Source organism: Struthio camelus, chromosome 26, assembly GCF_040807025.1.
Source record: "Struthio camelus isolate bStrCam1 chromosome 26, bStrCam1.hap1, whole genome shotgun sequence".
In the NCBI taxonomy this organism is placed as follows: Eukaryota; Metazoa; Chordata; class Aves; order Struthioniformes; family Struthionidae; genus Struthio; species Struthio camelus.
Window position 1 is genome coordinate 1,638,358 of NC_090967.1, and position 69,317 is coordinate 1,707,674.

General features: G+C 44.6%; 2 protein-coding genes across 9 annotated transcripts; both read right to left on the reverse strand.

Annotated features, from left to right (window-relative positions):
• Positions 1-4,189: 4,189 nt before the first annotated feature.
• LONP1 (lon peptidase 1, mitochondrial) lies at positions 4,190-33,497 on the reverse strand. 2 transcript variants are annotated; one of them, XM_068920425.1, is made up of 18 exons: positions 33,078-33,497; positions 29,683-29,771; positions 29,117-29,236; positions 25,909-26,137; positions 25,369-25,430; positions 24,634-24,763; positions 24,120-24,203; positions 21,128-21,348; positions 16,296-16,434; positions 14,007-14,185; positions 12,686-12,773; positions 11,318-11,440; positions 10,455-10,571; positions 10,015-10,155; positions 9,765-9,930; positions 8,315-8,523; positions 6,718-6,882; positions 4,190-5,144 (listed from the first exon to the last, which is right to left on the reverse strand). In XM_068920425.1, the coding sequence occupies exons 1-18, from the start codon at positions 33,456-33,458 to the stop codon at positions 4,980-4,982; spliced, it is 2,808 nt and encodes a 935-aa protein (XP_068776526.1). In that variant the 5' UTR covers positions 33,459-33,497; the 3' UTR covers positions 4,190-4,979. The 2 variants fall into 2 exon arrangements, with proteins under 2 accessions (XP_068776526.1, XP_068776527.1); XM_068920426.1 differs by lacking the exon at positions 33,078-33,497 and adding an exon at positions 32,674-33,029.
• Positions 33,498-36,773: 3,276 nt separating this feature from the next.
• On the reverse strand, positions 36,774-67,520 carry LOC104142032 (excitatory amino acid transporter 4). Of its 7 annotated transcripts, XM_009671717.2 has the most exons (13): positions 61,124-61,317; positions 59,145-59,276; positions 55,828-56,085; positions 54,680-54,817; positions 53,578-53,782; positions 51,472-51,514; positions 49,632-49,972; positions 46,951-47,184; positions 45,686-45,880; positions 43,907-44,041; positions 42,377-42,480; positions 37,775-37,811; positions 36,775-37,097 (listed from the first exon to the last, which is right to left on the reverse strand). In XM_009671717.2, the coding sequence occupies exons 3-12, from the start codon at positions 56,039-56,041 to the stop codon at positions 37,807-37,809; spliced, it is 1,614 nt and encodes a 537-aa protein (XP_009670012.1). In that variant the 5' UTR covers positions 56,042-56,085; positions 59,145-59,276; positions 61,124-61,317; the 3' UTR covers positions 36,775-37,097; positions 37,775-37,806. The 7 variants fall into 7 exon arrangements, with proteins under 7 accessions (XP_068776009.1, XP_009670012.1, XP_009670011.1 ...); XM_009671716.2 differs by lacking the exon at positions 37,775-37,811 and having other exon boundaries at positions 36,918-37,097; XM_068919908.1 differs by lacking the exons at positions 37,775-37,811; positions 59,145-59,276 and having other exon boundaries at positions 36,774-37,097; positions 61,124-61,477.
• Between the last annotated feature and the right edge of the window lie 1,797 nt (positions 67,521-69,317).

Here is a 69,317-nt window from a genome sequence, read left to right on the forward strand (position 1 = left end):
AACCCTGACTTGCTCTGATGGAGGAGATTACCTTGTGGGAGCTCAGAACACCAGGTTATGTTAGTCCTGTGTAAAGTGGAGTGCTGCCCCACAATACCTGCAGCAGAGACTGTGCTCACATGCAATACTGGAGGAGCACTGGATGAACTCTCCCTTTTGGCTGCTTTTGCTGTTCCTGTTTTTCCACTCTTTCCTTCTTCCTCTCATTGCGTCTTGTGTAGTTTTAATCCTTCTCCTGTTTCCCTATGTAGTTTGGTTTCCTTCCTTATATGTAGCTTGCTTTTGCCACATCCAGTAACTAAAACTACTTCCTGTGACCCTCCCTCTTTAGCTTCTAGCTGAAGCTACTGTTACTCCCTTTCCCCTGCTCACTCCTGAAACATGCAGCTTCTGCCTTCCTTAGTGTGAGTGAACCTGTCTCCTTACCACCTGTCTTTTTAAAATCCTTCATGCTTTTAACAGCAGCAGGGCTTCTGTGTCCTGTGCCCAAGGAAGAAGACCCTGAATTCCATTTCTTTGCATCGGCTATCACCAGGCACTATAAAAAAATACATTGCCTTATTTTTGGAATAAATCACAGAATCAAGAACAGTTGAGGTTGGAAGGGACCTTGGAAGATCATCTAGTCCAACTCCTCTGCTCAAGCAGGATCACCTAGAGCACGTTGCCCAGGATTGTGTCCAGACGGCTTTTGAATATCCCCAAGGATGGAGGCTCCACAACCTCTTTTGAGTAACCTGTTTCAGCGCTCAGTCACCCCCACAGGAAAAATGTGTTTTTCTTACATTCAGACAGAACTTCCTGTGTTTTGGTATATGCCCATTGCCTCCTGTCCTTTCAGTGCTACTCAGTGATAAGAGTCTGGCCCTGTCCTCTTTATACCCTTCAGATATTTATATGCATTGATAAAATTCTTTCCAATCCCCCTCCCCCAGCCTCCTTTTTTCCAGGCTAAACAATCCCTGCCTTTCCTCACATAGAGATGTTCCACTCTCTTCATCATTTTACTGGCCCTTTGCTGGACTAACTCCAGTAGCTGTATATCTATCTTGTACTGGGGAGCCCTGAACTGGACACTACTCCAGGTGAAGCAGCCCCAGGGTTCAGTAATGAGAGAAGATCACTTCCCTCCAACATGCTGGCACCACTCTGCCTCATGCACCCCAGGAGACCATTGGCCTTCTGGGCCACCAGGGCACACTGCTGCCTCATGCTTAACTTGTTGTCCACCAGCACTCCCAGCTCCTTCTCTGCAGGGCTGCTTTCCAGCAGGTCAACCCCCAGCCTGTACTGCTGCAGGGGGTTCTTCCTGCCTAGGTGCAGGACCCTGCACTTGCCTTTGTTGAACTTCAGGAGGTTCCCCTCCGCCCATCTCTCCAGCCTGTCCAGGTCCCTCTGCTTGGCAGCACAGTCTTCTGGTGTGTCAGCCACTCCTCTCAGTTTTGGATCATCAGCAAACTTGCTGAGGAGGCACTCTGTCCCTTCATCCAGGTCACTGAAGAATAAGTTAAACAACACTGGACCCAGGACTGACTCCTGGGTACACAGATGGCCTCCAACTAGACTCTGCGCCACTGATCATAACCCTCTGAGCTCTGCCATACAGTCAGTTTTCAATCCACCTCACACTCTGCTCATCTAGACCCTACTTCATCAGCTTGCCTGTGAGGATATTATGAGAGACAGCATCAAAAGCCTTACTGAAGTCAAGAGAGACAACATCCACTGCTCTCCCCTCATCTACTCAGCCAGTCACAGAAGGCTATCGGGTTGGTTAAGCATGATTTCCCCTTTGTGAATCCATGCTGACTACTCCTGATCACCTTCTTGTCCTTAATATGCTTGGAAATGGTATCCAGGATGCACTGCTCCATCACCTTCCCAGGGATCAAGGGTGAGGCTGATTGGCCTGTAGTTCCCTGGCTCCTCCTTCTTGCCCTTTTTGAGGACTGGAGTGACATTTGCTTTTTTCCAAGTCCTCGGGCACCTCTGCCGAGTGCCATGACCTTTCCAAGATGATGGAGAGTGGCTTTTCAATGACATTGGCCAGCTCCCTCAATACTCGTAGGTGCATCCCATTAGGGCCCATGGACTTGTGGGTGTCCAATCTGCTTAAGCGATCCCTAATCTGATTCTCTTCTGCTGAGGGAAAGTCTTCCTTTCTCCAGACTTTCTCCCTGGTCTCCAGCACCCAGGATTCATGCAGGCCAGTCTTACCAGTAAAGACTGAAGTGAAGAAGGCATTCAGTAACTCTGCCTTCTCTGTAGCCTTCGTCACCAGGGCTCCCCCCCCATTCAGCAGTGGGCCCACGTTTCCCCTAGCCTTTGTTTTGTTACTGATGTATTTATAGGAGCTCTTCTTGTAGTCCTTGACATCTCTCGCCAGATTGAACTTCAGATGGGCCTTGGCCTTCCTGGCCAATCCTTGCACGCTCAGTGTCCCTGCTTTCCACCTTCTTTCCACCTTTACTTTTGAGTTTTGCCATGGGCAAAAACCAGGAAAATGCAGTCTTGCTGCAGAGAGGGTCTGTGCTAGTTGTGATTCACCAAGATCAATCCATGCAATCCCAAGGAGTATTTCTCAAAACTTGCAATTCATTTAGTATTTTCTTCACAAAGCACCTGGAGGTGGTTTGTCACTCTACACATCTTTTCCTTGACCAAGAGAAGACATTGACAGGATTAGTTACAACTCATGTGCTCTGTTGCTCTGTTTCCCAGGCCTTGCACACAACTGCAAGAATACCTGGTCAAAGCTGAAGTATTTCCTGATGATCTTCTCGCCTTCACTCAGTTATGCATCCGGCCAGCTTTTCACAGATCCCTTTCTCTGTTCCTGCCAGCAAAGGATGACGGGTCTTATGCTCGGAAGGTTCCTGTAGGTAGCCCTGCAAAGGACATGCTACCATGCTCCAGGGTATGGCATCTGGGTCAATAGCTCTGGGAGGGACAGCTGTGTTCTGCACTATCCAGTGCGCATCTGCTACTTTGCCTATTTCCTCTGCCATCCAACTGGTAAGAACTGGAGTCCTAGAGCTGAGCAGTCTGGAAGTAGGCAAGGCTACTCTGGGGCCCTTCTTTCAGATTGGTATGGACCAGCAACCAACTATGCTTTTACACCTGTACCCTCCACTTTCTCCCCTCCCCCAATTCCTGCCCACCTCTAGAGGTGGTTCTAGCCACTTTCTAGCCAGGGCTGTACTGGAGCTCTGCAGGTGTCCTGAGCCTGGCTTTGGAAAGGGGAGGGGGGTATGGTGCCAGGCCTAGTTCCCAGCTGCAGAGAGTCCAGTGCTTTCACCTCCAGCTCCGCCCACAACTCCTACATGTGGAGTCTGGCATGGACTGTGCTGCTGGCATACGCCTTCCACAGACTAGTACAACCAACAGCTCTTTTCCATACGTTTGAAATGCATGTTTCGTGATCTCTCTGAATAGGCCTTTCTTTGGACCTAGAAGGTCTCTGCAGTAGCAAAGTCTGTGGAGGCTGCACTGCCAGGGAGATACCTCCTTACCAGCCCCTAATATATCAACCCTGCCTATCTTACACATTTGTCACCTACACAAGCGTTTCTTCTGGTAAATGTCATTAACTTTAGAGGCTATCTGAGCCCATCAGCTGGGCCAGATCGATCCCATATACCTCGTTCACCACCCACATTTGCCTACCTGTGTGCGCCACAATTTAATCCAGAAGAGCCACCTTCCACCCCTAACCTTCTAACTCGAGCACATCTGCACACCTCCACCTGTCCTTGCTGCCCTACGCATCATCTTCTCTGTCTAAACAACACCCAGCCAGTCTGACTCCAAACCCAAATACTGGAAGGAGAAGTGAATGCACAAAAACTGCTGCTGGAAATAACAACAGTTTTGCACTCCTTTCCTTAGGACTTGACCCACTTCTGTTACTCATGCATTTCCCCCTTCTACCCTCCATTTATACCTTATTTTCTCTACTGCATTATCAAATCAAGGGAGAGCACTACTGCCACTACCAGCTCCCTGAATTTCAGCAGGATAATTCTTTTTCCTCCACTAAGCACTACCTAGCTGAGAGAGAGGACAATTGCTGTTCTTCCAGCAGAGGGAAATACATTTCCAAGGCTTCATATAGTCCCTCTTCCCATTTTTAATGAGCCCGTTTAAACTCAGTTTTTCTAGTGTTGGCCATAAGTAGTAAGCACTCAAGTTCGCTAGACCAAGACTGCATTTATTGATGCACAACAGCCATGCTAACACATTTGATTTCTGACCTACTTGTTTCACTCAGTACAAAATACAACTACTGCAGCAGCAGCAGAGCATTTCACTGCACTTAAGCCTGTCTAACTGCTGATACTGTGTCCTTTTGTTCTTTTCTCTAGGTTTGTGCTCTCTTGAAGCTTAGAATTTTTCCTGATGATACTGACCTGTGATATATTCTGGAGGAAGAGAACCAGGTCCCTCTGCAGCTGAATGTGCTAGCTCTGCTGTAATGTCCCTCCAGGAGAAGAACTTCAGTTTACCCTCCAGCCTAGCACTCGTCATTTCAGTATAAGCCAAGACAGAGAGAGGTTTGTGAGAACTACTCAATAACTAGTATGCCAAGAGCACCTTATACACATGAAGCACAGCCCCAACTCCATTAGTAGTTAGTGTTTCCATAAGCAGGTATTTGGATTTCCAGTGAAATAACTGAAAAACATTCTTTAAGCATAAGAGAGATTAGACTAGCTCCACTGCTAGCGGTTGGTAACATGCAAATTTCTTAGGTAAAACTTCAGAATTTCATTTTATTGGAAATACTTCACTTGTGTCATAATTCAATATTAAACAGTGAGAAATACTTTACTCTACCAAAGCCATAATTCATTTCAGTGGCTGCGCAGCAGCAATAGCTCTATGTCCCAGTTCAGGACTGTCCCCACAGCACCCCATTTCTGGACTGAGGCAGAGCACGATAAGGGACAGACCACGTTCAGTCATGAGGCTGTCGACGATCATCCTCCAGCAGAATCTAGTTTTGAAAATGCTATATCAAATACCTCCTTGTAGTGTTCAACAAAATGCACTTCTAGTCCTTCTGTAATGAATCCAGCAAGATCGTAATAATCCTTTTTATTCTCTGATGGCAAAATGATACAGGTAACACCTGCTCTCTTCGCCTATGGGAAACAGAAAGTTACACAGTCTGTGTGTTTAGTCCTAGAAATTTCTTAGTCTACTATAAAGAGACACTCTCCTTTTAAGAGCCCAGAAAGGGAGAACAAGAAAATGTATTTGTTTAGCAGCATGATCTGGCTTTACTCTGTTCTTCAGAGCCACAAGCGCATTACTTATAGAAGCTGCCCTGGGGAAGGATAATGTTCTAAATCTCCCCAAGCCTTCAAAACACACACTCTCCAGCTGTCCCTGCAGCTGAGAAGGTGAGACTGAAGTGGAAGATATTTTAGTGGGACTGCATCAGCACACAAAGGGATTGTTTTGACTAAGTCATAGTATTTTACATAGCTTTAAAAATCTGTTTCAGCTTGGGTGAGGATAAACCCTAGAATCAAAGGAAGAATTAGCAATAGCTTATTAGACCAATCCACCACACCAGTATGCATGACTTACAGCATCCCTTCTACAGGACCTTCCCAGATAGAGATATGCATCAGAAGCAGTATGGTAAGTGAAGCCTGTTCAAGTGGCAGGCTTTTATCCACTCACTTTATGGGTGATCCAGCATTTATCTCCGTGCTGCCCTTCACATCCATGCAGGTGCAGTCAGTCATTAGTTATGCATACATTCCTATCACATATTAGTCTTTCTGCAATGACTACCACAAAGCCAAATGCAAAGTTATCCATTTTAAGGCCACATAAGAAAGGGGAATCACATCACACAAGTTTGTAGCCTAAGCAGATTTGAGGGCAGTGGACAGGACGCTGAGACACGAAGCCCCAGCTCAGCATTCTACCAAAGGAGCTAATACCATCCTTGAAGACAGAAACATATGTGTGAATGTAGGTTGTAGGAGCTGTGCAAACGAAGAGTACTATGAGAAATTCAGTACTTGAAAAACAATGCTGAAAACTGCACAGGGCTGTAACCAAAAAACCAAGCACGACTATAAATCCAGTGCTTGGGAGAATTCCTCAGACAACTCAGTCTGTATAGGTTATTAAGAAAAAAGAGAATTAAGAAGTGACTTGATTATGATGTACAAAGAACCTTCACAGGGAGGAAATGCAAGGTATTGAAAGTAAGTTCCTTCCATCTAGGACAGAAAAGTGTATCTGTATGAAATGTTAAGCTGGCAGAATTCAAGCCAGAACAGAGCCTTAAAGATGGTATCTTATGGTACCTTCAAATCCAAGGATGATACCATCCAAACCCGATGCCCTTCTTTAACAGTTGCTATATTCAAACAGATTACTGGACCATACCTAACACACTGATACAGAAGACAGCTTGAACAACCTGATGATCCTTTCCACCCTTAATTCTACTGGTCTAGTAACTAACTAGTTCAACAGGAACACCCGTGGAATGAAGCCTGCAGTCACTTCTCCTCACAGCTGGAGACATGGGCAACATTCTCTTATTCAACCTGGCAGACCTCTCTATAGCATCCACTGAATTATCACCTCTCTTTCCACTAAAGGAGCAATCATCCTGGTTGTCCCTGTCACTGAGACTAATTTGGGGCTCTCCCCCACAGGCAATGCACAGAGACAACAAAGGGCTCTTACCGCAATTGTTTTCTCCTTTATTCCACCCACAGGAAGAATTTTTCCAGTTAATGACACCTCTCCAGTCATGGCCACGTTCTGTCTCACTGGGCAATTCATGGCCAGCGACAGCAAAGCTGTTACAATAGTACACCCCGCGCTTGGTCCATCCTTTGGGGTTGCTCCCTGTTAAAATAAAAATAAACATAAACAATAAAAACCTCACCCAACAACATTGCCTTTGACTCATTCAAAGGAAAGGCTGAAATGAAGTATCAATTGCCTTCTTTAAAGAACTCCGCAACAAAGCCTAATCAATACCTTTGTCATTGCCATTTTAGCACAGCCCCAATTTCAGGGAGTCGGGAGTCTTATACCTAAACGCATGAAGGTTTTAGCTAAAAAGTGTCACTGGTAGAATCCTGCTATTCAAATTGGTCAATCTAGTAACAACTATGCCAGTTCTCATCAAGGTTCAGAGGCAGTAAACCAGAACCTCAGGGATAACCTATTCAGGAAGAATAATTCACATGAGTTTAGGAGCTGGTTTCTGGCCTAACGCCACTGCAATACCCACCAGGCTCAGGACTTTGAATAAAGCAATCTCAGCAAAAATGAGCATGAATGCTTAGAAGCTCTTTGTTGGCCTAAGTCAACTATGGAAACAAAGTAACACACATCAGTATCACAAAGGACAAAAGCATCAAGAACAAAATAGAGGAAGATAATACTAAAAAATCATTAAAGGCAGAAAAAAAAACTGTTCAGTTTAGAAAGCACAACAAAATCTAGGCCTAAACCAGCGACAATTTGGATTCATCTGAGAACAAACAAACGTTTGAGGTGAGAGCTGAACTAACTATTGTTTGAGAGGGAGTAGGGGGTAGAGACTGCGTCCACTGCTGTGTGATCTTCCAGGAGATCAATACTCAGAAATCAGCTACAGTTCTTGGAATTTGGCAAAGGGCTCAGAGTCAGCTGCAGTAAGGAGGCTCTGGACTAGGTTAAAGAATGCAATAGTTCAGAAGCAGAGATCAGGTACGGTAGTTGTACAGACTTTGCCTTCAGTAAAGCATTTGCCCAGAGCCTGTTACCACAGTATATGAGCCCCTTTGAGTGTGGCATATATTTACTCTCACAGTCCTAAACACTGGGAGAACGCAATCATTGCCATTATACAGACTGGGAATTACAGCGCACAGGAATATATTCAAGTATATGTAAGTGACTTGAAGCCTTTATGAATGTCTGGTAACAGAGAACTAAACTTTGGTCTCCTCATAGCTGTAGATGAACTTTTATCCAAATTGCTTATCTCTATGCCAGGGTTTCCTGATCTGCACCACAGGGCCAACACCTACAGTGAAAGTCTGGGACATCTCACTGCATTATCAAGTCTCCTGCATTCTCATCATACACTACAGAAAGGAATGGAAACATAACTTGTAACAATGCTTCCAAGGGATCCTGAGGAAAATGCCTTCTTTTCTTGGCATTACTGCTAAAAGAGGGCATTCTGCACAAACCAAAGACAAATGAAGTGCTTTCCTGCTTAACATCTAGGGAAACAGGCTAAGCTAGTTGCTATGCACGTTTTGTGAGTTCTGCATCACTTTACCTCTGGCACATGCAAGTGGATATGGGAAGACAGGAGAAAGTCATTGCTGGGTTCCTTCTGCATCAGAAAGGATCGTGCAAATGTGTAAGCTATTTTGGCACTCTCTTTCATTACATCTCCCAGTTGCCCTGTTACTTCAAGGGACCCATCCTTATTCTCCTTGTTTTTAGGTCGCCTCAGGGATGTTTCAACAAACAGAGTGGAACCTCCTAAGAAAGAAAAGAAAAAAAAAGGAAAATTAAAGCAGAGGGTTCTGGTGATAGAGGAGCAGTGTCAGTAATTCAGATCCAGGGCCCTCTGATGAGACACCAGCTCTTAGGTAAAGAGCAGTTGAAACCTCCTCTCCAAATCCCTTCAGAAAGGTTAGCTAGAAATCTCAACAACACTGTTCTTACAGTCTCCATTTAGCTGTTTCTTTGGACGTCACTCCACTAGTACACCTGCAACTCCTTTTTAGTGCAAATGAGCAGTTCTTTTAATGGTTTCAGGCTCCTTCTAGCCAAAAAATGAACAAGACGAGATTGGCTGGCTACAGGCTGCTTCTCATAAAAGCCAAGGAAGCATTTGGATTAACTACAGACTCGTCCAAGTCACTGGACCTTTGAAACTTGTTACTACTGACAGCATCTCTCAAAGAGCTCACGCTATTCAAACACTTCTGGGCAGTTCTGCTTTCCAGGCTCAAATATCTACCTACCTTCTCCACTATACCGTTCATTTTCCTCTTAACTACTTGCAGGATTTTAATTCTACCCAAAGTCAATTAGAGTATGCAGGGGTCACGTCTAAGAGTCTTATCCTTTGCTATCTGCTATATTTCCATACTCATTATGGTGCATGTAAGCCCCCAAGTCACGAGTGGAGTAACATAATAGCCCATAACTAGCCACATGTACCCACCCTGTCTTCTCAAGAACAGGGTGCTAGAATACCTGCATTTGCCTTCGACATGGAAAGCCTAGTCAGTGGCAAGACATCATTCAAGTGATAAAGCATGCCTCAGCTGTACCATAAGTCATGTCAGCACCTCCTACTTTTAGGAAGCAGACAAGATTTCTCCTTGCTAAAAAAGGTTCATGCTTTTAGTCATTACAGTCCCTAACGGATGCAGTTTATATCAGGTATGGAGCGTAAGATGATATGCTTGCCTAAAGCCAAAGTGAGCCCGAGCTGAGGGAAGAAAAGAGGGTCCCTTCTTCAGGAAAGAGGAAGTCAGGATCTAAAAGGCCACAGAAGTAACTTTTACTAATGCTAGTAAGAGAACTTCACTGGACTCAGTAGGGAAAATTCAGTTCCTGGACTACCACGCTACATATGGAAATATAGACATACATTTTGTTTTTCCAGCTAGCGCTTACTTCTGGGAACCAGCAACTTCACTTTAAAGTGGGAGAAGGGGAAGAATTTCTCCTAGAAGCATAATACGCATCCACAAGTCATAGCGTCTTACCCATAGCTGTCCAGGCCAGACCCATCACCACTCCTGGAGGAGTGGTTTCATACATTCTATCCACGGTGAAGATGGGCTTTCCTACAAAGTCCTGCAGGTTTTCAGGTGTTACTTGGACCATCTCTGCTTCTCCACTCACAATTTTATAGGCAGATTTCCTCAATACCTGAGTGAGACAGTAATTAGTTTCTGCAGAAAAGCTGAGAAGGCTGAAGCACAGAGGTTGCTGTTACGCACAATGTTCCCTCACCTTTTCCACTTGTTTCTGCAGATTCCTCACCCCACTCTCTCTGCAGTACTGCTTGATGAGAACAGTCAGGACATCCGATGTGATTTTGGCTTTGTTTTCATCCAAGCCACAGAGAACTCGTGCTTGAGGGACCAAGTACCTCTGAAAGAAATTGTTCACCGCATCTTTCTATTAGGATTTGTAACAACAGCCTGATTGTTCCAATTCACTCAGCTTCGTTCTTGCATAAGTTCAATGCAGCTTTCTGGAGTCTACACTCTGTCCATTATGAAGCAATGGAACTGTCTTAACTGGGTATTCAAATAAGGGGAACTCTGTCCAAAATATCATGCGCCTAATATTTATTGACAGGATTGGGTGTAAATATGTAAATCTAAAGCTGCCCAAAAACATTTTATCAGATGCAGTTCACAGAGCATCAGTGAGGTAGACTCTCTTACCTCTGCAATTGCAAGTTTCTCCTCTGCTACATATCCTGATACGTTGATCACTTCCATTCTGTCTCGCAGTGGCTCTGGAATGGTTTCTGTTACATTGGCAGTACAAATAAAGAGTACCTGGAAGTATAACAAGATCCTATTAGTCATTTTCATTAAGCTGTTACTCTACTTCATGCAATACTGCCTCAGTTCTGGGTTTCTCTGTCTGAATGGTTGGAGCAAGCTCATCTATGGAGTCTAGTTTTTAATCGTAAGAAAAGCTTTGGATTTGAGAACTATGTAGTTAAGACGTTTGTTTTGGAGGTAGGGAACAATTTAGGAATATACACAGCACAAACTGGGAAAACTGAACGGTCTGACATGAACCAGGAAACTCTCTGCCTTTGCAGCTGGAGAGGTCTAGATATCACTTCTAGGTTATTTCTAAGCATAGAGAAACCAAATTTTGTACAAATACTGCTAATTCTGCAATTAACGCAAGCTGCACAGAAAGCACAACAGTGGGTGAAGACATCCAAATTAAAAAGCTTGACAGCACATGAAGCCACCTCACCTCATAGCAACTCTGACCATCATTATGTAAAACAAAAACTTGTGCTTTTTCTAGCTGAGAGCCTGTATCTGTGTCCATAGTTCTGCAGGGAATCAAAGCTATAGAATACATGCTAATGATCACGTTAAGTATGTACAGACACTTGGGTTTAAGCAAACTCCTTTTGAGATCTGCCCCACACCACCAGTGTCTCAGTCGCATCTGTTCAACTCTGACTAAAACTTCAGCATCTTTTGATGGAGAGGAAATTTCTACATTGATACACATTGATGCATTCTAGCTCTATAACCTCTGCAGAAGACAGAAATACCTTTGATAAATCCACAGGAACATCAAGGTAATGATCCAAGAAGTTAGAATTCTGTTCTGGATCCAAAAGCTCTAGAAGGGCAGAGGATGGATCTCCTTGATACCCCCTTCCTATTTTATCCACCTATGGAAGACAAATTTTAAGTGTTATGTGAAATTTCTCACCACGATGCAAAGATTCGCGCAAAGATTTAATGCAAAGATTCGCGCAAAGATTTCATTTCAAAATCTTCATGTATTTGTTCATAAATAGCCACTACCAGTCTACCATTTTCTGTACATTCAGCCAAATCCCTGCTATCCCACAGCATGAGCATGTGACACACCTGACATGACAGAGGATTATAATGTTGTAGCGAAGTACAACGAAGTCTCAGGGAGCATGCATACAATCAAAAGTGAGTGAGTTATTGTAGATTAGTGGGCTACTACTTGCCAAGCTGAGCTATGGTCACTGACCAGAACACCTATCCCACAGTGGGAGGACTACACAGTGCCAACTTGCATCGTTTCCATAAAATTTAAGCTCTCCTCACTCTGCCCAAAGTGCAAAGTGCCTACACACAGCCATTCATCACAGCTCACCTAGTGGCCTTGATTTCTTTCAGTTTTGTCCATGTACTGGGAAAAAGGACCGCTCACAGGTCACTCTAAATTGCTCCCCGCCCCGAACCCCCCAAAAAGAGGAGAGTTTACTGGACTAATATAATGCAATGTGCTACTATGGAAAACACAAGGCTCCTCACCAACACCAATGAAATAACAGTGCCTTGAGCTACAGGTTTCATTACCTTGCAAATCATCTCCCCATTTCTTGCTCCCATACCTTTCCCAAGGCGTTTGCTGTTGGTCATTTTCCGACACTGCATACAGTGGGTTAAACAGACCATTGGTCTGACCTGCGTGATCACCCACTCTTATATTCTGTCCTTATTTGCTTTTCCACAAAAGCATTAGGTTAGTAGCCCTGTCTCTAATTTATTCTCAAATCAGATCTGAAATAAACTGTAAGCATCTTATTCCTTAACTCATTGCTTTAGATCTGGCAAGAGACTATTTCTAATAATCATATGCACAATAGTGTTTTTGTGCCTTCGGATACATGGCCAGCACTATTAGGAATCACATGATCCAAACAGCTAGAATTTAACGGGAAGGACACAAACGAAATACAAAAATAGAAATCTGTTATAGGAAAAGAGGAAAAGGCGTATGGTGTCACTGTTGCCCAAAGAACTTGAGAGTTATCCTCAGTTTAAAGTCAACAAAATATGGGACTTAGGAACATTACTGTTGCACTTCTCCTATTAGGGCCAAGAATTGATACCTATGCTTTTAAGAGCAAAATCTAGAAAACAAGATATGTCACCTCATCAATCAGTATAAGCGGATTCTCTGTCTTGGTCTTCTTCAGACACTGGATGATTTTTCCTGGCATTGCTCCAACATATGTCCTCCTGTTTTATCAGAAACTGTATTTAGGGAAAAGTTGTAAAATACAGTACATATCACACAACAGAACATGCATTGATGAAACAGGTATATCCTGCTAGGTAGGAAGGCAGTCAAGAATTCTTTTTTTTATCAGAATTTATCAGAAACATTCGCCATTACCATACCAAGGCACCAAGACCCATCAAGTCTCTTTCTAGCAGAGATTTGACTTAAATTTTGGCAGAATACTCCTGAACTGCAGTTTTTATCTTTAGTTTTAACTCCTTTTAGGTAAGAGGGAAGCAAGAGTAAGAGCTGAAAATAGAGACCGATGAATAGTTATTTGTTCTTTTTGGGTAAAGAAACGCTAGAAGAGGGAATGTTTCATTCACTTCACAAGCACAAAAAGGGAAAAATCAGTGTGAACCAAAAAGCATACTGAAGGAACATATTGGTTACAGCAAAACAATCTCTCTGCCAGAGGCAGCCAGTGTCCTCAAACACATAGGTACAGAGCAAGAATGTAAATGAAGGCATTCAGGCTTCCTGGCCTGAATGCCAGGAGGCAAAGCCATGTACTCAGCACAGAACAGAGAACATTCTGGAAAATATTTGAAGTATTTCTCCTTGCTTCTGCATCATATGGGGCAGAGCCTCACAGGTTCAATTCACACTGCAGAACAGCCACTCTTCTTATTACTGCGAAAGCATTACTAGTTTTGTTTTAAGGTGTATGTGGAAGGAACAGAAATCCCTGGCAGGACCTGATTTACTGACTTTTTACTTAGTTCTTCTTATTATTCCCATTTGGTTCTTCTTATCATTCTCATTATTCCCAAGTTTTCCTCATGCAGCACCTCTCTCCTGATTCAAAAACCAACTCTGAATCACACATGAATACATCTGAATTACCTTGTTCAAACTATTGTCATTCTCTCACGCTGGGATTTATAGAGAGATGTGAATTAGCATTTTGCAAAGTCCAATGTTTTTGGTGGCTTACACAGCTTTTCAATGATCTCCCATAAGCACACACAAGAAGCAGGGAGTATGATGCACTTAGAGTCATCAACACGTTAATATTAAGCTCCTCCCCATGAAATCATTTTTGCTTCTTCCTATATCCCAACTCCTGGCAGCAAGAGTTGGGCAGAGTGCAGATTAAATTATGCACATTGTTCAACTTCAGTAAGGTTCCTATTTTGACAACATTAGTAAAAATTGCTGGAAAGAGAAACTGCTCAGGTTACACTGACCTGTGTCCTTTTATTTCTGCTACATCAGTCATCCCTCCAACACTGAAGCGGAAGTACTCTCTGTTTAGGGCTCTGGCAATGGAGCGGGCAATGCTGGTCTTGCCAACCCCAGGGGGTCCATAAAAACAAAGAATCTTCCCTTGGGTGGATCCTCGCAGCTGGCTGACTGCTATAAATTCCTGCAGAACAGAAGCACCAGAACTGAACAGAGGACAACTCCAGCAACATCAAAGAATACTTGTTATCAGGTCAGGTGATGCTTACAAAACAAGCACCACACAAAACTGTTCCTCCAACAAGTTGGGGAGAAGCTAAGTAAGGACAAGGGCATTCTTTCTGGTTATTTACACATTTGGTTGTCCCTGGATCCTGTGCTCTGTACTGATGTAACTGGTGGGAGCTGTTTCTCTCTCTCTCTCTCTATCTCCACTGTTTTGGATGAAGTGAGAAAACAGTCTCATAATTCCTCTTCCCATCTTCCTACTTCTCCCCACATTCTCTCTAGCTATATGCAAACCTCTCCTATTGTAGCACTTCTTCACTAGAAAGATACTCTTAAGAAACTTTTATCTTGTCACAACGTTATGTTTGGCAGCCCTCAAATAACACTCAGCAGTTGAGAAATCAAAAGATCACAATTCAGAACTGACATCTCAATTGCTCATATGCTCACAGTAAAGAAATCACTGCGCATGTGGGCAAAGAAACGTGGTTCCACTGTAAGAAGTCAGTAATTCAGCAAAAAAGCATTTGTGCCTAAGTCTCTTCCACCTACAGCTACCAGACTCCAAAGTAAGACTACAGAAAGACAATAGCACTTATCTAGTTGAGGCTTAAACCTGGCATAGGTACTTTTAAGTGCCTTAAAATCTGAAGAAACCTCCACCAAATGGAACTAATCACATCCGTAATCAAAGCTGCAGACCTGCATGATGCAATTCAGTCCATTTCTGTATAATGGTTGGGTCTAGTCAACATGAATAGCGCTGACAAACAACGTGAGAGACTGATATTCAGAAAGGGATTATCTGCTTGCTAGTGTGCAACAACAGGCTTATAGTAAATCTTTCAAAATATTAAATTGGACAGCAGGAGTGAGCAACAAGTCTTTGGCACTGCTGGTCAAATTCCCCTTTGGGTGTCAGAGAGAAGACATTTCATGGCCTTTACCTTTTTATAAAAAAAGACACTGACTGGAACAAAGCAATTCAATAATGATGTCTAGGAATTTACTATCCATTATACAGTCTCTTACTTATATCAGTATCTTACTGTTGTTTAGGAGGTGCCTATCTGGCCTCTGTTTCTCTGTACAGTGGATTACTGAGGTAGCCTAAGCTCTCATCAGTGTTATCCCCCAGACAACACTAGGAGATAACTCTGCATAGATACAGCACATGGGAACAGTAGGAGAAACTGTCAAAACATCCTTCTAAGGGAAATGTCATCTAGGCCAAGCTGAAGGCCAGCTATACTCAACTGCTTCACCAAATCTGCTAAACTCTCATTGTGATTTGTTCCTTAACGCAGAGTCAGCATCTGCACTGACCTTCCCTTCCCTGGGCACTTTCTGTACTCTTCCAAAACGATAAAAATCCTGCCAGGACTGGGATTGTGTCTCACTGCTTGTATGTATTGGCTGGCCAAAAGTAGGTGTCTGGAGAGGCTGGCAACTCCCAGACCAAGTTGTAGAGGGACAGTTGCAACTGTCCCTCTAAAACAGCTCCCTTAACAATGGCACGTGCAGATGGGTCATCTTCAGGCAAGCGTGACAAATTGTGGAATGTGGCAACACTGAGAAATACCACATCTGCTTGTTACAAGGCTAAATTGCACTGACTATAAACCTTTGAGTGTCCTACACAACTCAGGGGATCAGTAAAGGCCATGAGTCAGATGCACAGATGCAACTTTTTCCCCCCCTCTGATTTTTAGAATTTAAGTGGAGGTTCAAGGTGTTCTGGAAGAGAAGCTTTGCCAACCAAGGTAAACCATTTTAGTTATTGCTCAATGAATCAATTAAGATCCAGCGACTGCTCCCCTTGGCATTTATATATTTTCTTCTCAGCATTAAGTGGCAAAACAGTACATAGTAATTTAAAATCAGAACATGACTTTCACTGCCATGAGCAATTAAACACGTTAATTGATAACAAAAACAGTCCTATGGCTTCTTGCTTGATACATGAATTAATATAAACCCAATGGAGAGCCAAAAGCTTGAAATACCCCAACTGCCCAATGACAAATAAGGTGGTAAGTGAGGCGCTCTGCCCATTCCTGCCTTACCAGAATTCGCTTCTTTACATCATCCATTCCGTAATGATCCTCCTCCAGAACTGCCTGGGCTCGGGTCAGCTCCAGGTTCTCCTCGCTGCACTTACCCCATGGGATGGATGTCAGCCAGTCCAAATAGTTCCGTGTAACACTAACAGAAACACACAAATGAGAGTGATTTGACAACAACCCGTCCACTCCTATCTCCACTGCCTTAACAAAAAAATAACATCATCCAAAACCAGCAGGATATGAACTGTACTCATGGAGCGGGGAAGAGAGGAAAGGCTCAAGAGCAGTGCATCCCTCTGAGTAAGAAATCGAACAAAGCGGGCAGGAGACCTGCATGGATGAGGAAGGAACTCCTGGCAAAACTCCAACAGAAGAAGGAAGTCCAGAGAATGTGGAAAAGGGGACAGGCCACTTGGGAGGAATACAGGAACCTTGTCAGAGTGTGCAGGGATGCGAAGAGGAAGGCTAAGGCCCAGTTGGAATTCAATCTGGCAAGGGATGTCAAGGACAACAAGAAGGGCTTCTTCAAATACATCAAGAGCAAAAGGAAGACTAGGGAAAATGTGGGCCCACTGCTGAATGGGGCGGGTGGCCTGGTGATGAAGGATACAGAGGAGGCAGAGTTGCTGAATGCCTTCTCTGCTTCAGTCTTCACTGCTAAGGCCAGCCCTCAGGCATTCCAGACCCTGGGGGCAAGAGAGAACGTCTGGAGAAAGGAAGACTCTGCCTTGGTGGAGGAGGATCAGGTTAGAGATCTTTTGTCCAAACTTGACATCCATAAATCCATGGGCCCTGATGGGATGCACCCACGAGCGCTGAGGGAGCTGGCAGATGTTATCGCTAGGCCCCTCTCCATCACCTTGGAAAGGTCCTGGAGATCAGGAGAGGTGCCTGAGGACTGGAAGAAAGCCAGTGTCACTCCAGCCTTCCAAAAGGGCAAGAAGGAGGAGCCAGGGAACGACAGGCCTGTCAGCCTCCCCTCCTTCCCTGGAAAGCTGATGCAACAGCTCCTCCTGGAGGTCCTCTCTAAGCATGTGGAGGACAAGAAGGTGATCAGGCGTGGTCAGCGTGGATTCACCAAAGGGAAATCATGCTGGACCAATCGGATAGCCTTCTGGGAGGGAACGACTGGCTGGGTAGATGAGGGCAGAGCAGTGGATGTGGTCTCCCTGGCCTTCAGCAAGGCTTCCAACACTGTCTCCCATCACATCCTCCTAGGTAAACTCAGGAAGTGTGGGTTGGATGAGTGGACAGTAAGGTGGATTGAGAAGTGGCGGGATGGCCGAGCTCAGAGGGTGGTGGTGAATGGTGCAGAGTCAAGTTGGAGGTGTGTAGCTAGTGGTGTCCCCCAGGGGTCAGTCCTGGGTCCAGTCTTGTTCAACGTATTCATCAATGACCTGGAGGAAGGCACAGAGTGCACCCTCAGCAAGTTTGCTGATGATCCAAAACTGAGAGGAGTGGCTGACACACCAGAAGACTGTGCTGCCATTCAGAGGGACCTGGACAGGCTGGAGAGATGGGCGGAGGGGAACCTCCTGAAGTTCAACAAAGGCAAGTGCAGGGTCCTGCACCTAGGCAGGAAGAACCCCCTGCAGCAGTACAGGCTGGGGGTTGACCTGCTGGAAAGCAGCCCTGCAGAGAAGGAGCTGGGAGTGCTGGTGGACAAGTTAAGCATGAGGCAGCAATGCACCCTTGTGACCCAGAAGGCCAATGGTCTCCTGGGGTGCATGAGGCAGAGTGTTGCCAGCAGGTCGAGGGAGGTGATCCTGCCCCTCTCCTCAGCCCTGCTGAGGCCTCACCTGGAGTACTGTGTCCACTTCTGGGCTCCCCAGTCCAAGAGAGACTTGGCCCTACTGGAGAGAGTCCAGCGGAGGGCTACCAAGATGATTAGAGGGCTGGAGCACCTCTCCTAGGAAGAAAGACTGCAAGAGCTGGGCCTGTTCAGCCTGGAGAAGAGAAGACTTGAGAGGGGATCTCATCAACGTGTACAAGTATCTGAAGGAAGGGTGTCAAGAGGACGGGGCTAGACTCTTCTCCGTGGTGCCCAGCAACAGGACGAGAGGTAATGGGCAGAAACTGAACCACAGGAAGTTCCACCTGAACCTGAGAAAAAACTTCTCGACTGTGAGGGTGACTGAGCACTGGAACAGGTTGTCCAGAGGGGTAGTGGAGTCTCCTTCCCTGGAGATATTCAAAACCCGTCTGGACGCGATCCTGGGCAATATGCTCTAGAGGACCCTGCTTGAGCAGGGAGATTGGACTAGATGATCTCCAGAGGTCCCTTCCAACCTAAACCATTCTGTGATAGAACATTATCTGGACAGTCATTGCTAACCTTTGATTATTGTCTTCATTTCCTTGCCCCTTCCCCACAAAACCTAAACTGTTTTCAGAGGTTTTGCTGGTAACTAGGGAAGTAAAACATTCCATGCTGAACTTTTACAGAAAAGGGCACCAGTAAGAGTAGTACTGCCCCCTCCCCCCAACAACTATTGGTAGGAAAAAACAAATGTCAGTCCCACTCACTACTCCTTTGCCTCCTGACAACTGAAGTCCACCCCCATGTAACAGCACTTGCTTGTTTTCAGATCACGTAGCTAGATTTGCGGCATAGATTAAAGCAGCCTGTACTGAAACAGGCAAGCTTTGAAAGTAAGACCAGTTTTTCGTCTACTGTATGCATCGCAATGCTAGAGTTAGACCTGAATAGATAACACTTCCACCACTGTCTGATATCGCAAACTGTCAAGAATGTCCACTGCTTCCTATTAGAAGGCACTTGAAAACATCTTGCAAGCTTGCCATAACCTCTAGACTAATTTTTAACCAAAGAAAACAAAAATAAAAACCAGACTTTTTTTTAAATTAGAGAAAATTAAAAAAAAAAAGTTTCAAATAACCTATCCCAGCTGTTTTGGGGAAAAGATCAGCATTCTTTAACACTTTCTTTTTTTCCACCATTGTATACTATACTGGCTGCTCTTCACAAGAGGAGATTTGAAATTAGTCAGAGCAGAGTCTTTATGACTGTGACAAATTTTTATTTTTCCCATGAATATAGTTATTAACTTTTGAAAAAAAATGCAGCTCCAACATACCCTACAAAAACTTAAGACTTCTGCAGACATATTTGCTCTATGATTTGTGTTGGGCTTCTTCCTGTGTGAAGCTAAGCAGGATTGTTTGCAAGCTCTGTGCTACTGTTAAGTGTGTGGATTGGGTCATGAAACTTAAAAATATAAAATTAACTTTTTGTTTCCGTGCACCAAGACAATGTAAAGAAGAAAGCTGCCTAGCTCAGAAGCAAGGAAAAAGAGCTGATGTACAATATGACAGAAAAAGATTCAAGACACACTCATTTTTCTAACACACTGCATACTCAGATCAGAGACTCAAATATACAGCCAAAAGTTCACATCCCTCCTCCTGCCTCTAGGATTATTTGGGTCCACAATAACATCCCTCAGATCAAACTGTCCCCAGCTGACTCTAAATTAACCAGGGGAGAATTGGGGGAATGGCATCATTTGAGATGTCAGCAGGATGCAGGAAATAGAAAAATGTGTGCAGTTATGAATACAGGGAAGCACAGCCTCCCTCAGCTGGTCTCTCTATAGCAATGGCCACAACAACAGAGCTTTGCCTTTTTTCTCCAAGTATTTCCTTTGCAAATTTGCTAACACCATTACTTCTCTGAGGGAAGGGGAAAGGTACTGTGCTGGCCATGAAGGCCAGTGTACCTCCTGCCCAGGGAGCCCTACAGCTCCATTCTTCCTCTCAGAGAACGTTGCTTCTTCCTTCCTTCCATCCATCCCTATGCTTCTCCCTGTCACTGCTGCTAACCCCACACAGTCAACCTTGGGGAGTAAATCTTTTCCTGCTCATCCTTGCTCCCTGTAGCAGAAAGCTGTGGCAGATACTTGGTATGCTGTCTTCTTAAATTAAGGAAACAAACAGCCAACATTGCTGAAGAGGTAGAAACTTTGAGTAACCCTGATTATTGAGCTGTTAGTGCCAGTCGCACAGGCTGCCCCAGAAAGGATGAAGATAGTCACTGACCAGTATTCCATCTTGTCTGCCTTTCAACCCCAAAAGAAAATATGCCAAGGAGGCTTCAGCGTGCTCTGATGATCAGCTGATTTAGGCTGCAAGATGTTGAATACTCTGGGATCCTTCCCCCCTCTTTCACTGCTTCCCCCCTACCCCTGGGATATGACTATCAAGATTTTTCTCATTCAAAGCAAGATGTCCACCCTCAAAAATGTCTTTCGCTCCAACAAAGATTCTTTGTTTCAGAAACAAAGATCCGGGGCACTGAAGTGCTGATAAGCACACAGGCTGCTGCACTGTATATTACATACCACCTCAAAAGACACGAAATGTTCAAAGCAATCTCAGTTTCTGACAGATCATGTCACCGATTGCGTGGCAAAAGCAGTTCAACTCCTTCACAATTCCAGTCCTGCCCCAACATTTCCAGGGACTGACTCACATATCTTAGGCAATGTCATGTGTTAGCAACTAGCTTCTCCTCTCTTACTTCTCATGAAAACAGCTAAGAACAAGACAGAAGAGCCAATTAAGGACTGAAACCGTCACTGCACGTTTCATGAGTAGGAAAGAACTGCACAGTATCTACCCACAGCATTAGGCTTCAAGAGAAGAGTTAAAATGATCAAAAACCAACAAGGGTGTGATCATATGCTACATTCAAAGAAACACACCATGGCAGAAGGAGATATGAAACACTTAATGTACAGGCTTCACAGCTTTGTACAGTTTTTTCTCATTCTCCCAACTAATCTTAGCAGAGGATATAGCCATGCACTCACTTGAATTCTGAGGAATGATTATCCAGCAAACCCAGCTTGTTCAACTCTTCATCAATCACATCCATAACATGCTTTGGCACTACCAGCTCCTTGAGTCGCTCACGGAATTTCTCTTCTATAGCATCCTTGTCCTCTTTTTCCAGACCTAGCTCTTTCTTAATGATCTTCAGCTGCTCTTGGAGAAGATACTTGCGATGAGTCTGCTTGATCTTTTCCTCCACCTAGACACAGCAACAAATGTGGCAACTATTCTGTTGATACTACACATCAAACGCTTCCAAACACTTCCCAATTACAACCTTCTCAGGAACTGAAGATACAACGTGGAAATCTTCATTTGCAGCCAGTTCTAGTCTAAGAAGTGACTCTATTTGTATCATTGTTAAGCAGCATCTCACCATGTCTCAGTTATTTCCATATCATGTATGCTCAACACAAAGTAACATCAGTCAGGCTACTGACGGTCTGGAAAGACTGCATCTTAGACTTGAACTGAGTTCTGCCTATCATGTGGGTAATGCACATGATGACTGGTAAACTCACATACTTCCAGGCAATATTTGCTTGACTAGCTACTATTTAAATGTTCACAGGACTTTGGGTCTAAACCTAATAACTCTGTCAGAAGTGCAAGTATCTGCATATGATACTGAGGTATATACGTGCATGTACATAGATACATTATAAACAGGACCATGTTTTTCCTAGCAACCCTGGAAACGAGCTGCAACGTATGTTTTTTTTGAGCAAGGAGAGTATGTTTTGTCATAGAGCTCCCCTATTTTATCTTCCCGTGTGACTTGCCTTTGTCTTACCATAGCTTCTGATTCTTCTATATTCACTACCCAAGTATATTTAAGAGCTCCACAGTTAAATTTACCTCATAGAATGAAGAGCTGTGGTTCATCTTCCTTGCTTCCATCTATGCCTGGCTGACATTTCAGTTTTTATCTTTAGACAACAATTTAGGTTGGCAGGGACCTCTTGGGACCCTTCCCAGAGCAGGGTCACCTTAGATCAGATTGCTCTGGGCCTTGTCCAGTTGACTCCTGAGTATCTCCAATGTTGACTAGTAGCATAAAAATTTTTCCTAATACCTAATTGGAATTTCTCTTGCTGCAGCTTTTGTCCCTTGCCTCTTATCCTACCACTGTTTATCTCTGAGAAGAGTCTCGCTATCTTCTATATAACCACCCTTTAGGTAGCCAAAGACAGCATTAGGAGCCTTAACCTTCTTTTCCCACGTCCAAAGAAATCCAATTCTTTCAGGCTCTCCTAGTACTCATGCTCCAGCCCCCACATCTCAGGGGCCTTCGCTGGACATGCTCCAGTATTTCAATGTCTGGCCTGTGCTGGGGAGACCAAAAGCTGGACGCCATACTCCAGACGGGATCTCACCACTGACAAATAGAGAGGCATAACCACTTATTTCAACCTGCTGTCTACGCTTTTGCCAATAGAGCCCAGTATGCACTTGGCCTTCCTTGCCACAGGGACAGGCTGCTAAGTCATGGTCAACTTTTTGCACATCAGGACACCAAGGTCCTTTTCTGCAAAGCTGCATTCTACTCAGTTGGCGGCACCCCTCCCCAATCCTGTTATGCGGGGTTATCCCAACCCAGGTGTAGGACTTCAAGTTTGTCTTTGCTGAATTTGATGAGGTTCTTGTCAGTCTACTTGTCCAGCTTGTTCAGTTCCCTCTGAATAGCAGCCTTGCCCTCCAACATATCAGACACACGCCCCAATTTGAAATCATCTGCAAACTGGCTAAGAGTGCACTCCACTCCAGGGTCTATGTGGTTGCTGAAGACACTAAAGAGTAATTGCCCCTGTATCGAACCCCTAAGGGATGCTGCTAGTAAAAAAGTACAGTCGGACTTAGTACTGTTGACCACAACTCTTTTTGCCCAGCAGTTGAACCAATTTTCCATTTACCTTCTACTTTATTCTTCCAGGCTGTATATCCCCAGTTCGGCCATAAGGATACTACAGGAACCATGCCAAAGGCCTTGCTAAAGTCAAGGTATACAATATTCATTCATCTCCCTTTGTCCTCTAGGGCTTTTTAATCAGAGAAGGCAACCAGGTTAGTCAGGCACCATTTGCTCTCAGAAAACCATTCTGGCTGTTCCCAATCACCACCATCTCCTTCATTTGCCTCAACAAGTCTTCCAGGAGGATTTACTCCATAACCTTCCTAGAGATTGCGAGCAAGTTGATTGGTCTGTACTTCCCCCGATCTTCCTTTTCACCCTTCTTGAAGATGGCCATGACGTTTACCTTTTTCTAGTTATCAGCAACTTTCCCAGTCACCACAACCTTTCAAAAATGATTGAGAGCGACAACATAATGACATTGGCCACCTCCGTCAGCATCCTCGGATGCATCCTCTCTGGTCCCCCCAGGCTTGCGTATATCCAATTTGCTTAAGTGGTCTCTAAAATTCCTACCCTGGTTCAAAAGCATTTTCCATTTTCATATTAAGTTTAGAAGCCACAATTATTAGACGTTAATAAACTCAGGAATTTTTGACTCCGTGTACACAAATCTTCGTACTTCATATACACAGCTGCCATTTTGACGTAGTTATTGTAATCTGACTAAAACCTATAACAGTCAGGAACTACTGCAGATCATAGTGGTTAGCAGAGCGTATTTTAAATTAACACTGCAGTTACATACCACAATGCAGTACATTTTTAAATAGATGCGTGCTAGACTGTAGCTCTCTAGGATTTGCCCACTTGTACAAAACTACAACTTCCACACACTTCAGCAACCGCTGCTGTAACCTCACCTCTTGTTACTTCTACAAACATGTAAGAAAAATTAAGTTTCTAATGGAACATGAGTACCAAACGTTAACTCTAAAATGATATTCTCCCTTTAGAGTGCACACCATTGTCTTGCTTTATAATTCTTCATTTGCAAAACTAAGTATCACAATGAACATGGTATAAATACATGCAACGCATGTGCTATTCATACTTACTTCCCTTCCAAGACGCTGCTGAAGTTTGCTCAGCTCATATTCCTTCTTTAGGAGGGAAAGGGCCTTGTAAAGCCGTTTGGGAATCTGGAAAAAAAATAAACAAAATAAGTTTTCAGACTTTTGTTAGCTTTTCTCACAGAAAGTTATCATCCAAAATAAAAAGCTCCTACAGGCTGCCTGGAAAGTTGCTCTTGCTGGAAGAAACTTTCAGTAACTCTCCAGCATCCACAAACATAGAAGGACGAACAGTGTAGCCCTTTAGCAATATGCACCCAATCAGGGAAAGGCAACTGTTTGCCACCAAACATGTAGAGCATCCAGCCTTTCTCTGAAGGCAAATTATTAATTACTTAACACATCCTTCAACTGGAACCAAGCCACTGATATAAATCTATTGTCAAATGTAGCACTAAGGTCTTCTCTATACTGAGGCTGCTACAGAAGCTGTGATATACCACAGACGCACTTTTAATTCCGCTAGTAAGTACAGCTTTAGTTCAAAGCTTCATCTTACACTGGTTTCTTCCAAGATGTCTTGAAGCTCTTGTGACTCTGCCCCTGTTAATGCTGCACCCATGTCACTCAGGTAGATAGGGTTATCTACCACACGTTGCCCAGCCTGCATCATCTGAAGTACCGACTCTCTAAAAAAAAGTAGTAATAAAATCCCAAAAGCTTAATAAACAAAGAATTGCTACATTCATAAGGGGGTATCCTTATAGAGCTATTTGTTATAACAGGGTGAAGGAATGAAACACAGCTTCATTTCATAGAAAAATAATTTCATATTTTAAATTTGTCTCAGCCAACGCTTCGGAACACTGATAATTAAAGGGAATGATCAGTGATAAATAAACCCAAATATATGGAAGCGTTCTTTTAACAGTTACATAAGATTTGTGTGTCTCAGTATGCTGAGCCTCTTGCCATGCTCACAGACATGCTCATGATCACATAGATCAGAGGATGATATGTAATTGCAGTGAGGTACACTTTTACGCAGACCACCTGACACAGATGCTATCTATCTCACATGAAAATTTCACAACAGGTTTTCAAAGTCTCCCCCCTATTTCTAAGAGGATGATAAAACTGGCATCCTAAAACAAAATTCTAGGCAAAAAATCAGCAAGTGCCTTTTCTTACTGTTACTGTGAAAGGATAGGTGGAGAAGAAAATCTCAGGCTACTCCAGCGTGACTGACTGACAATATATTGTTCCCAAAGCCAGGGAGCATGAAGACACATACCTGTACAAGGGGTTCAAGGCAATGATGTCCCGGATTGTTTTGACAATTTCTGCAGTAAGTGCCTATTAATTAAATAAGATTTTAATCAACAGAAAGCTGGAACACTACAAGGCCCGAGTACAAACCTCCCCACCATGAGAACCCAGAAATACTCTAAAGGTGTGTGGTAATGGTGCTTGGTATTGGGGCAGTTCCTTCTCCTTCACACCTGGGAGGGGAGGCAAGGCAAGAAGTGCTATAGACTGGCTTCCTACATGCACAAAGCTTAACTGCTCCTTGGACAGAAGATATTACACGGATATAAGCACAGCCCAATCTCTTCATTCAACAATTTTTTGAAGTGACTAATTCTAAGAAATTGAATGCTGCAATGAAAAGTCATTATTTTCACCTAATCCCCTCATGCAGTGATTGTGAGCAGCAGGAATTAGGTTCTGAAGCCTGATATTCAAGCTTGATTTTAGAACTCTTCCTTTTAAGTAAAAAATGTAGATGCTACTTTAAAGGACAGGCCCTGGCTTAGATGATTAATTCACTTACTTTAACCTCTTCTGTGATCTGAAAATCTTCATGAACCACATTCTCTACTTCCACCATGAGAACCTCCTGCGAGGAAGAAGCCACAGGCTCTAGTACCACTTCCACAGCTTGGTCCTTTGCTCCAGGCTCTTCTTCAGTCTCTTTCTTAGAGCGCTTCTGTTTCCTTCTAATTTTCTGTTTGTTCTCAGACTCCTCAGGCTCAACCTCTAGTTGCTTGTTTATACGAATCCTGAAAGCCAGGAGAAACCAGCTACAATCAGTTCTCCTCCGCTATACCTGACTTCAGCTCTCCAGCATGAAAAGAGTCTAAGTTATATTTTGAGTAAACTAAAATTCCAAACATTGACAAAAAGTGACAGACGATTTTACGTATTTTGACTAGATTTAACTTTTAGTCATTTTCATCAAAATAAGGCTTAGTACTTGCTACTTAGTGAAACAGCACTAATCAAGCAGTAGACACTTATGGGATTTATTACATAAATCTAGAATGAGTAAGCTACAGTACAAAAAGAAAAACTTAACTTACCACTGAACTAGGCTCCTTCGGTTTCTGCTCTATAGCTTTTTTAAAAATCAGGTTAGGTTTCTCAAATGAAGTCAGAAAGCTGAAAAAAAACCATGGGAGACCTATTTGATCCTACTTGGAGGAAGAGGGAAAGACTTAGCTGCTCCCAAGGTGCCATACTGATATGTATTTAGATTCTGTTTGGTGACATTAAGTGGAGAGTCAGAGGAATGGGCATGCTAAAACATGCTTGAGCAGAGACACCCCATGGTACTCCCTCTGCGCTGAAACAATTCATATGAACCCTGAAAGGTTCTTTCAGTACTGGATATGGCACTGGAGTCTCAACGCTTTTTTTTCCTCTTTTCTCTTTTACTCCTCAATATATCCTCACTGTGCTCCTGATAATTTCATGTGCAATGTGGAACACGTACAAAGGGACTGAGTATCAGCTCAAAATTCTTTTGGGTTGCTCCTGAAAATGCTTGCATTCAAGTTCAGTTCCTCACCTAAGTTCTTAAGCTCACTTGTGACTGACAGTGTTCTAAGGCTCGTCTTTCTTCCAACAGTAACACTAATCTAATAAACACATCACTAAGTTCACCTTGCTTGTACTCTTAGCTCATTAAAACAAAAATCCTCTACTTCTAAAACTCATCATCTGTTTCTGATTGTATCATGTATCATTTCCATTTGCTTCCTCAAGCTCTGATTAAAGATATTCACACAGGTAAGCATATGTCTCCAGGATTACAAATAAAACACATGGAAGAGGCAGTCTTGGGTTTTTTTTTTTTTTTAAAAACTTCCCATGATAAGAAGGAAGAAGCTTTATTTCCAGCTAAAAGTACCACAAAACTTATCCGTGGACAGCTTTTCATGCCAAATAATTTTTGTTTCACTTTACCAGCTTTCAGTACAACTGTACAGTTTAAATAACACTCTACTTTGGTCTGCCAGGTAGTCCTGATGATTGCAGGTAAGGACACCATAAGAGACTGCCTTGATCAGCTACTGAGGCACAACACAAAGCCATTTGTGCGTCTTTAATATTTTTAACCCAGATCAGTTCCCACACTGATCCATCAGGCAGCTCCATAAACGCTTGCATTGACATTAAAAGGAAGGAGCAAAGCTGGGATGTGAATTAGCAGCCACGAGCAGCTGATAGCACCTCTTCCAGAAGCTGTGTTAGCTTAAACCAATTGTGGTACTACAAAATCAGATTTCTAATGATTTAAAGAAAACATTATAAATCTGATTTTGTTGGTGAACCAACACATAAAGTTCAGTATCACAGACTATATGATTTCTCCTGGCTGGATGGCAGAGCTCAGAGGGTGGTGGTCAGTGGCACAGAGTCAAGTTGGAGGCCTGTAGCTAGTGCTGTCCCCCCCAGGGGTCAGTCCTGGGTCCAGTCTTGTTCAACGTATTCATCGATGACCTGGAGGAAGGCACAGAGTGCACCCTCAGCAAGTTTGCTGATGATCCAAAACTGGGGAGGAGTGGCTGACACACCAGAAGACTGTGCTGCCATTCAGAGGGACCTGGACAGGCTGGAGAGATGGGCGGAGGGGAACCTCCTGAAGTTCAACAAAGGCAAGTGCAAGGTCCTGCACCTAGGCAGGAAGAATCCCCTGCGCCAGTACAGGCTGGGGGTTGACCTGCTGGAAAGCAGCCCTGCAGAGAAGGAGCTGGGAGTGCTGGTGGACAACAAGTTAAGCATGAGGCAGCATTGTGCCCTGGTGGCCCAGAAGGCCAATGGTCTCCTGGGGTGCATGAGGCAGAGTGTTGCCAGCAGGTGGAGGGAGGTGATCCTGCCCCTCTCCTCAGCCCTGCTGAGGCCTCACCTGGAGTACTGTGTCCACTTCTGGGCTCCCCAGTCCAAGAGAGACTTGGCCCTACTGGAGAGAGTCCAGCGGAGGGCTACCAAGATGATTAGAGGGCTGGAGCACCTCTCCTAGGAAGAAAGACTGCAAGAGCTGGGCCTGTTCAGCCTGGAGAAGAGAAGACTTGAGAGGGGATCTCATCAACGTGTACAAGTATCTGAAGGAAGGGTGTCAAGAGGACGGGGCTAGACTCTTCTCCGTGGTGCCCAGCAACAGGACGAGAGGTAATGGGCAGAAACTGAACCACAGGAAGTTCCACCTGAACCTGAGAAAAAACTTCTCGACTGTGAGGGTGACAGAGCACTGGAACAGGTTGCCCAGAGGGGTAGTGGAGTCTCCTTCCCTGGAGATATTCAAAACCCGTCTGGACGCGATCCTGGGCAATATGCTCTAGAGGTCCCTGCTTGAGCAGGGAGGTTGGACGAGATGATCTCCAGAGGTCCCTTCCAACCTAAACCATTCTGTGATTACCAAGTCACATTGTATTGTGAGATAAACTGCTTAACTCCAGTATATGAATGCTTGCTTGCATCACATTACTGTTTATATGAGAACGACATGCACTAGCTCTTCCTTTCAGAGCTAACCAGTTACATCCATACAGCATGCACAATATTGGGGCTGGAGCGCCAGGGAACTATCAAAATACATTGTGGTAAAAAAAGCTAAGTTTTGGTGTGCAGTACAGGAGAGACAGCAATACAAAGCTTCATCCTACTTATGAAACTGCATGCAGGTGGTGAAGAGGATAGAGGGATATATCTGTTTATAAAGAAGTGTGATGAGATGCATCTGAAGTACAAGTAATTACCTTCGGTGCCCCATGACTATCATACGCAACTTGTCTCCAAGGTCCTGCATTTCATGGATCTGTACAAAAGTTCCCATCTGGTAGATTTCATTCAGATTCTCCACCACATCAGATTCATTGCTATTGAGAAAAAAAAATTAAAGTAGATATTCAGAAAGGAGGATATTCACATTATCAAGAAACATATTCTTGAGAAAGGAGGTAAGATTTAAAAAAGAAGAAACAATCACTGGTTGCAGAAGTTTAGACTGGCTTAAGGAGCAAAGCCATTCACTTTATCTCCACTGTTACTACCGTATGGTCTGTTTCCAAGTCACTCAACTGTCTGGATGCTTTATCCCTCCTCCCAAATAATAACAGACTTTCCTGCAGCAAGATTCAAACCCCTAACAGTACTTATGGTGGGAACAAAAGCTGTCATAGTAAGAGGATGGTCCGAACCCTGACTACACATGGTTTCTATATCACTATATAAGGCAGGGAATTTCAAACCTTAGCTTTTAGTGTAAATTCTGCCCAGTCATGGAAATACCTTATAATGAAAAACATCAAGAGACGCAACTTACTTGTCATCCTTTTTAAGAAAGACACCAGCATATGGCTGGGCAAGACGAACTTTCCTCCTCAACAGCTCAACCAGCTTCTTATTTTTTACCTAGGACAACAATAAGGTCAAAGTCAGAGGTGGATTTTCGAAAACTTCACACTCTCATTGTCCATGTTTCTGCTGGAAGTCTATGGCTGAATTACGGAAGCTAATCTGGGTTCATTCTAGCCTTGCTCTCATTAGGGTACAGAGTGGGAAAAATATTAGAGAAACTTGAAAACGGAGTATTTAAGACAAGCTGCACTTCTCAAAATAAGCAAGTAGGATATAAAATATTACCATGCATTTTGGCTTTGCATACACAGAAAATTCAGACTTCACTATTCCAGTTCACCTCCCTCTAGATACACAAATTATGGTAGTGTTAATCAGACTTGTTTCACTCAAAAGGTACCACAGCGAGCACTGAACCAACATTAGTAAAAAAAAAAAAAAATTAAATTTAAAAAAATCCAGAAATTAATATTCTGCAAAGCGCAAAAGATGTTTGTCCTTTTTATGCAGCAGAAAATTGGTAGATCTCCATGAAAACTACAGCTTGAGGGCAGGGGAAGAAATTAGGCCTAATCTGTACAAACCTTATGAGCAAGAACCTTCCAGTCACTTGAATGACACTTTGTAAGAACCACTATTAATATCACTGTTGAAGGTCTGTAGATTTATAAAAGACATCGTAAGGCCAAAAAACTCTACAAATCAGATCAAGATCAAAGATATTCCTCTACCTGTTAACTTCAGGCACTTTTCATAACAATGCATCATGACAGGACACATACCAAGTCATAAGGTATGAGGCAACATGTCTCCTTCAAAAGGGTAGTATTAACCCAGATTTTTGCTCCATGTGATGATGTTCCCCTTCCCTTCGACACTTGTGCATCCCACCTCTCTAGTTCAGTCTTCCTCACCAACTGCCCATTCTGCCCACCCTATCCTTCTTCAAATCCTCTTATCTGAAGATCCCTCTGCTCAAACCTCTCCTACACCTGCCAGCCCATCCTCATCCCTGCTTAGCATCCCAGCCAGTGTTTCTTCCTGCTTTGCCTTCTTACTCCCCTCTGCTCTACAAATTTGGCCCTGGCAGATACCCTACCCCCCCTGCAATTGTTATCACAGCTGGCTGAGGCCTCAGTGACACCCTGGGGCAGAAGGGTGAAGAAATTGTCCAAAGGAAGCACGTTTAACTAGTTTCCACACTGCTCAACTCCAAATTCCATCAGACTGGGAATTCTACACTTCATGGCTACAGCATTCATACTAAGGAGTAAATAACATGCCAGGAAATGCGAAGGATTCTCGTTATTAGTATATTTCATTGATTCTCAAAAAAATGCCAGACCCCCATATCCTCAATAGTTCTAAGAAATACAAATACATATTTAATATAAGCTTCATGTTTTACTGCATCTTATTCAGTCCTATATATAATTTTTGCTAAACATCCTGCATCAAAACCCTGACAATTTGACAGAGGCCTGACCCTCCTAATCAGTGCCTCTCCTCCTCTTATATACTACAGATCCCAATAGCGCCACAATTTCTCTTAATCAAAGCCTAGAGTTCTTCAAGTAGCAAATGTGCACTGAAGACACAGGGTTCAAAATCTGACCAAAAAAAAAAAAAAAATTGAGTATGCCCAAACAAAAAAAGCCACCTATTGTCTTTGCCTAGCAAGGAAGACCATCTGCAGAGTTCTTGAGTTAGTTTGCCTAGATGCTCAACACTTTTGAGAAGAAACAACACGGTCTTGACATGAGCAATAACACTATTGTTGGCATATTCTAGTTTTCACACCTCTGCTTTCATTTTTGTACAATGTCTAGCAAAACTACGCTTACTAGTGTCAGAGGTATTAACAGAAAGGAAAATGAATAATTCCATCTTCACAGAAGAGACTACACTTTGTCAGTAAATGGCACCACAATGAATCCACAGGACAAAAGAAAGCGTTTAACAATTGCCTGAATGTAAGGCACCATCCACCTATGCACTGAAATTAATGATTCATACATAAAGGCATCATATACGTGCCTAAAGATCACAATAATATACAAGCTTCTCCATTTCCCAATTCCCACCTAGAAAGAAACTAAAAATCGCACAAACTAAATTTAGGCATGTAGAAAAATGGTACAATAGAAATAATATTATGATAATACTAAGAACAGGAAGCTATGTTGGGTCAGTTCTTGTTACATATACTTAAAATCCAATTGTTAAAGTACCACTGAATAGTGAAAATATATGTGTACTCGTTCCAAAATGTTTTCCCCCCCCGCCTCCTCTGCCTGAAATGTATTTCTGTCCTGTGAGCTCAAGTGGCACATCAAAGTTCAAATTTATGGCTCTCCAAACAAAAGATTGGGGTACAGAGGGGAGAGATGTTGCTTTGAAACTTTAAGATTACCACCCCGGTCTGTCTAAACACCCTCTCCCCCATAGAAGAGTTTCTACAAGCTGAACACATGCCTCCGCCCTGTAGCTGAGATCACTTCACATTGCCTTCACAAAGATCGTTCTTCTTGACACTATGACACAAGCCCACAAAGCTAATTTAAGGACGCATTTGCTTAACCTTGAGCAAAGGAACAAGCAAAGGACAGTGAACTCTGAAGCATGCCAGCACAGATCACGTTCCTTGCCTGCCGAAAGCATTGTTAAAGACTCTGATGCAACCTTCATGAATCTCTAAGTTCATAACTAGAGAAAACAACGTTCCATTACTCAGGCTATATAGTTAGAAGTGCTACGCTAACAAGCAGAACGTCCTAAAGTGTGGTACACCCTGCCGTCTTCCCCAGTGCTTTATGTTAAAACAAGCAAACAAACAAAAAAACCCAAACAAATAGCAAAAAAACCCTAACCAAAACAATAACAAAAACAAACAAGCAGAAGAACACTCTAGAGATGAAGAATAAGGCTTTGACAAGAAAAGCACCCCCGGTATTACCTGCAGTCAGGAAACAAGCTAATGCAACTGCGCTCTCCATCAAGGACAGCTAACAGCACCCAGAAGAGCATGCTAGCCGAAAAACTGCACTCATCAGTTTAATGGCTAACAGCCAAGGCCAGGCAAAGCTATACTCGGTTATCAGCTACAAAACCAACTCCAACGCTGTCAGCGGCACCACAGTACCGCTTTGCCACACGGCCTCAGGCCCCCTCTCGGTTACGTCAGCTGTCCCCTCCGCGACGAGCCGGCGGCGGCAGTGAGGGCGAGCCGCGGCCCAGGCCCCCGCCCCGCGTCCCCCGGCCGCAGGCGAGCTGGGCTCCGCGGGCAGCGGCGGCCGCCGCGCGAGGGGAGCCGCGAGGAGGCGGCGCCGGCCCCGGCCCCGGCCCCGGCCCGCCCCTCACCTCGATGATCTTGATGAAGCGCGGGAAGACAGGGTTGCGCGTCACGGCGATGAGCGGCACGTTGGGGAAGTGATCCGGGACGAGCAGCGGCGTGAGTGCCGTCATGACCGGGCCGGCCCCGCCGGGGTCCGCCCCGCCGCCGCCGTCCTCGGCGCCGCCGCCCTCCAGCCCGTCACCCCCCGCCAAGCTGCCGGGGCCCCGGAGATGCCGCCGCGGGCCGGTGCCGAAGGTGGCGAGAGGAGACGGCGCGGAGCCCGGCGGAGCCAACGGCACCCCGCGGGCAGCCGCGGGGAAAGCGGCTGCCAAGAAGCGCCGCCGCCCGGGCCACAACAGCGCCGGCCGCCAGCGCCCGCATAGCAGCAAGCAGCGCGCGGCCGCCATGCCGCCCACGCGAGCCCCTGCGACACTTCCGCCTGGCCGTGGCGCGCAGGCGCCGGGAGCGCCGGGGCCCGCCCCGGCCTGTGGCGCGTGGCGGCGCGCACGTCCGGGCTGGGAGCTCCCTGCTGTCCGCGTGTTCGAGCCTCGGTCCCGGTAGAGTGCCGGCGGCTTGCGGGAGCGAGGTGTAGGTGATAGGAGTAGGAAGAAGGCTTGAAAGTCCCGGACAGGTTGATATTCTGAGGGAGGAGAAGGGGAGGGGAAGACAGATAGCGGCTAGGCTCAGGTGCTCTCCCAAAGTAACTTCTCTTAGCACTGCTGTTCTGTGTCGGCCCCGCCGTGACTCATCCTCACAGCACTCCCTGGAAGGGGGTGGGAGACTAGGGAGAAAGAGGACGTACAGAAACCAAGTGATCTTAGGTACAACAAATGAAGGGAAATGGATGTGCGAGAAAAGCCCCCCCCCCCCCAAAAAAAACCAACAAAAACAAAAACCGGAGAACGAGAGGGGACTCTGAGCAGAGCACCCCTGGCAGCACATGCCGCTACCAGGAAGCGTCCCAGTGGTGCTCTAACTCGAAATGTGCCCAGAAGATGGACTGGACACAGCCCCTAGAATTGTTGGGATTACTCCTCTGAGACCTCCTACTGATTCTGTGGATAGCCACCATGGCCAGGAGAGGCTGCTGAGGAGGTCTTGTGACTCCTGTGTGGGTGAGATGTAAGTAAGGCCAGGACCATCGACAAGAGGTTCTGGGAGAGAGGCCACAGCCTTGTGCACTTTCTCTACCTGTGTGGCAGGGCCACCCTCTCACTACAGAAGGGGCCTTAGTCAGGGGATCCTGTGAACATGTTTCCAGCCACTGTTCTGTAAGGATTTTCCAACCTCATCCTCACTAGGCCAAGAAATGAGATTTGAATCTAAGCTGGACCATCAGGGTTCTTTGCCTTCTCCAAATAGGTGGGCGCTAGTGGGAGGACAAGGAAATGGAGTAAAGCACGGCACGTACATATAATTCCAAGCACAGTTCAAGGCACCCAACTCGGATGGCATGTGTTGGATAAGCAGGGGGCCTTTTGGGACAGAGGTCTGAGAAAGAGGCCCTCAGGCTAAGAAGTGGATGAGGACTACCTTCCAGCAGGACTCATCCGCAATAGGAGAGGATTTAAGGATTCAAGGCAGCCTTCTCCTGCAGCAAAGCGGGTGGAACATGGTGAATGAGCCATCCCAAATGTCAGGCAAGCGGAGTAAAGTCCACCAAGTCCTGCTGGCCATCACTGAGGAAACTGCTGATCTTGATGATGCTTGACGGGACCATCTTTCTGGACCTCAAGGAGGCTTCCACTACCTGTGCATAGAGGTGGGACTGTGCAGGAAGGGCACAACTGGGTTCAGTAGGCTATGTGGTTACTCTAAAGAGCTTCCAGGTTCTGGTCTTGGTAGAACACCAGCAGCTCAGAAAGCTCGGGGAAAACCTTTTAGGCTGATAGGAGGAAGTAAAGACAGAGCTGGACTCTTCTCAGTGATATCCAGTGAAAGGACAAGAGGCAATGGGTACAAACTTAAATACAGTAAATTTCATTTAAATAAAGAAAAAGCTTTTTTACTGTAAGGGTGATCAAACACTGGAATGAGTTGCTCAGAGAGGCTGTGGAGTCTCCGTCCTTGGAGATATTCAAAACCTGACTGGACAAGGTCAGCCTGTGCAACTTTGCCAGTTTATAGACATACGCAAAAGCTGGTATCAAAGCAAAAGCTTTAGGAGAAGGCCTTGTAAGAGTTTGATTTCAGTATTTGACCCATGACATAGGTACATGGAGATAAGGAAGTGTAATACATAATGCTAAAGATACATCCCTAACTTTGTCAGGTCATGCTTCTGAGGAAAAAGAATAGAAAAACATCATCATGGAAAAGCATCATGGAAAAAATCCCTTTATTTTTCAAATATGCAAACTATTAACACTGAAACTCACAGCATAAAGAGAAAGCCCTCAGGAATTAACATAGTCAGCCTGCCAGAATGCTATGAACATACTATACAACAGTGATTTCTAGTTCTCTCTTTCATCCTTGGGTAGAGCAAAAGAAGGATAGAATTTCAGGGCAGATTTCCTGGGCAGATGTGGCTCCTGAAGCAATGTGCACCTATCACATGTTCAGGTCCATGTCAGTATTTAATGTGACACATTACCTATTGCCTGAAAATCCATGTTCTCCATGAATTTTCTCTCTTAAAATTCATTTTGAAAAGATGTGTCCTGGTCAAAAAAGCTCATTGTGTATTTATGCATTGAGAAAGCTCCCTGCTTCATCCCACATATTGCCCATCTAATCATTAGGAATAAATCTATTTGCAAATAGGAGAACAACTCAGAACATTTCTGAAAGTAGAAGCAGCAGGACTGCAGTAAAGAAAAGATTGCATAAACTCTCAAATAACTGGCAATTTAAAAAGACAATTGATAAAATGATTTAATATTTTCAGCTATCCAGTTTTGAAGGCCAAGTTAGAACAAGGGTAATCTTGGGTTTGGAAAGAGTACAAACACTTTTGTATATTTGGCTGTGATCTTAAAGCCAGCCTCATTGCAAAGTCAGACACAGCAGGGACATGGGTCCTTGGGAATTCAGAAAATGAAGTGAAGAATTCTCTCTACATGTTCCCTCTACACAAAAGTTCTAGTTATGTCACCAGCAAGTACAACTCAAAATCAGCATGGATGATTCTTCGTGACAGAGCTTCCTTTGGAAGGCTTACTAGTGAAATGGTGTAAAATAGTGTCTGCTGTTTTAAGGATGGGATTAGTTGGTGTAATCAAGTTGGGCATCATAATTGAGTATGCAACTTTACAAAGTGAGTTTAGTATTATCTTATCTTTCTTTCTTGGAACAGCTCTAGCAACAGCTCTGTGTGTATGTGTGTGTTTGTGCACATGCCGCTCGCTTTCATATGTATCTGTAACTATATGTTTTATATATATATATATATATATATATATATATATATGTATATGTATATGCAAATTCCTGACAATAATTTACTGTTTGGATACTGTAAAAAGAAAGACATAATGTCAATCATAAATTGGTTAACAACATGGGTAAATGCCAGAGCTAAAAAATATCAGCTGAAATTCCCCATGGCAGAGTGGTTTGCACCAGTTGAAAATGAGGGCTCTACTTATCTGTGCTCCATTTTTAATATTATGTTGAAAGCAGGAAATCACAAATGGAAAAGCTTGAAGTGTGCTACTTTGTGGGAACATCTGAGATACAATGTAATATGGAGAGCCCCTTTTGTGACATGAAAACAGGTTAGAGTCCTGCTGAGTTTTATTAAAGTATCATTAGGATCCTTCCAGATAGCTTTTTAAAAATGATCTGGCTAAAAGGACCCTTTGCAATATCTCTAAACCAGAAAGGATATGCGTAGATTATAAAGCCAGAAGGGACCCTTATGATCATCTAGTTTGACTCTCTGTATAATCCAGGCCATAGAACTTCCCAGAATTAATTCACATTTGAACTGATGTCCAGTCTCACAATCTTTTTTTCCAGTTCAGTCATCCATTACCCTTCATACGCAGCAAATTTCTTCAGGATTAGAATTCAGTGCTTTCTTGATAAGTTGGAAAAATAGTCTGGGGAAAAAAAAGAAAGAAAGAAAAAAATTAAATATAAACAAATATAATTTACTGTACTCAGGTTGTATTCAATTGCACAAACACAGGCTGGGAAATTGCTAGCTATGCAGCAATTCTCTTTAAAATTATGGCGGGATTACCATGGATCACAGCCTGAGTGGACTCAATGCTATCATGCTGAAGTGAAAAAAATCAAGCGCTTTGTTGGGTTTTATAAGCAGGAGCGTTCTTTAGAAAGGTTTAGACTCATGTTACCATGTCAGCAGATCTGTGGTAATGGTAAGTTAGTGCTCTCTTCAATCCACTGTAAATACAAGCTAGTGCAACAAATCTTAAAACTCTTTGATTAAGATCGAGTCTTTAGGTATAACCATCTCATCCAAGTTAGGGTCTAACCTCACTAAGATTTAAAATAAACTGAGCAGACTTGAATTTGCTGCATGTATGCCTCATGGACAGTTACAATGATCAGTTGATGCATAGTATTCTGTTAAACTACGGTAACTTGAGTCTAAGATCTACATCTTAATGTACATGAAATATTCTTTCCTCAGTGCTCAGCACTAATAAGTCTTTACTTGGTTTATGGTGTCAAACTTTAGTTACTCCACTTTAAGAAAGATGTGGAACAACAAGGAAAAAGTCCAGAGGAGAGGAACATGAATGATTATTACCTGTGAGGGTATACTGAAAGAACTGGGTCTGTTTAGTCTAGAAAGGAGAAGAGCAGACATTATAATCGTATTCAAACATGTTAAAAATGCTGCAAAGAGGAGGATAATAACTTGTTATCCTGCTCACTGGGGCAGGACAAGAAATAATGTGCTTGCATTGCAACAAGAGAGAGTTATGTTTGAAAAAAATGCCCTGGAACACATAGAGATTGGAAGAGTTTTAATAGGCACCTTTGGGGACTGTTTTGGGACTAGCTCCTCCTGCACAGGATGGCCTAAATATATATATGATGAAAGTCACAACAACTGCTCTATTCCTGGGTAGAAACAGCACGTAATTATGGCCAGGAAGATTTAAGCAGGTGGATTCTCTTGCCTCTTAGCATTGCAAGAATCCCTGAGTGATGTATTCATGTGAGTGTTATTTACAGTCCCAGTCCCAGAATTATTTTCCTTCTAGAAGTTGCTCCTAAATTGTGAACATTTACAATGCTTTGCTGGAACATGGAGAATGGCAAACGCTGCTGTGAATCAAATATTCTTTTTTTCTGCTCGGAAGGCTTAGTTTTGCCTCAAAATTGGTCTCCAGTAAGTTCACAGAAAATTAGGAATAAGCATGTTAATACATAACTCTTGTCTTGTTTTAGACTTTGCAACCTTGATATTGTAGCTACGTTTCTGGCTAAAGGTGCGTTCTGCCCTTCCCCGGTAAGAGGTTATGCAGCAGTTTACATCTGCTTATTTCAAAGTGTTTTGTCAAGAGGGCTAAAGTAAGTCCTGTTTAACAGCTGTATAAACTGAAACACAGATAGAAAGTCACCTGTTTAGGATAGGTGGTCTGGTTTGGTGCCTATGATCCTGACCTAGAGGTGTGGTCAGCCTTCCCTCTGGGATCCCTGACCATGGGCACGCCTCAGGAGGTTAAGGATAGGAAAACAGTGTTATCCAGAACTCCTGGGGTCCTCTCTTAGTTTGTTAGAATGACTTTTTTCCAGAGCTGAGCTGCGATGCAGAAGTTTATAGTCTAACCAACTTAATTTTGTTTATATTAAATAGCCTAGTTCAGGCCTTAACACTGAGAAAGTCCAGACAGGAATAGTCTGTTGATGTTATTGTGGCAGTAACGAGGATGAAGAATGCAGCTTATTGCTAAGGCTCAGGGTAGTTTTTCTCTTCTGTACCTGCCTCTAACCTGAAAAAAGTTCTCCTAAACATTTATCTGTATAAGCCAAGGCTTATACAAACTGATGGATTATCATCTCAGTTTGATCTTTGATGAACGAGAGTCTAATTCCCTCTCACCTCCTCCTTCCCTTTAGCAGAAATAGAGGAGACATAATCTTCATTGTCTGGTTGTTGTGCACAGGTCAGGTTCAGTGTCAACAGTGCCTGAGCTGATAGATTTTTTAATCATTCCTCTTACATTCCTGTATCCATCACAACTTAAGAAAAAGCTATGGCTAGTTGCAAATGAAATTTTTCCTGACTAAATTCCATACATATTCCACACAATACCATTTTCTTGAGCCACATATATTCCGATGGAAGAGCTTATTATCTTCTCCTGCTTATCAGTAATGGCTCTCCACTAAGCCAGTTCAGAAAAATCCTAAACATCAGCTTGGAGTGATCGAGATACCTCTGGGCATCTAATCTGCAGTTACTTTTAGTTGCTTTTACTGATGACTCAGCCTCAAAAGGGGAAGGAAGGGTGCTCTTCATCAGCTAAAGCATGCAGGAAGTAAAAAACTGTGCATCTAAGGATCTTTTGATTCACAGAATAGGAATGGGATTTGATAAGAGCAGCCAGTTACATAACTGTGTGACCACAGTTTGACCTCTGCTAGAGCAGATGTCAGATAAGCAACGTACCTCCCAGAGTCAGGAAACAGCCAGCTGCCTTATGTTCTGGGGTCAGCAACTCCTTAATAGAACTACAATACATTTGAATCTGTCCTGTTCTGTTGTCTATTTTTATTTGAAAGAGACATGTTTGGTCATTTATCTCAGATTCCCAAATATCTTCCAGCCCATAAAGACAGACAACTGTTTGCCTACGTGATGTGGAACAGTGGCAGCACCAATATATATAATCCTGCAGTTCCTGAAGGATCAACAAGAACCAGAGGATCTGGCTTTGGGCACGTCAAGAAGTGTGTTTTAGAGAGCATTGTTATTGCTGAGGAGCTGAGCATGGGAAGGTGTGGTTCTGATTGGCTCCAAGTTGACTCCAGCAGATGCCTCTGAGGTCTTCCTTCCTGAAGCGCACTCAGGTGCGCCTCTGAGTATATGGCTAGGGTTTTTGGATGAAAAGGATCAGCCTGCAAAGCGAGGATGGAAGAGGTTTAATCAATAAACTGAGTTGGAAGCAATGAGTCAACTGACTGATATCCTCAAGTAAAAGCTGCTCAGTTTAGATAGATTGGCTGTGCCACAGGAGGCTGCTTGCTTCTGTTTCTCGGCTTAGCCATTTCTCGAGCAGGACTATTACATTTAGTAGCTGCAAAACTGTGGATCCTTTCCACCTTCTGGTTGCATCTAGACATTAATTTTCTGGGTGTTCATGGACATGGAGATTATGGAGCAAGTCCTGCTGATTCTGCTTACTGAAGTGAGAGATGCATACCATATTTCTGGCCATTCCATGGTAGGGGGCAGAGCATGGATGAAGCAGGTCCCTATTTGTTGCTTGGACCTCTCAGATGTGCCAAATGTCGTGTGGGCTTATGCCCAAGTGTGTTAAACAGAAGCTGAGCTCTATTTGGTAGGAACAGAGAAATGCATCCTGAAGGGACCTCTGTATTTATAAGCTAGGGATCTGGCAAGCTTGTACAATTGCCAGAAAGCTGAGAACCAGCTGTGCACCATAAAAGATGACGAGCGGTAAAAGACAGATATATTTTGAAGCAGGTTCTGGAACAATGTATCTGAAGGGGATGAGCTTCTGCAAATAGTAGTTAAGATGAGCAGAGGAACTCTTTCCTCGGAGTTTTGTGTTGAAGAATAAAGTTGTTTTCTGAGCGAATCTGGGGTAGCAAGGAGTCATTGCTGGCATGGAGGTACTACAGCTGCTCAGGCAGGCAAACTATGCTTAAACTTTGCATTTCCCCTTCTGGTTTCAGCAGGAGGAGAGCTGCTTTCCAAAAGAAACAAAGTTAGCTGCTGTTTGGCTGAGCTCAGTAGAGGGAAGAGTTGGTTCACAGGCTAGATAATGGACCTGATCAGTTCTTTCTTTGCTGCTTTCATAATCCTTTAGTTGCTTCCACTAATGAAAAGCTTTTGACCCCTGTTTGTGCTACCAGCCAGCACAGTAAGCCCTGTCCCTGCTGTATGATCCCCACGTTTCTTCAGGAGCTGGGGGACTCTAATGTCTACATTCAGAAAGGCTACTAGAGAAGTGAGAAGTTCTTGGGAAGCATTAGCAACATTATGTACAAACACCAGGACTGTGAGAAAGGAGAGGACTGCCTTAGCACATATCTGCTATTGCAGATGGACTGAAGCTTGCGCTGCAGCGGGCAGCACTAGCAGACTGCAGGAAGGGCATGACTGTCCTATACCTTCCCTGTGTGGCTTCTGCTGCATGAGTAAGACTCCGCCTGTTTACCGTAAACACTGTTGCCAGTTAGGAGTTGAACAAGAGTGCTGGGGTTCTGCAGAGATCTCTGAATGGCCTGTGTGAAAAGTGCCTTATTCTTGGGGGAAGCCACTGACCAAGAAAGGCTTCCCTGCTTTGCAGCTGTATCTTGCAGGGAGGAGACATCAGGACAACATTTTTGTGCCAATCCACAGGTGGTTATATCACTGTCCCACCTCATTTAGCTTTGCTCATACTTTAGCTCAGAAATGAGGGAGCTCCTAGTGCAGCTCATTCACTGAGTATTTTGTACTCAGGTCTAGCTCTAGGACCCCAATAAGAATAGCTAAATCAGGCTTTCGTGGAGTAAATCTTTCTTTGCATTTACAGTATTGTGACTTAAAATTAATTGTTCTTTACCTAGAGACTGCAAAATACCAAGGAATATCAAGACAGATGGTGGCTGACAGGTGCTTTAAGTCCTTTTGCTTTTGCACGCCATGCGTGCCTACAAGGCAGTTAAAACAGGAGGAGGCTACATAGTGACTAAACTGTGACTCTGAAATCAGGGGAAAAGTAACAACAGCTGTTGCAGATTTCTGGTTAGTAGTGCGCAGGATGCTCTAGCCTGTATGCTAATCAGTCCAGGCTCTAGTTTCTTAGGTACTACACCTGCAGCACTTGCTGGTTGTCTAACAGCAGTGTCTCAAGAAACATTCAACTCTGAAGTAAGAGAAAGTTTAATTTTGTCTTTCTGACTGATGTTCAAGAGAGGATGAGGGAGAAAAGGGACTAGGAGAGGCTGCATATGAGGAGAAGATTATGGGGGGGTGGATCTTGGAAAGTGGCTCTTTCTCTGTCCTCCACTATGTATTTCTGTTTCAAGTCTTGACTTTTTACAGCATTTAATCTACACTCTGCTGCCTGATTTCATAGTGCTGTCTCACTCTTGTGGTGCTTGGGCATGTTGTTTTGTGGGCAGACCAGGTGGGAGGACTGTTCTTTCTCCTCAGTCACAGAATTACCAAGTTCACAGTCCTGTGCGTCCAGCTCATGGCGGGAGAGATGCTCCACGATGCCAGCACCCAGAGAATCCCCCAGGACATTGGTGGTTGTTCTGAGGCGGTCCCTGAAAAATCAGAGAGAAGAAAAATGAAATACAATTTTCTCAGTATCAACCAAGGGGATGGAGAGTATTTCAAGAAACACCTATAATGAAACTTCACTTCTCACATTTCTCTAATAACTGGCACCTCAACATTGATGGGAAAATAGCTGATGAGCTGAACATTTAAGGTTGCGCAAGCAAACAGGGCTTATGCAATTGAAGGCCTTTCAGTTAGGGCTGTTTGCATGACTCCTAGAGAGCTTTCCTTGGTTCTTAACCCTGAGCTCCGCAGGTGCCAGCCTGCATATCGTTCCTGTTCCATTGCACTCCCCATTTTTTACTGTAATGTTTTGGACTTCTCACAAAATACGGGGAAACATTGGCAGCTTCCTCTCCAAAGGTCTGCTTCGGTCTTTCTGCAGACTCACATGAGCCTTGCAGCATCAGGTATACTTAAGTTGTGTTGTTTTTTTGTTTGTTTTGTTTTTTAAAAAACAAAAAAGTGCAGAAAATCTGGACAAACATATGGCTTAGTGCAGCTGTGGATCAGATTTCCAGAGGGTGGATAGTATACACTAAGATGGTGCACCAGACTCCTCATGCTAAACAGCAAAGCTGAAGTCCACTGTGAAATGAGATATTCTCCACAACCACAATTGCCATGTAAGAGTTGAAGCCACCTCCTATCCAGCCGCCTAACTCTTTGTACCTGACTGAAATCAAACGTTTTGGGTAACTACAAGAGGTAACCTGGCATCTTGGGAAAGAGGGCCTTTTCCAGCTAATTCAGATCTTACGCACAGTTCACAGGAGAATTGGAGGTGCTGGGCCAGGCTCTGTTTCCAACTGCTCAGCTATGGCTGGGAGCAGACTTTACTACAAATCAGCAGTACAAGATATACAAGAAAACAGGAAACACTGTCAGTGTATCGCTGAGTCAGGAGCTGTGTTTGAGAAGACTGAGAGAGTAGAGGCTATGCACAAATGCGTTCTTCAAACAACTTGGTTCCTAAGAGCACTCTTGTGAAATTGCTTGTCCTAAGTTTTAAAAGGGAAAGATAGTAGAGATGGAGCTGGATAGCTGCACCCATGTAAACACTCCTCAGTATTGTATAGCCCAGTCTTATCCCACCTTCCTTGTTTGGTAGGGCAGAACCATCCCTCTGCAGTGTAAATCTGCACATTACTGGCACAACCTGTCCCTAAAGGTCTGGAGATAGCTTCTGTGTGCTTTTCAAGATAAAGCAAACTAAAGACATTCTGCTTGGTGACCAAGCTGATCTGCAAGTGACCTCTGTGCAAAGGTCCCATGGATAAAGGTGTGTTTCAAGGTTAATGATACAAGTTACTGAGCCTGCATGTAGCAGAGACAGTGGGAGTGTAGATGAACTCTGTAAGCACTGGCAGGAAGCACAGAACGGTACATGCTGCTGAGCAGAAAACTCACAGAAACCAGTCCACAGCGATGATCAGCGTAATGTCTTCAGTTGGCAGCCCCACTGAGGTCAACACTATGACCATAGTCACCAGTCCTGCTTGGGGAATACCTGCAGCTCCAATGCTGGCTGCCGTGGCGGTGATGCTGGGGGGAACAGGAAAGCACAGCTATCAGCAAAGGGAAGAAAAGAGGTAGTCACAGCTGTGAAGAGCAAATGTACGTTTAATTGGTGCCTAGCCTGCTCCAAACAGCCAGTGCCCAGTGATTCTGTGGGAACGTAACCAAGCCACAAAGTTATTTCCCTTGTATTTCTCGTTTCTTATGAAATACCACCAACAACTACCATTTTTATTAGAACGATACGAGGACTGAGAAGTCACATGCTTGCAGCACAACGATCATGCTGCTGCAGCTCTGTCCCTGGTATGAAGCAGTATGGTCTCTCAGCACATCAGTTGTTGCTAGCATTCCACAGGCTTCTGCCTCGTTGTGGCCAGAGAGTAGGTAATTCCTTGGCAAGGCCTCGGCCACTCACTGTGGTGTTTTTCCTCTCCACTGTGTGATCTGTACATGACTTGCTGCCACCAGTCGAACTCTGCTGACTTGTGGCGTTCTTAACTGTCTCTTGGGAAGAATATACCCACGTTAAAAAGCTATTTATTTTGAATCAGGTCTCAAAATGAAGTGCTGCTCGTGTGGGTATATTTTTTTTGAGTCAGGACAAGATCCAAAGGCTGGATTTGAAAACTAGACAAAGTCAAATGGAAAATAAAGGATATAGTCTGTGTTTCATGGCCTCTCTACTCTTTGGAGTTGTCAAATGAACTGTGGCTATCCTTCTAGATGACCCTGCACATCTGGGAGATCTAGATGTATATTTGTCCCTGCTAAGAAATGACCAGAATTTTCAATGCTAAAAGATGAATTCGGAAGCTATAAGACCAGAAGAGGAGACACTGATCTGCATTAGCAGCTGTCCCATACAATCACCTATGGTGACCCTGCTGCCATGGCTTGTGGGAGAAATCAAATGTCAAAACAAAGGGAAGCTCTGCATACATCCATCAGATCTGAGCACAAACTGTTAATTCCTGCCCTGCTGGGGAGAGGTGGGAGTGGCAGGGGAGATTCAGCCTACAGATCTGAAGAAAGGAGGAAGTCATCCAAAGCACATAGGCACCCCAAAGTCCTTTTGAGGTCTTGAGGTGCTTCCCAGCACTTCTGCTGCAGAGTCATGTCAGCAAGGATGGTATTACAAGTCTCAGAAAGTGGCTCGAACTCATCACCTGCAAACAATCTTGGCAGCCTTTCTGCCTTGGTCACAGAGCAGGATGGTGACGTGGGACATCAGCACTGCATCCCCCTGCTCAAGCAGGGTCAGCTGGAGCACATTGCCCAACGCCCTATCCAGATGGCTTTTGAATATCTGCAAGAATGGAGACTCCACAACCTCTCTGGGCAACCTGTTCCAGTGCTCTGTCACCTTCACAGTCAAGCAGTTTTTCCATATGTTCAGATGGAACTTCCTGTGTTTCAGTTTGTGCCCATTGCCTCTCCTATCACTGAGCACCACGGAGAAGAGTCTGGCCCCATCCTCTTTACTCCCTCCCCTCAGATGTGGTGCCCAAACCATATTTGTTTCTACAACTGGAAGTTTCACCCTTCTTTTCCACACTCTTTTTTTTTCTTGTCATATCTCCCAAGCAGAAGAGAACCCTGACTGCATCTCAGATAACAAAACTGGAGTCCCTCTTCTAACCCCATAATCCTTTCCAAAGCCACAGTCACCTTATTGTGATGATCTGTCCGAAGTCAAGTTCATAGTTATTGACTTGTGCAATGAAGATGGCTGCAAGGGCCTCATACAGAGCAGTACCATCCATGTTAATTGTAGCTCCCACGGGCAGAACAAACCTCGTGATACGCCTGTCCACACCATTGTTTTCTTCCAAGCACCTGAAGGTGATGGGCAGCGTTGCGGAGCTGAAAGGAATTTATAAAACACCATGAATAAGTATATGCAGACTTTGGAAGAGGGACTAAGCCTCTGCCTAGTTTATGACCTTACCCACCTGTTTTTTCACCCTGTCATGTGAACCAGAGGCCAGATGCTGCTAGGAGAAAGAACAGGCTAAGCAAGGCTTCCTCAGATATGGTGCATGCTGCAGTTGCTTTCCTCAGGGGACTGGGACAGGGGATGTGTAGCCCTGATGCTGGTGATGCTGGTGTAACACCAAGAATAGTGACGCTGGGGAATTCAGGGTGCATATGACAGAGTCTCAAGGTCAAGCTTCCTTTCAGCTATTAAATAAACTCGAGCCCTTTCTCCCATCCTTAGTGCATAAGACAAGAATGACCCTTGTGTGAGAATATATCTTGAAGAGAAAACGGGTGGCAGAGAATAGTTTCTGAAAGGGAACATGAGCAAGAAAAGTGCTAATGTTCCTGTGTGAGAATACACCTGGGAGAGATTGTACATGCTTGCCAGAAAAAGAATATGGCAAGAAACACAGCACTTGAATGAAACAATAGCTACCTGTACAATCCCACACTTTGGCTGTCTTGCTTGGCAGTGTGAGTCACTGAGCATAGGGGTGTTTGTGCCTCTGCCTAGCCCTCTTAGGAGTCTAGTGCTACATGCACACAGACTATGCATGAGAGAAAGAGAGAAATGTACACGTGTGTGAGAGGTAGGTGCCTGGGGAATAATCCTGCAATGTAGTGGGATTTGATTTGTGTCCTGAGCTCAGCCTTTCAGTGGTGCAAGCAGTCATCACCATATTCTGGTAAGGAAAAATGTGGGTCATGCACTGATAGTTGGAGATGGTTATGTGATTAGGGCTCCTGAGCAGGGGAGTGGAGATCTTTCCACTCCTAGTAATCTTGCCTGGACCAGTACAAAGAGCTCATAGTGCTCAGTGTCTGTTTGCTCAGTGCAGACATTGTGAGACCTCAGTGCTGCGCTGAGAGCAATGGAAGTACTGAGAAGCAGGCACAGAGTGTCCACACCAGCCCCAACCCTATTCCTTCTAGAGGCTATGTAGCCAGCATACCTTGAGGAAGTGCCCAGGGCTGTGATGAGGGCCTGCAGAAGCCCTGCAATGAATACCCAAGGGTTCCTGTGGGTGACGATGAAATAGAGCAGTGGCAGGATGCAGAGGGCATGAATAAGCAGTCCAACGATGACAGTGAGCGTGTACATCCCCAGCTGGCCCCCCATCACTGCTAAGTCATCCATTTCCAGGATTTTGCCGGCAATTAAAAACATGATCCCAACTGGGGCATACCTGTGGCAGAAACACAAGGGCCATGCTCAGAACTGGCTTCCACACCTGCTTTAATCCATGCTTTCTGGACAAATCTGCAGTAAAGCAGTGCTGGCTGAGCCTAGTTATCGGATGATACTGCTGTTTTTTCTCTGGCAACCTGGAGAGAGCTGGGACTTTTCTGCTGTATGCTCAAACAACAGCACTTATTGCACTGTCAGGGACCTCAGTACTCTACTGTGTGCACAACCTGGATACTGGGGGAGGTTTCCTCCTCCTTCTGGGTTCCCTGTATACATCTCCTCAACACTCCCGCTGGTATTTCTGGGGAGGGTTGTCTAAAGGAGTCTTGATAGTCCCTTCCTTCCCTAACAAAACTCGGACAGAGGGTATCTTTTTATTGAGAGGCATGGAGAAGTACAGAAGTAACAAGGAAGGGAGAAATAAAAGTGTTAAGTCTTCTGTAAGCTCTGAAATGTTAGCTTTGCTGTCTTTAGAGTTCACAACATACAGGGGGTCCATAGACGGTATAGCAAGGAGTGGGCACACCAAAACCTGCCAAACAGCCCTGGATCTTCTGCAACCCCTTTTTGAGGTACACCTATCATTTGCATTCCTTACAGCTTTTTTTCCCGATAACAGTGCACGTCGTGAGCAGCGGTGAGGCTCCACAGGAAGGAAGCCGTAACACAGACATGGAGAATGTCATGGGTACTAAACTGAACATGGACAATAACTGGACCAAAGAGAACCATAATTCCATGGCCACACTTCTCAGGGCTTCGCCTCACACAGCTTGGGAGCTCACATGCAATTCATGCGCAAGGCTCAAAGGTCCACATGCCAAACTCCAAGTCAGCCTGGGAACTTTGGAAAAGTTCAGGAAAGGATTTCACAAATATTTCATTTCCTCTGACCTACTTCTCAAAAGACATTCTTGGCTGCAGATAGTGACCAGATCTCTCCAGGAAAAAAATGCCAGAATCTTGGGAGATTCCATCCAGCCCTGCAGACGGTGGGGACAGGCTTAAGGAAGGATTGCAGCGTGCCCCATATTTCTGGAGCTTTCAGGAGCAACGTATTTAGTGGGGCAGCTACAAGGTGTGGCACTTTCAGGCATGGCTGATTTCAGGGCCAGAGAAAATTGGCAACTGGGAGGAGGGAGAGGATGTGGACTAATTTCTGAACAGGCCAATGCTGAGCCCATGAACACTGGTGAGCTGTGCTGGGCCTCAGCTAATGGTCCTGCCTCCCATATCAGCACAATTTTAGAAGTCAGGTCTCTCCAGACACTACCTGCTATTCACTTTTGAGGACAGCATGCGCTCAGGCAGTTTCCTGTGAGTAACCAATGTGCTCTATATATATATATATATAAATTTATATATCTCAACACCCTCTCTTTCTTCACAGTAAGGAGGAGTTGAAGGCAGCTGGAAATTGGCTCTGAGAGTAGTGAATAGGTCCACTCATTCCAATGTGTGCTTTCCCTTCATTGCCTTGGGTGTCTTTTATCTCTCATGAGGCAAGGCACCAGATTCAAACTCATTCATGGAGGAAAAGATGCTGGAGGGGCTGAGGCTACACATGAAGGGAATCTCTCTGCTATGAACTCAGAGTTGTGTTTCTCCTTTCTGTCTTTCTGCATAAGGCCTGTCCCCTTGTGCCCAGGTTCTGAGACTGTGACTAGAAGGGAAAGGAAGCTGAAGTGACCTAGAACAGAGGAGAGAATGTGGGTCTGACAGATCCCTTCCTTCTCACATATTGCCCATGTATTCTATTCCTTGAGTCTCCCTCCTCTCCTGTCTCATGGCACCTTCCACAAGCTCCTATTCAGAGCCTGAGCTCCAGCTGGGTAAAAAAACTTAGAATAACATGATTTGGTAAAATGCTGTCTTCTAGAGAAGACCTGTCTCAGTAATACTTTGCTGATCTGGACCATGTAGCACTGACAGCCTTACATAGGAAGCAACAGCCAGCTGAGCTCTAGAGTTGGGATCTAGGACACCTCAAGTTGAAAGGCAGTACCTCTGAGCTGATCTTGCCAACCCAGCTCAATTCATAGAGCTGCTGCATAAAGGTGCCATCCTGAGTGGCAGGTAAGTGGCATTCAGTTATTCATAGCTAGGTCAGACTCCTGAAACATAGCTGGAAGGAAAGCTTTCTGTGGGAGAGCCTCACACCCTAGCCCTGTTGGTAAGGCTAAGAGATCTTCTGCTCTGGTTCCCAGCTGCCTCAAGGAAAGCATGTACTGGTGTACCTGCTCTTTATAAGGTTAAAACAAAACACAGGAAATGAAATGTAAACAGATATCCCATGCAGACTTTTCCCTCCAGGCTGATGGAGCCAAAAGAGCGCTGTGCCCATCTGCTTTTCCTGTGTGTTATCCTTTAAGCTACCCCATTTCTCATCAGGTCAGTGGAAACTGCACCTGCAGACCTCCTGCTTCAACCAGCTGTGCTCCTCACCAGATGATAATGGCCACCAGCCTCATGATGGCTTCGTTGAGGCAGTTAAAGAACTCCCGTAGGGCCCGTCCCTTCTGCTTCATGCTGCCGATCACCAAACCGAAGCACATGGAGAACACTACCAGCCCCAGCGCGTTCACCCCATTGGCCGAGCCCGGGATGGGAATGACTTCTTCAAAGGTCAGCACCTCGGAGAGGGTCCCCAGGGCATGAGTGACGTTCTCCAGGACACTGGTGAAGTTCTCAGGCACAGAGATCTGAGTGGTTGTGACACCTGCTGTGACATTGCTGCTGTGGAGGACGGTTCTGGTGAAGACCCTGGTGGTGTACTGTGTCTTGTACTGAAATGACACAGATTATGAGATGTATTGACAGGCCCTGGTTCGGGAGATCTGGATAACATGCTAGGCTCTTGCATCCCATTCCAAAGAAAGAAGAGTACTCCAAGTTTCTATTGACCTGTTTGGAAAACTTGCCTTGCCTGTTCTCCTCAAACTCCCTAGGTTAGCGCTTAGATCCAAAAGTTCATATTATCTTAAGGCCAAAAGAGCCCATTGCAACATCTAGCGAACTTAACCCAGGTTCATTTATTACACCTACTGTCATGTGGTTGTATATGGCTCAAGCATCTTTTTTAAACTCAAATTGAAAACACCAAAAGACACAGAATTCCACATTGCCCTGTGCAGTTTGTTCCACTGTTAAGAAATGCACCTACCTTGCCATTTGAACTGCTGTTCTCATTTTACAGTCACTGTAACTTCTAACCCCATGCCCATCCTTTGGGTTTAACATCTCTTTGACACCTTTGTTTTCCCCTCTGGAGGTAATTGCACTCTTGCAAGTCAAAGCCTCTTTCTTCTTTTGATAAGCTAAACAGATTGAGCTCCTAAAGCTACTCACTTATCTCTAATCCTTGAACAGTTTTTCTCGGCATCATAGTACGTTGCTATATCTTTCTAATTTTTTAGGAATCCCTAAAAAGCAGATAGTTTAACTGTACCCAGCATTTCTGTTTCCAGTGAGAGGTACAGATATGAAATGAGCTTCCTCCTTCTTCTCTGCTTGGAAATCTATGGCTCACATTAGACTATCTAACCATAGAGTAAAGGTTCGTGGTCACTTGCATGTTACATGCGATATCCCCACACCCTTTGCAGAACCTCTGCTTTCTGAGAGACCAGGATATGGTCTCTCTCTCTTTGTAGGGCTCTCCACACTTCATTCCTAGACATATAATTTTAATTCAGTTGCATTAAATCACAATGTGCCAGCTTTATAAAAATAATAAAGATTGCTGCCTGATAGATTCTTCTATGCACGGTAATGTTCCTTCCTCTAATATTGAACCCCGTGACTGCAGCAACGTGCTACTTACCAACAGGCAATGGTGTCTATCTTGGAGCACAGCTAGAGAACCCCCAACTCTTGGGCTCAGATATTCTGGCTCCTGTGACAGATCTTTATACTGCTTCCAAGGGTACTAGCACTATGAAAGAGACAAATCTGTGGAGGATCTGCTCCCACTTCACTGGCAATCCAAATCTGCTACCTGAGATCACACTAGCCCTTTCTGACTTAGTGTGGGATGAGTTGGAGGTAGGAAGCTAGAGCTGCTCTACTCTATCTGCTCTGGAGTTTGAAGCAGTTTAGAGGGCAGCTTGAAAAGCTTGACTGGGGGTTGCTATAATACTAACTGATGACTGCAATGCCTCCTGGAGCAGTCAGAGTTGGGGAAGTGTGAAAGCCTTATAAAGCAATCCCTGTTCCCCCATCAGAAAAGTAGGCTGGGCCATGGTCTACTGCACAGGGCACAAAGAGAGGTGGTAGGATTTCATACCTGTTTGAAGCAGGCTTCTACCAGGTTGGGTGGGAACATATTCCTGCAGTAGATAAAACAAGGAATGAGTTATGGACCTGTTTGACTAGCAAGCAAACACGGTCTTTCTGGCCAATGCCTATGTCATGGAGCAGTGTCTTTAGCCACAACAATCACAATGCCAGGTCAGGCTACAGAGCAGATGGACCCTGTTGTGATCTGGAACCATGCAACCTTTCCATACATGCAGACAAAATCCTAAAAGCTCAGAGTGGAGTGAGGGATGGAGTAACTCTTACAGGTCTACACACCATGAATGAGCCTTGTGATTTTTCTCGCTATACACCTGTCTTCCTATCTTTCCAGGGCGTTAAGCATAAAACATAGATCATAGAAGTGCTGGCTGGAAGGGCCCTTTGGAAGTTCCTTGTTCAATGTCCCCCTCAAAGTGGAACTATTGCAAACACTAGATCTGGCTGGCTATGGCTTTGTCTAGCCAAGTCTTGAAAACTCTCAAGGACAAAGATCCTCCACATCTCTGGTGACCTGTCCTGGGGCTGCATTCTTGGGCAAGAAGCTTTTCCTAATGCCCCACATGAATCTCTCAAGCCAATATCTGTGGCTAGCACCCTTTGTTACCATGTTTGCCATTACTGAGAGGACTTTGGCTTTGTCATGTTTGTAACTACCCTGAAGTAGCTGTATGCTGCTATTAGAGTATCCCTTAGTCCCCAGAGTGAACCAGCCCAGTTCCCTCAGCCTGTCCTTTTAGAGCATGAGCTCTAAGCCCCTTACTATCTTGGTAGCCCACTGCTGGTTGCTGAAGAATGGTGACCTCAAAAGACCAAATCCTTTCCCTCCACAGAAATCCTCCAGATTCAATCAGTTAGTAGAAATAGAGACAGTATGGTTTTGTATGCCAATGTTAGCTGCCTGCTTTGAGCCCTGTTCACACACAAGGATTGCAGAGCTCAAATCAGCAGAAATAGATGTTGAACATTCAGCATAAGAGCTCCCATGTAAGTATGGCACAGCGTGGCAGTCCTGAGGCTGGAAAAGGACTGTCAGCTCAGCTACTTCCCTGGTGCTAAGCCAAGAGCGCTTATAAATGGCTTGAACCACGAGGCTTCATCAACAGTCAGTTTGTCCCTCAGCAATGTCTGGCAGAAGGGAGTCCCTGCAGTTGACTCTTAGCTCTCACTCTGCTATAGTCAACGCTGGTTGTCTGTGTTCCTGTTGTGAGGCCTAGGTGTGGGTTATTTTAAGCCCTATTTCAGGCAACTCTGTTTCAGTAGCATGCAGGCATTTGATCAGTGAGGGAAAGAACGTGCATGTCCATCCCATCCCTCTCTTGGGTGCTGGAGCAGTACTGACCCCATTAGATATGCTGTGTCCCTTGGGAGATAAGTCCCATGAAGGATCATATCTCATCTGCCCCAGGGATGTTCAGTCCAAATGGCTCCTTTCTTTGCTTCATCCAGTCACTCCCAGCTGAATCCAGAGCATTCAGATACTCTGGGCCACTGTGGTTAGCCTTTATATCTCTCACGTATTTTTCTGACTGATCTCCTGTCAGCACTTAGTCCTCATGACTGGTGATTTGGTTCCTGGATGGTGGCACTGGTCAGAGGTTTTTCAATAGAATATTTTCCACTGGGGAGCGTTAATTTGTCAAGACATTTCATAGGAAAGTGTTGTCTTCACAAGCTTTTCTAACAGAAGCTTCCTCCTGGTTAGCCTGCCACTGATTGTTCATCTTGAAACCCTCAGAATATAGCCATCAGAGAGGGCATTTTCAGAACAGCGGTGAAGATCCTGGAAGCTCAGAGCCAGGGTTCACAGGGCACCTGTGCTCACTTCCTACCCCCAGAACCAGAAACCTAAACATGGGCAGCACCAGCTTAAGCCCTAGTAGTCAGTTGTTACAAGGTCTCTGCTTCCTGACATCCTGACAAGCAAGAAGGGAGTCCCCCTACTAGAAGTGGTAGGCAAGGCAAATCTCAGCCAGAAACCTCTCTTCCCCTAACTGTGTGTCTAAGGGTGTGACACTTCAAAAGGACATGCAGTGGAGGAAGGTAATCTCGCTGTCCAACATGTTCTTACACAACAACAAGCTTGTTCACCTACCTCACTAAATCCATGAAGGCATCTGTGGTCTGCACCTGCTCAACTCTGCCTTCTCGATGGAGCTTGTCCTTAGATCCTTTTCCTGGGTGGATGATGATCACCATGAGGATGCCAATGAAGACTGCTATGATGGTGGTCACCATGTAGTAGATCACAGCCCGCATCCCCATCTTCCCTGAGGCTCTGCCATCAAGCGAGGCCATACCTGGGGAGTTGACAGGGAAACCAGGTGAGAAGGTCTATTATCTTAACTTGGAAGGGGAAAGCTGGAGGAAGATTCAAAGTATGGCAGTCACATGCATGAGTTGGATAGGGAGCTAGGGTCTGTAAGGAGCATGGCACACAAGGGGCAGACTTGGAGCTCCAGGATGATGAAGATATGGGAGAAAGTGGCTGGTGGCTATGAAGAAACCTGAATATAAAAGGGATAGGACAATGATGGAAGAGGACTAGAACAACAGTTTCCCCTAGGAGTCAGAGGGAGACACATAGCACTGGTGGGTCTCCAGCTGAGGTTTGGAATATAGCAGCTTCCTCCTAAACTTCTCGGAAGGGAAAAAACTGCCCTGGGTCTTTAAATCCCTATTGGTGGGACCTAGCACAGGGTAGTATGCACCGCACCCCCCCCTTCCACTCTCTGAAAGCTGACTCTCTGGGGTGTCTTCTGTGAGGACCCAAACAAAACAGACACTCCATTGGGTGATCAATTCCTGCTCTTTTGGATTAGCACAAATTAACCTTGGGTAGTGCTCAGCTCCCTTTCCTGGTTTGGAGGAAGTCTAGATCAAACTTGGACAACAAACTTTTCAAAAAGTTTAAATTTACACAGGATGAAATCCTTGTCAGTGCTCAAATATTGGGCATTGGAAACACCACATTGCATCCCTCCCATTCTTCTGAGAAAGCGTCTCTTCCCCAGTACTGAGCCAGCAGGGCTATGAGTTTGGATCATGTTGATTACGGCTGTAGGCTTAGGCTTTTCGCTATTGTCAAGCTTATCTAAGCACCTGCAGCCAGAGCATGAAGAGGGACCTCAGCAACATCTAGCAACAGTCTTTGCAGAGTATTGCCTTGGCTACAGGCACCAGAAGGCTCTTCTCACCTGTAATCAAGCTAGAGACAATGAGAGGAAGAACCAGCATCTGGAGCATACGCATCAGCAGCTCGCCAGGGAAGGAGAAATACTTGATCTGGCGATAGGTCAGCTGGTAGGGCCGGAGGGAAAAAGCCAGGATGATCCCTGTGAAACAAGGGATGAGAATGGAAATGGCAGAGTGTGAGCCGTCCCTCACGCAGTCCTACATCATGGCTTTTCTTTCCCTCTTCTTTCAGTTCTTCCCCTGCCCAAAGGAGCAAATGCTCCTTCTTCTTCCAAAACACTATGATCCAGTTTTTGCTATATGCTTTTTTTCTCTCTCTGTCTCTCTCTGTCTCTGTCTCTGTCTCTCTCTCTCTCTCTTTCACACACACACACACACACACACACACACAGGAGCCTTGTACTGAATCATAAGTTCCCTGGCTGCAGTCTGCTACTCTTCTGGGGTCTGTTCCCAGGATGCTCATTGACACAAAAATGCTGTGACCAGATAGTGATTCCCTAGCGTAACCTTAGTGTGACTACACAGCTCACAGACTTCACCCATCAATCTATTGTGACTAAGTGACTGAGCTCAGCCAGTGAGACAGGGACAACCAGCCTGCGTTAAAAACTAGGGACAATCCACTATCTGCTGGGCAGCTTTAGTGTGCATTTTATCACAGTCCTTTGCCTCAGTCCCCCCTTTGGTACTATAGAGCTAAAGCTCTGGGAATACTTTTTACCTGACTAAAAAAACAGCATGGTTATAATGCTTCCAGCAAACCTCTGGTAAGACTGCTCCATTTGGAGTTCAACTTGAGGCTGGCTGATTAGCAGTGGTCAAAATATTGTCCAGATCACAAACAACTTTGTGTGGGGGATCAAAAGTCCTTGCAGAGGATGTGTGTGAGGGAGTCCTCATTGTCCCCTTCTGGCTGGAGCTTGGACACAATCTACAACAGAAAGGGTTTGCTGATCCAGCTCTACTAGTTCTCATAAATATCATTCAAGTTTGTTCAGAGGCTTTCTGTGAATACAGCTTCAGGCGCAAGTGTTCTTTACCTTCACCTCCCCAGCCAAATCATTACAATAAAATAAAATCTTTGGGGCACAGATGGAGTTTTCCCCACAATTATAAATGGTGCCCAATGTTGCCACCAGCTGCATACCAAGTAGGACTGCTGCAATGGTGAGGAGGACAAAGGCATTTCTCCTAAAGAAGCTTTTAACGCTGTCCGCAGTAATGCTGTGCATCCGCTTCCTGGCCCGTGCTGCCCGCTTCTGTACCACCTGCTGGAAGCGCTGCACCCGGCTCTCCGCATTGAGTCGCTTGGCTGCATCCTCATTGAGGAACAGGCTGTTCACGTGACTCTGCTCACTCATAATCAGCACGGGCACTCAGTCCCTGAGGCACAGCTCAATGTATGCTGGTCAGGAAGAAGCACAGGAGAGAAAAACATAAAATGCAGCACCTGACACTTTGCCTTCATTTATCTATCATTTCCCTGGAGCCCTGAGCAGATTTAACTAGTGCTGATTGAAAAGCTCCTCCACATCCCCACGAGGAACAGATCTCAGGCCAAGGCATTCCAACTGCTGCTAGGGCTTTGTCATGACTGTGATCGGGTGAGTGCTCTGGTGCACAGCGATTAACATTTTATCTCCTCCACATGTTTGAGTGCATACAAACTGTTCTAAAGAAGACCAAGCAGCAAACAAAATTTCCCACATACATCCTAGGTGGACAGGACCATACCAGAAGAGCTTTCTGCATGATAGAGAGCAGCACCACCAGTTTCTGCAGAAAGGAACATAATCTCAAGTTTTGCCATCTGTGGAGCCTGAGAATAATGCTTTTATCTGACTTTCCTTTGAAGTACAACAGGACTTTCAAGTAATATCTCTGAAACATCTCTGTCAAGCCAAAAAACTCCACTGATTGATTGGGTTAATTAGCTCTGCTGAACGGTTTCCTGTCTTCACAAATACTAAGGTTGAAACCAATTCTTCTGCAGAGAGGTAAATAAAGCACCAATTCTGGTCTGTTACCTGCTTACCATGAGGCCTGGAGCAGTCTGTTTACTATTTTAGTATTTTTTTGCTGTTTATATTTTACTATTGTTCCTGAAAACAAAAGAACAAGGGGGCTACACTGGTGTAATAATCCAAAAAAAGAAAGGAGAGAAAAACACTTGCCCTGTGGAGCTGTACTTCTAGGAAGAACCAATAATCCAGCACTTTGCATCATTAGAAGGATTACTGCCAGACTATGAAGGTGCCATTTTTCTACTCTCACTGTGCCTTGACAGATATAAGACATGAAAATGATTCGTCTTCCAAGGAGTTTGCAATGAAAATCTAAAACTAGATGAGCATGGGCAAGCAAAGAAGTGCAAAGTTACCTTAGCATGTCAGCAGCCTGACTTCCCTCAAATGTGTCTCTCACTGATTGGAAGACTTAGTGAGAAGTGTTAAAGCTCTGCACTCATTTGTGCTGGACTCCCCAGGCAGTCATAACTCATCATGGGAGATTCTATACTAAGATTTGTTGATGCCAGGGCCTGAAAGCAGGTAAGAGAAAGAGCTGTACAGACATATTGGGTTTGGTGAATTCCTGTAAGAGGATATGATGTGGATGAAACCTCTTTGGTCTTCATATTCCATAAGGAAGTTACTCTAACAAAAGATCATTTTTGATCTGGAGCTAGGCATATTCAGTGGCTATACTGGAAACCTAGAATCTTGTCCAGGACTAGGGAGCTACTTGGATGTTTCCTGTATTTACTAGGTGCTGAAATGCCTTTCTTTGGTGTCAAAAGTCAAATAACAGCCACTCCATTCCTGAGTTAAGAGAAAGAGGCCAGTAAAAATTGGGATGATATTCTCTTTAAAATACACATTCAGTCTCTGCTATTTGGACCCAGATAAATGCCTATCATAACTGAAGGCCTCACCTTAAATCGACATCAGTTCATGGTATCACTTGTCATGTTTGGACGTGGGTTTTTAAAATTTTAAGTGTCAGCACTGATTTACTATATAAATAGTAACTCCCTTAATTGAGTTGACACTGAGAAGCAGATTTTTAAATGCACTTAAGAGCCAAGAGATGCAGAAGATGCATTGGTACTTCTGAAAATCCCACCAGCTTACTCTTTGCTTCCTTAAGATCTGGACACGTTTAAGAAGAAGGCTTTAAGTATTCAGGCTTTAAGCCACACAAGAATAAAAATAGGTTATCAATCAATCAATCAATCAAACTATCTCATAACCTGATCCCGTAACTAAACCAAACTCTGAATACAAGGTCTGAAAAAATCACAACACATATTGTCTGTGAGCTTGCTTATTTTTGGATCACTTTTTTTACACTGTTTTTTTTTTTTTTCTCCTGGGCTAGAAATGCAAGTGCATGTCAGACACGATGAAGGAAAGGATATGTGTCTCCCTCTCACCCCAGTAGAAGGAAGAGAGACACTCTGAGCTACTACCCTAAGGGATGGGAAAAACCAATAGAAATGCAGGGGAGGTGCAGAGATGAATCAGGGTAGGCAGAACTGATCCCAGAGCCAACTGGGAAGAGAGGACTGTCCTGAGGATCTCGGACCAGATTTGGAGGAGACAGGTAGACCTGGGAGACAAAAGCTTTTGCAGTGCAGAAGGGCCACTGTGATGAACAGTATCTGATTTGTTTGTTCTCGGTTTATGTATTATCCTTCTTCTTGAAAAGCAGCCAGAGTAGGGCGACGGGCTGGAGCGTGATGAGATTATTTGTGCCAGGCCGTGATGGAGAATGTGAGGATACAGCAAGAGACTGGAAGGTGTGCAAAGGGTTGGAGCCTGGCCCTTGGGCAAGCAGACACCAAAGAGGGACAGGGCCTGGACTCATAGATGACAGAGAAAAAAGCTTGCTGGGGCAGAGGAACTGTGGAGAGTTTGCTGCAACTCAGAGAGCCACTGAGTTGACAGAAATCAAATCTGGAAACAAGAACCCACCTGCAAAGTCACAGCAGGAAAGGAGATTTTAATTATAAATCTTTGCTTTTCCATTCTGTCTTGACTAGTTGCTTTACCTTTCCTTAGGAAATAAAGTGCTATAATTTTTATGCTAATAAGGCTTACAATGAAAGCATTTTTGGTGTTTCCTTCCAGGATAAGGTGGGTCTAGGCCCTTCCACCTCAAAGCTGGTCCCATCACAGCCATGCTTGTCTTAGGATGCCTCAGGATGTGTGGTCAACACAAACTATCCCTCTCAAGGTCTCCACTTGTGATTAGAAACATGGGCACAGATAGAAAGGGATCAGCAAAACCCTGACAGCATCTTGTGCACCAGCCTCCTTAGTACCCACCCTATGGCAAGGCTGGTGGACAGTGAAAGACTTTCTCACTCTGTATGAGGGAAGGACAAGCCAGAGTCCCCCCTTCTCTCTCAGGCACGGACTTTCCATTCACATGTCCTTGAGACTCAGCTGGGTATGACATTACCTGTTTCTCTGAGTGTGGTCTTCAAAGCTGAAAAGTTCTGGTGTTCAGTGGGGAAGTAATATGCTATTGAAATTGAGAAAAACAAATCGAAGAGGCCAACTTCCCAGAAGCTGAAATAAAGATCCAAGGGTCCTAGAAAGTAGAGAGATAATAAACATAGCTCAGGAGGAGAGAACCTGGGGCAATACAGGACCTCTGCTAAGCCTGAGCTAGTACAGTGATCAGTGAAGTTCTCATTATCTCAGGCTTTTTGATCTTCTTCCCTCCTTATAGAGATTAATGCTTGGCTTGAGCTAGCCTAGTCTGTGGAAATCTGTGGGAAAAGTTTATTTATTTTCTTTCAAATCTCATTCCTGGATAGAAGAGCTCTAATTGCACATTGCAGGGCCATTTCCAACAGTGCTATGGAAGAAGACCTCATATTTATCCTGATAAGAGAGTTGTTTACACAGATGCTAATGCCTTCATGAGGTTCAGAGCAATGGAGAGAACCTTCTGAGGCTGCTCAGCCCAGTCCTCCCAAGGCTAAGCTGTGTGAAGACCACTGGCAAAGACTCTGTTTTTTTGCTTTAGAAACCTTGCAGTGCTGCTGCAGTCACCCAAGCTTTCGGGTTAGCAAACCACAGTATTTGGATTTTGGTCCCAGACCTGATTACAGCTTGATCACACATTCACTTTCTTATTACACCATTCCTGCTCTTATCTGCTGATGGAGACAACATTCATCAGACTATGTGAAAGCCTTGCCTATCTTCCTCCTTTTTACTGCCAATCTTCCTTCTTTTCACTGCTATGCATGAGAGGAAGAACTGTAAAATATGTATTTCTTCAGTTCATTGTGTCTGTGCCTCCTGTACTCCATGGTAGGTTAAGGAACAACAGATTCAGTCCCCTGTGCCCATTAGCTTGAATTATTAGTTTGAATGAGGCAGGGCTTTCATACATCTTTATGTACATACATACATGTTTTCATACATCTTGTACATCTTGTCTTGCTAGTTACAAGCATCACTGTCCCTATAAGGAAGAGGAGACCTCTTAGATCTCATCCCTTGTTATCACAGACTCAATGAATAATCTCTCTGCTGAGCTAAACAGGAGCCATCTAATCTTCTTTTGTCCTCAGGATATCAAGTGGAAATCTGTTCCAGATCTTGCTGCCGCTGTGGTGAGAAACGTAAATGTTTGCACTGTCAGAGGTTGGGAGAGACGCTGTGTAACTTCCTACAACAAGAAAACAGTTGACTGCCCAAGGCAATCACTTCTAGAAGTGGAACAACCAAAGACTGCATCAAACCCAAAAGACTCTTTTGTACTCCCAAACTACTCACTCTTAATTAGCCCAGCCCACCTTGGTAAGGTAAAGTTCTACCTTACTTTGGACATGCAAAGCTCACATCTCTTTACTGAAGTGAAGTGAAAACAGTCACATGAACAGCTCTGAAATCACTCATCATTGGCTTGCTAAACGCAAACTAGGCTTACTATTTGCCTACCATGGTGAGTTGAGGAGACCGACTTTGAAGCAGGAGTACAGGAATGTGGGCTCACTAGAGAATCTTTACCAAAGATTCCCTTTTCCCACCTATTTCCCCATGGGTAATCAGCATCATTATATCCACAAATACAGGAGAAGGGACACAGGGAGAAAAAAATGGTATGCCCACGTCAAATAATGAGTCACTGATCCATGGGGAACTTGAGTCCGACAGTCCTGATCTGGAACTCTGCCTCTACAACAAACATACCGGTTTGATGTTTTCTTAATAGTGCCAAGTGGTCTGAATACACTTCAGTTAACACAAACTGCCAACAGAGAGCTTGTCACTAATCTTCAGCTATGCAGCTAATCCAATAAATGATATCACCTCTCCTCCAAACCTTGTCTTTCTTAGAGCTAGAGTATGCTACAGCAATGACACGAATTCTTGTGCAGGGAAGGTGGGAGCAGAACCCACTCTCTGTATGAAGGCACTCACCTGCTCTTTTCTCTGGATGTCTCTCCATCCACATGCACTGGAAAAAATGTTTTTGTGCAAAGCATATGAAGTTTCTGTTTGGATGTGGGAAAATTCAGGACTGGTCTCTAGATCCCATGTTCCACCATATCCTCAGTAGCCTTCTCAGAGCAAAACTAGTCACATAAGAGGAACTCACCAACAAAACTTGTTCCTGTGATGTCCCCACCCGTTTGCTGACTTGCCCCCTTTCTCCATCTGCATATTTTGCAATACAACAACTCCCTCCACAGTACATTCCCTCTGCATTACTGGCCTGAAATTGTGTAAATATTTTCTATTGCATCAGCTGGAAGTTCTGAGAGTGCTACAGTAGGTCATCAGAATATCATCTCTTGCAGATTAACAGTCTGTTAATGTCATGGATTTTCCCTCCTCTAAGGAAAAATATGACCTTGCTGTCTTGGTGAAGGTTCTCCTGTTTATGTCTGTGCTGCTCCAGTCTCTACTCCAATCTCTAGAAGCACTGAGATATATTAGAGAGCATTTTCAGAGGTAACTTTAAGGCTAGACCAGGAAGTAGAGAATATTTTGCAAAAAAGTTCAGTGTTGCAAAGCTAATACCTAGTTCCTGGCAATGAGGGTTCAGATAAACAGTGGAATTTTGGCTATTTTAGGGACAACAGTCAGAAGATGGTGAAAGTAAAAAAATGGGGAAGGAAGACTTTGCACTACATTCTTAGTCCTGCTCTTTGCAGATTTTTGTGTGATCATCTTGTAATCTACCAACGGAGAAGATTTCCAAGCCAGGGGAGGGGGGGAGTGGGGAAGGGCAATACACAGGTTTGCAAAGAGCACTTAAGGAATTATAAAGAACTATAAAATAGGAAGACTTTTTAAAAATGAATCTCTGAGTCAACTGAGATGCATCTGTTCCAGCTTGTACTATACTTTGATAAACAACACACCTCTCTATGCCTTGTCTCTGCTAAAGCAGTCAATACCAGAAAAACTGAAGCCATCTGTGTGCAGCGCCTTCCCATAAGCATAATTTGAAATCCTGACTGAAAGCATAATAAAATCCTGACTGAAAGGAAAGAGGAACTAGCAGTCACATACACTCATCTATGGAGGTAGTTTTACTGGAGGGCTGAGTGCACTGCCCAGGATGGTAGCAGCAGAACAGATTTGCGTCTCCTTGTTGCAGATCACATGCTGTTGGCCCACACGTGCACCCTCATCCTTAAATATTCTTTTATCATAAAAAGGATCTCAGCAATGTCGAGACATCAAACTCCCTTCATTTTCCAAAGGGTATCATATATCTTCTCAGACATGAAGAGCCTTATGTGTCCATTGATCTCCCTTTGCTGCAAAGCTGCAACAGCTTGACAACAGAGTAGTGATGAGTGTGATGACACTGCTGCTGCCCACATTAACTAGGATCACTGAACCTAGTGAGCTCTGGTGTGTTTTTGCACTCAGCTGTTCTCTAGAATCATAGGCAGAAACTCTGCATCATTACCCCACTGCAGCCTGGTGGCACATGGGGAGAGTCTCATTCCCTAAACCACCAGGAACAGAACAGTTCCAAGCTTAGAAACAGAGACTAGAAGAGTAAAATATTGCAGACAACATAGAAATTTCTTGAAATCTTATCTTAGAGATTCAGAGTAAATGTATGCTTTGGCTAAAGACTCTTAAGAAGGCACACAGCCCCCCCACATCCTTACCCACTTCCCTCTCCCAGAGAAGAGTTCAACTTGTTTAAATGAGATGAGTCAGTGAGGATAATTGCAATATCAGACCAGCCAGATTTAAAAAAAAAAACAAAAACCTTATGGCAGGATCCCTTATGAAAGGTTTTTAAAGCAATGAACATGTCATGGAATAAAAGAGAAGATCCCCTTATGATGACTCATGGTGACAAATAAAAACTAAAGCATAGAAATAAATGGCTGTTTTTTGGAAGTAGAGAGATTTCAGTTGTGAGGTCCCATAAGAAACTGTGCAGACCTCTGAGCTAGTCATCTAGTCACAAATGATCTAGAAGAGGAGCGTCCTTGTGAATAAGTGAAAAGCAATAAACACAGAGTACGCTAATGATATGTTCTAGTGATTGGGCCTCCAAAAGAGTTTGGTAATGCCACATTAATTGAAAAACAGTGCTGGGTATTATTAGGAAGAAATTAGGGGACAGAAAAGAAAATGGCATAACGATGACCTACAAGTATAGAACATACTCCATCTCTGAAAGGAAGAAGTGGAACAAGCACAAAGAGAGTGACCAGAATTGAAAACATCAAAACAGAAATGGAAGGAGAACATAATGGCAGGAGAGTATAGTAAAGATCTATAAAATCCTGAATAATCTGGGTAACAAATTGGGACTGGGTGATGGATTCTGTCTTACAACATGAGCAATGGGACATCTAATAAAATTAGCCAGCAGAAGGTTTAAAGAAAACCAAAGGTAGTTCTTTTTATTCTGTGCCTCATTAAACATGATTTCTCCTCAAACCTACCACTGAAGCGAAGAGTTTAAGGAGGAATGGATGGATCCTGAGGGTCAACAGCTGATTGTGCAGCTGGTGTTGATGACAGGGATTTGGCTTTCATAACTGTGGAACACTGCCTGAGGATCAAGGAGCGCTAGGAAGAGATGGGGCAATGATGCAAAAGAATCTTTGCCTGACAGCTAAACAAAAGGCTGAGGAGAGCTTTAACCTAAGAACAACAGGAGTGTGAGTTGATGACCCAAAATTGAGTGAGGAAGCGGCAGACTGGGTTGGCAAGCAAAAGGTCCAGAGTGAGGTGGACAAGAGAGACCTTGAGAAAAAAAAAGGGCAGAAGAGTCCTACCCTAAACAAATGCACATGAACAAGGAAGTGCTGAGAGGACCACATGATGAAGGAAGCTCTTACACTTTTCTGAGAAATATAATGACTGGGTGCCCAAACGAAGGGCCTGCACACTAATGCATGCAGCATGGGGAACGAAGAGGAGCAATTAGAAGTCTGCATGCAATTGTAGGGTTACAGTCTCATTGGAATCAGAGAGATGTGGTGGAATACTTTACACCACAGGATTGCTGCAATGGGTAGATACAGGCTTTGTAGGAAGGATGAGCTGGGAAGGCAAGGAGAGGGAGTGGAGTCACCCTTTTTGGGAGAATCCTACATCCCTGGTGAGAAGAGGGTTCCAGGAGAGATGGTTGATTTTCAAGGCTTACCTCTTCCAAGCTTAAGAATGGTCTATCCTAACATGCAGAAAATTAAGTAAAGGTGGCAGGAGGCCACCTTGTATGGATGAACAAGGTGTTCCTGACGAGATTCAAGCATAAAAAGGAAGCATACAAGAGGTGGAGGCAAGGACAGATAATCTGGGAGGACTATAGAGACACTGTCTGAGAGCGCAGGGATCAGGTCAGAAAACCAAAAGCCCATCTGGAGTTGAATCTCATGAGGGCCATGAAGGGCAACAAGAAAGGCTTCTACAAATGCATCAGCAGCAAAAGGAAGGCTAAGTAAAACCATGAGCCTGTTATTAAATAAGGCGAGGCCCTGGTGAAAAAGGACACTGAGAAGGCCACCTTTGCCTCAGTTGTCACTGTCCCAGGGCTCAATGCTGGGGCCAATACTGTTTAACATCTTCATTAAGGACCTGGATGATGGGATAAAGTGCACCCCCCCCCCCCCCCCAGCAAGTCTGCTGATGATACAAAACTGTGAGGAGTGGCTGATACACCAGTGGGTTGTGCTGCCATTCAGAAGGACCTTGACAGACTGGAGAATGGGCTGACTGGAGCCTCAAGAAGTTCAACAAAGAGAAATACCAAGTCTTGCACCTGGAAAGGAATAACCCCATGCACCGGTACACACAGGGCAGACCGGCTGGAGGGCAGCTGACGGGACATAGCATTATAGGGCACTCTAGCCATTGTGTCTGTGGGGTCTGAGAAAGTAAATGCAAAGTCCAAGTGAAGACTTTCTGTGCCTTTCTGCCCCACACTTAGTGCTCTCCTGAGACAGAGCATCAGCACTCAGTCAACCCCTCATTCCCTCTGCCTAAGTATAACACATTGCCATGGCTTTCTGATGTGTCATGCCTGTTAACATGTTCAAGAAATGTCAGCCAGATATCACATAACCAACCCCAAAGCCCAGGTAAAACCTGCACGACCAACACAGCAAAGGAGAGTTCCAGCTTCTCCTGGTGAATTCAAGCTCTGAGCTGGGGCAGACCAACCTGTCACTACTCAGAACAAATGAGTAGGAATCAAAGATGCAAATGCTGGTGACTAGTACATCATTGTCCCACTATTGCTAATGTCTGTGTAGAACAGTACACAAGGGGTTAATCTAATTAGTTAGCTTTACCTTTGAGACTGACAGAAGTCAGCCAAATTAGAAATGCCCACCACAAAGTCTCATTCAGGATAACCTGCCTCCTGGGACAGGAGGAAGAGTGGCAACAGGATCCCAAAGCAGCAACTGCTTAGTAGGGCATGTACTGTCACTCTGCTGCCATGAGCATGGAGCCTGGCATCCCAACTGAGCCTTGCTACTAAAGAGACAACACTGGAAAATCATACAGAAGACAGGCAGTTCCCCCCTTAACAACAGGCTTCCTCTTCCTTCTGCTAACACAACTTATTTTTGGGGGGTGGGGGGAATCATTTTGTTTTTTTAGCTGCTGAAAGCCAGTGAGAGACTATGAAAAATAATCAGCACTTTTGAGCCCACTGTTTCTCTTGTCTCCAAGGAAACTCTGCTAATATGTTCAACATCAAAACCAGCAGGATTTTCAAGGAGGGAAGCATCCACAGATAGCAGCAGGGAAGCAACCTAAGGGTAAAAAGAGGGAGGGATGTGTGCAGGAGGAGAAGATTTGAGGAAGAAGTTGGCACAAGCTAGGTACATATTTAGGGACAAGGCAAGGGGCCACTGAGAAAGCTGTACTAGTCTGTCGAAGGTGAACTCCCTTCTGGGATAAGAGCTGGGTCACCTAGTGAGAGGGCAGAAGTTAAATAGAGCATCCTTGCATAGAGAGATGGAAGGAGCAATGCCTCAGAGGCGGGGTGTGCCAGGCTGTTCAAGGAAAGGCAAGCAGGGCAGTGCTTTGCCCTCAGGGCTCTGCTCAGTGGCCTGGCAACTATAGTTAGCAGCAATCAAGTCCTACCTACATCTGGGCAGATCATGGCACTCCAGGAATAGGAAGCTATAGTCCTTCCACCACCAGCTGAATGGAACAGGTGCTTCCCAGGGACCATTCAGGTCTCAGATGCCTCCACTCTTATCTCACTCACCCCCATCTTTAGCTCAGTGCCTGTGGTCAGGAGCATTGAATTCAGCCACTGTGCCATTAGCTGGTTTTTTTCAGTGCTGAAGGACCAGGATAGATGGGTCTCACAGACTCCCTGGCTGGAGGCACCCTTGTTCCTCTTTCTGAAGGATCCTTTGCAGCCTGGCCTGTTGCTTGCCCTTGGGAAGGGCAGTGCACACCGAAAGCAATGCAGTCAAAGTATCTACACTGAAAATTTCCATTCACCAACCTAACTGGGGTGAGCTCAGCATTCTTTGTGTTGTTATTACAGCCCCTGGCAGGGCTTTCCACTCAGTGAAGGGCTCAGGAACATTTCATGGAGGATTTCCATTTTTTCTTCAACATCTGGCAGCCAGCTCCCTCCAAGCCACTTCCTACCATGGGGATAGTTCTCCAGATGTAGTCTGTTAACCAGAACAGAGAGGAAATGGATCTGCCCAGGGTCAAGTTCCTTCTGTGAGAAGGACCTGGTGGGTGGGTGTGTGGTTGGGGGTGGGAGGGGGAGGGGCAGCAATAGACAGAAATTTCAGCCCACCTAAACCCTACCATGATAAAGTTATCACCACCTGGCCAGTTGGTACAGGGCCTAAGTCCAATACTGAGAGGACAAGTGCCTTTCTCCTCAGAGCCCCCTACCCATTGTAATGTCCCACAATAAGGTTGGCTCTCTCTAGCTGCCCACCAGGTATTTAGCCCAAGCCCAGAACATACAGTCCCACTTTTCAAGTAATCCCTTCTGGGCAGTCCTCTATCCTAAGGAAGACTGAAAGCGATCTCTGCTGCTCTCTCATGCATACATCCAAGGAAACCTTCTCCTGCTCTTCCCCTGTCCTGCTTCAGCCACTGGACCTGTCACTGCTCTTATTCATGCAGTCAGATTTGCTGACAAAACCACTCACCTGGAGCAAATGTCGGTTGTCAAGCAGGAAGGACAGCAGGTCTTTTTGGTCTGAAAACTCTCCTAATTTCTTGGGGATTATTCTGAGTTGGTTTATTCTGTAATTCTTTAAGATCAAAGGCAGGTTGCAGGATTTTCTCCTTAGAAAGGTACAGCATTAGCAGAGAGCTCTGAGCAGTACCTCCTGAGAGAAGAAAGGAAGACTATAATATGCTCAGGATACATAGCAGTAGGGGATGGGGGAGTGGCATGGAGGAGGAGACTGAAAAGATCTTCGATGATTGCAGGAGACCGGAGGACACAAGGCATCTGTCACCATGATGCTGCATATAGTTCATGCTGGATTTAACACTAACTGTTTTTACACGTTCTTCTCCCTCCTCACATAAGCCACAAAGAGAGTTAGTAGTAACAGCGAGCAAGACAGGCTGTTAAATGAGTTCAGGTCTCGTCCCCATCCCACTTCTGCCTCTCAGTCCATTGCTTTCCACAAGGCTGTCTTCCATACAGAAATTAACTCAGAAGAAACAGCTGGACGTCCTGAACAGGCAGGCCCTTCACTAGTCTGGTTGGTGTAAATAGGACCTTGGAGGTCCAGATACACCTTTTTGCTTTGTGCAGATGGGGAGGGATGTCTTTATGTGACTCAACTGCTCCTCTGTAAATGGAAGAAATAACACTGATCTTATTGACGGTTGCACAGGTACTATGAGGTCTAAAGTCATGTTAGTGTCAAATAGGGACTGAAAAATCCATGCCCTATACCCTGCAAAGTTTCAGAGACTTTTTCAGCAAAATACATACTGGAATGTAGACAAGAAGCTAATTTTTTTCCAAAATGAATGTCTCTGATTATGTGCCATAGACGCCAATGTCCTGCCCGTACTGCAGACCCAAAACACACCTCTAGCAACGTGGCTGAGAGCCGGTCTGTCCATGGAGGGATAAGGGGGCAGATCATAGCACTGCAGCCACAATGCAACTGACCCGTTCTTTGCTCCTTCAAGGGGGCCTGCAGCTATCAGCTGTAGCTGTAAGTCTCAGAGAAAGGACATCTATTACTGCTCCTTCCCTTGCTTCTCTCCGTGGATTAGGCAACAGGTTTTCTTACAAAAGCATAAGACTGCGTGACTGACTTCCCTGTTAGCTGTCTGCTGGTGGCTGAGGTGATCTGTAGCAGTCAGAAGAGAGCTCGTTGCATGGACAGTGCATTTCTAATGCTACCCAGTGAGGGGCAGAACTGACAAGCGCTTGGCCATCTCAGCAGCTGTACAATGCTGAATCTACTTCATGAAGAAATGGCTGACTAACAGTGAAAAATTATCCTTTTCTATCTTGTATGCCAGAAGTTCATCTTGGCCCCTAGAATCTGTACTAATTCCTATCCGTTTTCTTAAATCCCAGGTTAATACCCCTAGGCCTTCTTTAGCCATAAACCCACAGTGACTAACATCTTAAACCTTCTCTTTCACCAGCTTTACCCATTTTCCTCTGAGCCTTGCATCTGTGGCTATTTCATGACACCTTCAAGTTATAAAATAGGATCCTGATTTTAGAACAGAACTGAAATTTCTATTAAATAATTGCAGGCTCCATTCCTATGTTACTGTATGAAAGCAGAGCTGAGCCTTTAGACAGGGAACTGCAGGATTGGCTTTCACATCTGAAATACAACAGTAGCATATGCAATGCATAAAGGCTGACTTTAGAGACTTTTGAGGTTTTCGGGACCTGAGCTAGAGTGCATTTGTAGCTTGGAGCATGAGTTTTAACGGTCTGAACCAGTGATGAGTTATGGCTTCAATCCAGGCTCTGCCTAGCAGGCAAAAACAAACTGCAAGATGGGTCCCCAAATTGCACTTGACTTCTGTGGTCCTATGCATATTCAATTATCAAAATGTGAATAGGTCCACAAAGGGGGATGAGGGAACTTCAGTCCACAATGCCAGCTGGTAGTTAGTCTGTGTATCCCCCTGGAAGAGTAGACTTAGA

Bases quoted from the DNA above. Each gene is read 5' to 3' on its own strand.
- LOC104142032 (XM_009671714.2), bottom strand. From the start codon at position 56,041: ATGAGTGAGCAGAGTCACGTGAACAGCCTGTTCCTCAATGAGGATGCA. The intron at 51,515-53,577 runs GTAGGTGAACAA...TATCTACTGCAG, and splicing joins GCCTTCATGGATTTAGTGAG to GAATATGTTCCCACCCAACC. The intron at 45,881-46,950 runs GTATGCTGGCTA...AATTCCTTTCAG, and splicing joins GCCCTGGGCACTTCCTCAAG to CTCCGCAACGCTGCCCATCA.
- LONP1 (XM_068920425.1), bottom strand. From the start codon at position 33,458: ATGGCGGCCGCGCGCTGCTTGCTGCTATGCGGGCGCTGGCGGCCGGCG. The intron at 29,772-33,077 runs GTGAGGGGCGGG...TTGTTGTCCTAG, and splicing joins GCTTCATCAAGATCATCGAG to GTAAAAAATAAGAAGCTGGT. The intron at 25,431-25,908 runs GTAAGTGAATTA...TTTAATTAATAG, and splicing joins AGATCACAGAAGAGGTTAAA to GCACTTACTGCAGAAATTGT.